The 72,089-nt window shown below is 42.4% G+C and overlaps 1 protein-coding gene across 3 annotated transcripts; it reads right to left on the bottom strand.

Annotated features, from left to right (window-relative positions):
• Window positions 1-15,269: 15,269 nt before the first annotated feature.
• On the bottom strand, window positions 15,270-58,471 carry DUSP22 (dual specificity phosphatase 22). 3 transcript variants are annotated; one of them, XM_058800345.1, is made up of 7 exons: window positions 58,242-58,471; window positions 52,365-52,398; window positions 44,651-44,733; window positions 28,983-29,032; window positions 23,634-23,708; window positions 21,942-22,113; window positions 15,270-19,101 (listed from the first exon to the last, which is right to left on the bottom strand). In XM_058800345.1, exons 1-7 carry the CDS (start codon window positions 58,260-58,262, stop codon window positions 18,916-18,918), a joined length of 621 nt encoding a protein of 206 aa, XP_058656328.1. In that variant the 5' UTR covers window positions 58,263-58,471; the 3' UTR covers window positions 15,270-18,915. The 3 variants fall into 3 exon arrangements, with proteins under 3 accessions (XP_058656328.1, XP_058656320.1, XP_058656311.1); XM_058800337.1 differs by lacking the exon at window positions 58,242-58,471 and adding an exon at window positions 55,418-55,609; XM_058800328.1 differs by lacking the exons at window positions 52,365-52,398; window positions 58,242-58,471 and adding an exon at window positions 48,555-48,644.
• Between the last annotated feature and the right edge of the window lie 13,618 nt (window positions 58,472-72,089).

The raw sequence follows: 72,089 nt of genomic DNA, 5'->3' as shown, positions 1-72,089 counted from the left end.
TGTGAAAATGCTCTTGCTGCTGTTTAACCACGGCAGTCGCTGCCGGGCCCCCTGTTTTTCACACTCTTAAGGTCACACTGACTAAAGGCATGCCAGGAAAAGTGACTGTTTCTTCTCAACAGTCTCTAACAAGCCCTCAGTGCACAAAAAGATGGCTTCTGCTTTCACCAAACCCCTCTGAAGTCCCAGCTGACTCACCTGGGACTTGCACACAAGGTACAAAAGCAAAGAGAGACAGATGTCGTGTCAGAGCAGCTCTCTGAAGTGGGTCCCTACAGAAAGGGGCAGTGCAGAGCCATGGAGGACACATATTAAATGCTCTTGCATCCAGCAGTTTACTCCTCCTTTCCTTCAGGAAGGTTTCCCTCCCTCTCTGGGTACAAAGGCTCTCCTGTCTCCCTAAAATACCACTGGGTGCACTCAGTCCCTAAGCCAAACAGGAACCTGTTGTCCCCTGTATGCCAGGGACCATAAGTCTGGCAGGAGAGACCTTTTGTTGGACTGTGGCTTGTTCAGGGGCTCCCTCTGCACCAGACACCGAGAAATCCCCTCCCTCGGGCATCAGCACAGGGGGAGTTCCACGGTGCAGAAGAGGAACCTGCAGAGGGGAGTGAGGGGCGCCCACTCTGTGGCACTGCTCTGCCCTGGGCTTGGAGGGCTTTCCTGGGCTGGGAGGGCTGCCCTGGGGTGTCCTGGGCTGCCCTGGGCTGCTCTGGCTACCCTGGCTGTCCTGGCTGTCCTGGCATTCCATCTGCACCTCGGAGTTTGCTCATGGGGGCAGCTCCTGGTGCCCAGTAAAGGTCTGGCCCTCTGCACTGTGGCTGCAGCCCGGAGCAGACCCACCAGTGAGCAGGATGTCTCCTCTCAAGTGGAGACCCAGACCAGGGCTCTTCAGGAGCCCAGCAAACCTTGGGCTGAAGCCCTTTGACAAATGACATTGGTAAAAGCATTTTCAGAAGTGCATTAAGCTCCTTAAAGTATTTTGGAAAGCCCACAGCTACCTGTGTACACCTTTAGCTGTCCCAAACCTGTTCCCCGAGATGGAGGTTGCTGGTGGCACAGGTTCTACCATGGGGCTTTCATCCCTCAGAAGTCCTTGCCAATCCCTGGTTGCAAGTCCCTGTGGAATGATGCCCTCCATGGCCCAAAGCAGCAGCACAGCTCGGACCCAAACAGGGGCACTGTTAAAGCCTCACAACACCACCCTTCAGTCAGCAGCTCTGAGGCATGGCGTTGAGTTCAGAAGTGATTCATACATCAGAAACATGTCTGTGGATGTAATTGAATGAATTCAGAGACACTGTGGAAATTCGGGGCAGATTTCTGATTACTTTGGTTTATTCGAGCAAAGCACCTGCTCTGCAAGCAGTCTAACATGATTCAAACAAAAATAAAAAACAATTTCACGCATCTTTTATTGTAGCAACTTCAACTCCTGGTGTCATAAGAGCTGCATTCTCGTTTTGGAAGGGTATTTGCAGTTCCTCCATTTAAAATAGTGACTCCTAAACCAGTATTAGTCAGATATATATTTTCCATAATGCTAATTGCAGAGATATTTTAAACTACTAGAAACAAAGCAAACTGACAAGAATTGTTATACCTTTCAAGCAGAAGAGCCTCACAGCCCAGCTGACATTATTTTAGGTGGATTTGGTGGATGTTTTGTTTTCTTTTCCTGTACTTCCCCTCTCCTTCATAGCCAACAATATTTCAAACCAATTCCCATTAGGCTGCTTTCATGCCTCTGTACATCAACCTGTGCATGGGACTGAAAGAGCCCTTCACCACCTGTCCTCACTCCTAAGTCATTACAGAATCATGGATTCAGTTACCTTGGAAAAGCCCTTGAAAATCAGCAAGTGCAACTGTTAACCAAGCACTGGCCAAGTCCACTGCAAGGTGGGAAAATACATTAACTGCAAAATCTATTTTTTAGAAAAACCTGCAAATTAGCATCACATAAAAATGCTATTCTGTGGCTTTCCTTTGGAGAGAAGAAGTTGGCAAGCACACCCAACCAGTGTGGCACACAAGCAGTGTGGTGCCCTTCCCCAGGGCCCAGATGTCAGGCCAAGAGCTTGGAAACCCTGGGCTGACACTTTCACCCCTGAAAACCAACAGCAAAATGTTTATGGACTTCCTGCTCCTCAAGGAAGGAGGCTCCTTGCCTCCTGATTGAACAGCCCACCCACCTCCCCAGAGTATTTCAACCTTTGGTATTCCAGCTACTTTCATCAGCAAGCAGCAGTCATGAATCTAAAGAAGAAAAAAAAAAAAAAAAAAAAAGAAGAAAACTATAGAAAAAGAAAAAAGAAAAATTAAGTAGTTTTCGAATTAAAAAAAAAAAAAAGGAAAGCACCTGATGCAGGCCAGGAGCTGTTGAGAGCAACCTCTCCCTTAACTCAGATAATCTGAGCCTTCCATCTCTGCAGGGCAGCTAGCAAGGACTGCCAGGGACTGCTGTCATGGAGGGAATCATGGTCCTCTGCCAGAGATGTGAGGCCGTGTCCCCTATGCCCTGGAGCAACAGGTCCAGCTCACCTGAGAACCTGTGCTACCCTTCATCCAGTGGAAGAGGAAAATCCAAATTAGAGCATTTATCTTTTTTTTCATGTACATCCTTCTTTATTTGCAGTAAAAAGATGGAGTGACAGGTAAGAACTTCAGGCCAACAGCCCACCTGACCAAATTTCATCAGCTATGTTGTGTCATCAGAGTATTTCCCATAAAAGCAGTTTACAGACTGCTCTCAAAGACATCCCAAATATGATGAGCACCGACAAAAAAACACTTACTGCAATTTGATCACAGAAGTAAGGCCAAACTAGGGATGGACTCTCACTGTAGTGGAGAAGTGGGACTGCTCCAGAGGTGGTACCTGATCTAAATGTGATTTATTACAGCAAATAACAAGGTAAAGACTGAATTCCTGCCTTGGACACATTCCATGTCTGGAGCCTGTTTCCAAGCTGTGGGGCACACAAGGAGAGGGCCAAGCTGACTACTGTGGGACAAATAGAGAGCTGGTGACAGGAGTGCTGTCACCTGTGCGTCTTGCTTGGGATACCCCCGGGATCACTGTCTTAAATACAGTCCTCCAGCAAGGAAGGAGTTTCCAGGGAATTGGGGAGCACTGAGCACTGTGGGCTGACACATTGTTTGATTCCTGGCACATTCTGAGCTTGTCAAGAGTATGTGGCTGGATGACACTCCAAGTGCTGGACACCCTGGGACGCTGTGAGAGCCCCATGCCCTGGGGAAGGGAGGCTGCATGTACAACCACTTTAAATACTTTAACCAATTGTTGCCAGCTTTCATACCAGGAAATGTAAGAAATGTGCTTGGGTTCCTTTTTGTCTAAATTTAAACTCACATAATTTACTGGGTTCAAAAGATCAGCTTGGTTTTGTAAATCATGGAGTTGAGGTTCCACTTCCAAGGAAGTGAGCTGCAAGAACCTCTGTTAAAAAAGAAAATTACTTGGAGAGGGGAGGGATTAGGGTGGCACAGCAAGAAAACTCACTAAAAACTAAGCACTGAATATTGAAAAAAACAAACCCACAAGATATATACTACATAGGTATCATCCATTCTGCTCCGGCTGCCTACTACAATCGTCCATTAAATTTAAAACTGTCTGGGGTTTCTGTCCTTTTGAACTGGAGCATCTTTCTGAAAAGCAGTGCAAAGCAGGAATTAAAATGATAGAGAAAGGAACTCAGGTGGAAGTGAGCCTTGGGAAGTTCCACAAAAGTCATTGATGTGGGTGCCACTAGGATTTCCCTGCTTTAAAGAAACTGGGAGGATTGCCAGTGGCACACTTGGGGCACATGCAACACTGTGGAGGGGGCTTCACCATTTCAAACATAATTTGGTTTCATCCTGTCTTGATTAGCGAGGGGTAAATCCCCAGCCCTGATTTACTGAACAGATGGTGATGACATGCAGATCGTTGTGAGAAGGAGGTGGTGATGGTCTAGCAGTTTGCTACATTCTTCTTTCTGATAGACAAAAGAGGAACCCAGAGCCCCAAAGGAAAAATACTTAGTGAGCAAGGAGGGCTATAACCTAAAGTATTTAAAGAAAAAGAAAAACCCATTTATCTATTGCTCTTCTTTAGGCAGGAACAAAACATGTCTACATTTTTGTGTTGAGAGACCTGCTTCATCATTCACAGGGGTGCAGTGTGAGTTTGGCTGTGATCTACAGGGAGTGAGCAATCAAGCCCTAAATGAATGTACCGTGGTATTTCACTTTGAAAAGAAGCAGCTCGACCCTATTAGATGTGCAGGAGAATGATTTAAAAGGAAACAGGTTTTTGTAAACAAGGATTTCGGTGGAGAGCAAGAACAGAGGATAGCAAGTCAGAATTTCTCCTGCTATCAGTGATCAGTCTAGCACGAACATAAACTAGTGAAGGCTTTCTAAAAGTTTTCAAAAACATGTAGCAGCAAATCCAACCAAAAACCACTTTACAGCACAACGCCAGATGAACCACTGGATGCTCAGTAGTTTCAGCTCTAGCCCTTGAATCAGCAGGCCCCACAAAGCTCTCCACTGCCAGCTGTCCTGGGCAGGGGCTTTAATGCAAGATCCTTCCTGCAGGAGGAAATTCATCCTTCTGCAGTCCTGTGACAACTGGGACATCTGTGTTGCAGTCCTCCTTGGCAGGTACCTCTGTGAATGAGAGGGAATGAGAGCACGGAGAGCACTTGACAAGCTTGAAGTAACCCGTCTCTCCTGGGTTATCAGCATCTTTCAGCCCAAAGCAGCTTTGGCACCTTTTGCACCTTATCCTCCTGGGTGATGGAGGATAAACCCGCTAAATGTGAGGGGAAATTCATAAGAGCTGAAATGTTGTCCGAAGACAGGAGGAAACTCCACAGCATTGTGACATGGTGGACACTTCAGACAAAGAGACTTGGCTGCTTTTGGAAATATCTCCCAGAAAAATTCATATGTGAAATAAAATGATGATACAGTATTACATCTCCTCCCACCTTTCTCCACCCCAGATCACAGCAGCTTTTGGTATCACTGGAAAAGGAAGGGCCATGGTACGTGCAGTGCTGTATCCACAACTGTCCCATTGGTGGAACAGCACCTGGGACCACCAAGGGCAGACTTACAGAGGTAGAGGGGAAAGTTTTCAATGGCAGAGAGCTGCTGCCTTCCTTCCAGTGGCATGGGAAATACTCTCCTTATGAGACACATTGCCTGCTTGGCTTTATTTCACTCTATCTCAGGAAAACTCTGAAAATTCTCCTAATTTTGCCCGGCAGTTGATGCAGGCCCCCGATGCCTTCTGAGGCCTGAACAGCTGCAGTGACTGTTGACAGCTGATGCTGCCTGGATGGCCTCTTTCATTGACTTTTGTACCAGGCAGCTCTTTTTTAGTGGTGAAAAAGAAGAGATCTTTGCATGCATGGCTACTCATGGCTAGCATGAACAGGAAGGATGCTCTGAAGGGTGACTTACTAGCATGGGGGAATGCTTCCCTTTTGAAGCAAAATATTTTTTTTCACATTGTCAGTGATGAAAGCTCAGCCACACACACTTCTGCTGAAGGTAGCTGCATGCTAGAAAACACCAAGAAATTCCCTCACCCACTCAGCATTACTCATTTTGTTACATAATTCTTTTTTTTTTTCCCTTTTGCTGTGGATTGGGTCAATAAATACACTGGCCCTTAAAAAACCCAGATGTCTGTTATGCTTGTTTATAGCAAATGCAATTTTGGCTGTTACTGAGTGGGAAGGCACCATGGGCTACTGGTCCCAGCAAGATGGTATGAATACCTTGCCACTGGTTTTATTGCAGCACCTCAGGCCCATCGTGGGACAGCTCACCTCTGCATATTCAGACCTTACAAAGGCCTTCAAAGTCCTCTTGCAGAGCTCCCCAGTTCTTGCTGTCCAGAAGGACACAAGTCACTGGCTGCTGTAAGAAGCATATTGTCAAATGTGCTACATTGTTTTGAAGTTTTTTTCTAGCCCTTTTCTTTCATTTAGTCCTTGCAGATGGGAGAATTTATTGGTGATATGAGAAGTGAGATGAAATCTCGTTGCATCTCTATGTAAAGCAAAATCATGTTACACCTTTCTATTGCTACTTGAGTCTTTCTCCCACACTGGTACTGCAGCTGGCTGCCTTGAGAAAGGGGAAAAAATTTTTAAAAGGAAAGAAATGACCATTTGGTGGCCTTAAACTGCTACTCAAAGCACCAAAAGTCAGATCCTGGTGTCCCTGAACTGGGGAGGATCCCCCCTCTTTGCTGGCTGGGAACAAAGTGTGCAGGCCAGGAGCTGCCTGTTGCACAGGGACAGACATTCCCAGTGCTGCCAGTGCCAGGGGCTGCCTGCTGCTACACTGCCCCAGCAGCTGTGAATTATGAGGTTTCCCTCCACAGCTGCAAGGCAGTGACTTTTTAAAAGACTTTTTTAAAAGGACAGACAGCAGCATTTAAGGGGATGCAAGCAAAATTCCCTGCTGACACAGTAAAACTTCTTGAGTAACAGCAAATGCTCCACATAAAATGGCAGATGGATTGGGTTTCTGAGGCATCTCTGGGGCAAGGACTTTACTGCCACAGTAACTTCCAAGTCACCACAGCACTGACAGCACCCTATGACTGACAGCAGTCCCAGGACACAGCTTCAGTGATGTTGTTCCCAATCCATCCAAACTCCAGCCTAGACCAATATCCATTTAGTGTGCAATGTATGACAGAGACCAGTACCTAGGTAGTCCATGTCTGGGATGGGTGTGTGCTTCCACATCAGGCAGTCAGATAAATTCCTGTCATGTAGATTCTGGGAAAGCTCCAAGACTGGTGTTTATTTATCGTAAGGCAAATGAGGAACATATCATAGAGTACTGGAGAAGCAGCAGGACAGGCTGTCCTCATTAGGGAAAAAAAAGTGTTTGACAGAGAACTCAAGAACATCGTTATTGCTGCCCAAGGCTCATTTGGAAATTCATATTAAAAGGGCTCTGCTTGGGACCAATTCTTTCCTCTTCCCTCAAAGGTCCCCTGGAATCATGTTCTCTTATTTTGACACTCGCCAGAGATCAAATAGGATCCTTTTAGCAACTCTCAGTCTATAAATTTACACTTCAAAATACTAACTCACATTTCCAGAGCACAGAAGCCATTCAAAGAAGGTCACAGATACCTCCAGTGCCTTGGGGTGAGGATAGTTGTTGGTGCCACTAAAGAGCACGAGCAAAGGATCTGATGTTATACCTGCAGAACTGAGAAAAACTGTTCACCTTGGTGCAATTCCATGAAGCTCCTCAGAGCTTAAGGGAGCAGAGGTTGTTGGTTCCTTTCACCTCTCTGCATGGGCAGGAGTTTAAAATATAAAATATCAGTACCAAGTGGTTCTGCTCAGGAGAACATTGGAAGTCAGCATGGGCTCACGTAGCCCAAGTCTGTAAGTCCTAAACCTTACCATGGAATCACAGAGTCCCAGTCTGGAAGGGACCTCAAGTCTCATCTGGTCCAACCTTCCTTGGCAAAAGCATGGTCTAGACAAGATGGCCCAGCACTCTGTCCAGCTGATTCCTGAAAGCATCCAGTGTTGGGGAATCCACCACTTGCCCGAGGAGATTATTCCAATGCTTGATGCTTCTCATTGGGAAACATTTCCCTCTTGTGACCAATAGTAATCTCCCCAAGAGTAACCTATACCCATTACCCCTCATGTTTTCCATATGACTCCTCTTACAAGGGGGTCTCCATCTTCTTTGTAGCCAACCGATAAATACTGGGACACAGTGATAAAGTCCTCTCTGAGCCTTCTTTTCTCAAGCTGTTTGTCCACCAGGACCAACCCCGGCTCTGGGTAGATTCCAATCTGTGATACAGTCCTGGATTATGTTTTCTAAGAAACAAGGTATTACACTTGTCCTTCATAAGGTTCTTGTTCACTTGTTCTTTCAATCTATCCAGTAGGGTGGCTCTCCCTTCCAAAGTGTCCACTTCCTCTCTCAGTTTGGTGTCATCACCAAGTTTCATCAGGGTATCCTTGATCTCATCATTCAGATCACTTATGAGGATATTGAACAGCATCGGGCCCAATTTTCTCTACCAATGCATCCATGCTCCTTCCTCATATTCCTGCTCCACAATTTCGGAAAGTTGCTCTAACCATTGGCCTGTCAAGTGCAGCTCACTGGCAGCTGGTTTGTGTATTCACTTTGGACCAGAACCATCAGTTTCGTCATGTTTTCATTATTGGGTTCTGGGGACCTTTTTGGTGCACTGAGATACAATAGTCAATGTAATTCTCCAAGTAAGCGTCCTTTTCCTTTCACCTTTCTGATTGCACACAATATTAGCCATCTTTTCTGCCCTCTCATTAATTCCAGAACAAAGCCTTTACTCTACCTCACTGTGTCTTTCTTGGGAAACTTACACAATTCCTGAAAGTTCCTCCATTTTTTCCTTCCACCTCCCACAAGTGCCACTATTTGCTTGTAGAGTTTTTCCCTTGTGACAAAGCAGCAGGAAACCAGCAGAACAAAATCAAAGCCTGACTTGGCTTTCCTCTAAAAATGTGATTACATTTTCCTCCTTACCTTAACTAGGCTAGAGCACTATAAACCCCCTTAAGATCAGCCTATCTGTTATGACTGTTCACCTCCAGGGGCTTAACAAGTGTGCACCAACACACCAACAAGTGACAGAAACCGAGAGTCACTGATGCAAAGTTCTAGAGGACTGTAGGAAAAAGAGAAATTTGATGACAGCTAAAGTCCTACGAGCAAATGACTATGAGCTTTTCTACTAAATGTTATATGTTATGTTTAAAGATGATCCAGCAGATACCTGCATAACTCAAACCACTTTCTTGTTCCTTGTTCTTGCTATCAGATGTCAGGATACACCACCTTCCTGGAAGATCTTTTGAAACCTTAACTTTGGACTATACTCCATCAGTAGTCTTGTCTAAATAAATAAATTATGCTTCTCTAGAGGGGATCTTCATAATCTCTTCCCACATCTAGTTATTACTGACAGGTGGAAGGGAAGATATATCATAGCAGAGGTCTTCCTTTTTGTGACTGCTCTGACTCCACTCCAGGAATGACTGTGTACCTGCAGGGCCTGGCTAAAGTCATCCCTGAAATGTGAAGCTGCTGTTCCATGAAGCTGCAACATGTGACAGACCACGAATACTGATCACCCTGCTTTGAAGGATGGCCAAAAAGCAAAACTGCCAAAAGCATCGTTGACTTGTGAAAATGTGCATTAAAGGCTTATCTTAGGGTTGCACTCAAATGTTTAAAGCTTCCCCTGCAGGTGGTCAGGATAATCCTCTCCCAAACTGAACCAGTGCACAACCAGCTCCCAGCTCCCTGGGGTCAGGCTCATGCACTTTGCCAGTAAACCCCGTGGGTCTGCCCCAGCTCATCAGCCCTCTGGGAAGCCAGGGCATGCCGTGGCACAGCTGGGATGCACAGCTGGCAGCCTTCCTCACTGTGCAGGTTTCACTCAAGGTGATGCAGACACAACCCTATTTATTACCATCTCCCAGGAGAGTGCAGCCATTTTACACAATTCCATGGTCAAGTATTTCCTTCAGGCATCATCTTGGCATCTGCTATTGAAATGGGGTTGCTAATGTGTCATTCCATCCCTTCTCATAAAAGCACCCAGCTGCAGCCTATCACTACTTACAGAAGGCTCCTTCTTGCTTTAATTGCAGCCTCTTGTTTAAAATATCCACTGTCTATCTGCCCTCCCTCCCCCAGCAAGCACAGAGGTGGAAATTCTCTTGCTCAGAGGCTCATGGTACTTCATGAAATATTAAATTAGAATATGGCTGGTTTAAAACAGCTACTAATGCTTTTCTTCTCCAGCCCACAAAGCATTCTTGTAACCAAAGCCACAAAAAAGGAGGTATTTTTAAATGAGCTGTGGGATTGATTCACCGATTACTGTCTCTTCCTCTGCTTTATTATTTCCCATCAGAGCTGGCAAATCACTCTCAGAGCATTCACCAAACCATGCTCTCCCTACTTCTATTTCTGCTATTTCCACAGCCTGGTCCCCACACGAGTTATTTTCAGCTAGGTAAATAATCTATTGGTTTCTATCACCCTAATATACGAGCTCCTAATTAAAAATGGATTAAACTGTTTGGCTTTCTTGAACAAGTGATCAGCACAGAATCCAGCAACCACCTCCATTCAGTCTTGAAGGGAGGAAGGAAAGCCTGGAGGGACTAATAGGATCCCAATTACCCAGCTTAGTGCTCAAGGAAACCCTGGAGAGGACAAGGAGACTTTGGCCATCAGTAGAGAGACAGGGCCTTCTCCAATACGCAGCTTGCATCTACTCTGGCTGGCAATTTAAAGTTTTCTTTTTTAACTGAGGTGCCCACAGCAAGCACTGCAAGTTCCCCAGCCCTGCATGAAGTTCAATGTGTTTCAGGCCACTGAGGCTCCCTGATCACTCACTGAGTCTCCACACACTGACATTCCCTCAGAAATTACCTGAGAGGTGGCACTGACAGCATTTCACAGAGTGCAATGCATTCAGAGAAAATCAGCTAAATCAAGGGGGAGTCCCTTCCTCTGCTGCCTGGAGTTTCCAAGCTGTCTTTGGAAATGAATCAAATTCATGTCTTCCATGAAGCAGTCCAAAAGTAGCAGCAGCAGCTTGGCCAGGGAGACACTGATTTTGTTCTACCTCCAGTTCTCATCTGCCAGAACAGCCTTTATTAGATGTATGCACTTTCTTTCCAGAACAAGAAAATCAGAAAAATCAGGTGATTTTTCTATCACCATAGCCATATATCCAAAGTATTGTGGAGAATCCCTTTTATTTTTTTTAGCTTGGAGACATTTTCCTGGAGTACATGGAAGGTATCAGGACATGGCTCAGGAGCTCTAACCACATTATCCCTAGCTATTCCAATGTTTTAATTTTTTTGCCATGTGCTATTCCTGCTTTGCCTGCTGCCCGCTGCTCCCCCCATCACTTTTGAAATCACAAGCACATTACATATCCCAACCATTTAATTTTTACCTGTGATTGTATGCTCAACCGATGCACCAGAGGGATTAATTTCACCTAGGACAGTCACAGCCAGAATTGCTCTGGGCCTCTTTCTCTTCACTCCATTTTTTTCTCATTTAGAAAGTAAGACAGCTGCACTTTATGGTTCATGTTGAACACAGGGTATGGTTCCCGGGAGAGTAAGATCTCTAGATGGAATTTTCTCCCATCTACATCCAACCACCATGCTGAGCACCTTCATATGCAGGTGGGATGAAGGTGTTGAGACCCCCACAGCTTCTTGCCCTGCCTCAGGATCTGTTACCAATTTTAACACCTCTGAGATGGAGGGCAGGTGCCTCAATTGACAATACACAACCAACATTGATGCTTTTCACTGGGGGCATCTCAAAGCTTTACCAGGGAAAGTTGTGGCTGCTTCCCCATTTTACTGGGAAAATGAAGCAAACCAGACTGAAACAACTTGCATAATCATACAGCAAATGGCAGGAGATTTGGCAACAGAATCCTAAATGTTGCTCAGTCCAGCATTTTATGGATTGAACAAAGGTGAGGGACTCAGTATGCCTTCTTGGCAAGTCAAAACCACAAGTCCTTTGTTTCAAAAAGGATTATGGAAACACGTAGCCTGTCCTACTGCAACACTGGTGCTCTTGGCACCCTTTCTATACCATTAATGCAATTTGTGCATTATCAGGGAAGTATAATTCTAAGGGAAAGAAGCCCAGCTAGAAATATGTGAGATCTCCCAAGGGAAACATGTGATGCGTGTATGGTGATCAACCCAGGGGAATGAAGGTCAACTCTAAAAGAAAAGAAAATATTGTAAAGTATCTAAGACTATTTCAGTGACAGCAGAGCACAGAGTGCATTTCCAATGAATTACTATATTACATTAATACCCACTGGAGGTTATAGCTTTTCCTATTCATCCTCCAGACTTATTACTAATGATTAATTTCATAAAGCCTTACCTAACAGAGAGATGACAGAGGCACACTTGCACAGCCTCCAAAAAATATGTGTAAAAATACGAATTTTTTGTTTGTTTTTTCTCTTTTCTTTCCTTCTTTTGAGACATTGAGGGATCTTATAAGTTGTTTTGCTAGGAAAGTCATATGCTGCAGACTTAACTTGCAAAGACTTCCAAAATGCAATCCTTGGAAAAATACAGAGTGAGCATGCATATACACAGCTGTAATTCTGAAATCTTCAACATACACTTTCTCTAAACACAGGAGAGAGTTTTCCCTACTTAGAAACTTTCAACTAAGTCCCATCTTACCTTAAAATGTAAGAGAGAGGATCAAGTAAAATGTTTGCAATTACTAGTAACCTGCACAGGATGCAGGTCCACCAATGAACATTGCTTTATGGCATACAAATCAGAAATAAAACATCCCTTTTGAATGTTTTCAATGACAGGCTCAACACTGCATAGATCAGTGTTACTTATTCAAAGCATCCAGTGTTGTACAAGAGCCAGAAGGCCACAGAAGATGACAACATCCAACAAAAGGCACATCAAGTTTCGGAGAAAAGCCCCAGTCATAACAGGACAGATAGACAGACAGCCAAAGTGTACTTGTTAATACAATTAAGTAAATGAGCAACCTTATAACAAAAGCATTTGTTAACATAAATACATACTTACAGGAAACAAACTGAAAACACAAAAACCCAAACAAACCCACACACAGAAAAAAAAGGTAAAAGGATGTAAGGAGGGGAAGAAATGCAATAAATTAACAAAAATCCCATTCGCTGTATTATCTGCTGACAAATTAAATAAAAACTCAGTTGCTTCCAGGCAAAGAAAGGGAAAAGGAGAATCAGAACTCAGACGTTCAAAAGGTCCATTTGTAAATGTCTTCTCCCAGGTCTAACACTGTGTTGTCAATGCCTGTATGAATAATGACCAATCAAACAACTTAAGAACACTTCACATTTCAAGTAGCTTCAGTGTACTGGTTTTGATCTCTCTACTCATAGTTCAATAAATCATGGAGGATACAAACCTGCACATTCATAACTGTCTCATATGAAATGGAAACTGGGCTCAGGTCTGGCTGAAAATCCCACTTTTTGAGGCTGCTTGCAAGTGAGTTTTAGTCCTGGTTCACTGCAGATGTGTTTGGCTCACGTGGGCAGAACCAAGTCTCCTACAACAGCTCAGTCTCAGGAGTGAGCTATGCAGCTGCTCAATGGCAAAATGACACCTCTTGCTCACACTTCACTAATGCCCATTCCTAATATTTACACTAGAAACTACATGGAAAACTACAGGAAGTCACATGTAGTGACTACAGGAAGTCACCTGTAGCTACTCACAAGCCTCTCAGATTTGGTAAAATGCAGCTGGCATAATTCACTAGAACAAAGCACACATTCAAATATATAGAGAATTTTTCCTTGGCTGAGAGCAGAATAATAATATTGGACAGAACAGCTAAATGTAGCAATGAAATAGTTAAGTACAGGGGCTGGGCCACATGGAAAACAAGACCCACATTTAAACCTCTGCTGGGAACAAAGTATGAAATTAGCTGTTTCTGTCACGTGCATGGTGTCTCCAGGGGTATCTACAAAAATACTGCACAGTGCAACATCATCTCCCTCATGCTAATATTTTCTACAGACCATCATCATTTTCCTCCTGCCAATGCAATCTTCTTGCGGAGGTGGAAGGACTCTCATAATTTGCTGGCAAAGCCAAAACCCCTTATCAGGTTATAAGCACATCTAAGGACATGCAGGTTTGCCCTCTACTTCCCTCGCTGACTGCATGGGAGGACAGGACTCCAGGAATCAGATCAAAACTGCCACTTTCCAGAACTCACAACAGTTCCACAAAACCCTGGAGGGAATGAGATACACAGTCAGGAACAGCAATATAGAGCCATGGTCCCAGCACAATTTTTGCATGTGATTTGGTTAAAAATTACCCTTGAAAAGTACTAAGTGGTCAAAAGGAAGATTAAGCAGTAAAGCATTTTTCATTTGGAAATTGCTGTTTTCCTTTAGGCAGAGGAAAACTCTTCTCTAAAGCTTATGAGGTTTCCCTAGATCAGAAGGCATTATACTTTAAGCATGTTTTCTGTCTCATCAGTGTTGTAGTGTTGTAGCACATATGTTTATGACACTTCTATGGATAACAGATGGCAGAAAGAAGGTAATCACACTACTAATTCAAGTGTCACATAGCAGGCTGTATTGAATTTAAAGACATGAAGAGGACTGAAACACACATTAATAAAATCCGAGCCATCCCATTTATGCTGAAGATGAATTATGAATTATGTATTATGAAATGTATTTGAACAAGAGGCATCTATGACTTCAGAGCTATCTGCAGACACACCTACTTTATTCTAGTGGAAGATATTACTGATTAGTTGAATGCCCAAGATTCCTTAGGAATCACCATCCACACATTCCCAATAGTATATAAAATAACAAATGCTGGGAGAGGAAGGAGAGGGAAAAAAGACAAGACTCAGAACTCACTGTGCCTGAGCATCTAATTCTGCCTTCATGATAAGCGAGTCCCACTGCAAAAACAGTTCAGCCTTCAGCAATGTTCAAAATGGACATGAGATCTGGCTATGATCTGACTGATAATAATCTCAGGTGGGCTTTTTGGCTTAGGTTTAGATTTCTTTTTTCCAATTGCCTCTCTAAGCAGAGGTAGCATCAAACCAGAAATTCAGTGAGTTATCTGTGTGAATTTGAATGGGGCATTTCCTCCCTTACACTCTAAGTTTTTTAATGTTTTCCCCTGAGAATCATCTGCCACTTACATCAAACTTCCTCTGACAGACAGCTACTGAGAGCCTTGAACACTGAAAACTAGCCTGAAAACTAGGTAAGTTTTACAGCTGGTTAAGCCCTAAATCAGTGTGCTATGGAAAAGAAAGTATTTTGAAATAATAAAAAAGATAGGATTCACCACATACCCTGTTCAATGATGGGCCAGCAACAATCAGTAAGACATGCAAGACCCTCCTGGGAGACTATCAAGAGGTGCCTGTGCCGAAGATTCTTAAACTCACCTGGAAGTAGTTGGTGAAAAGAGGGGTAGTTTCAAGAAGTCTGTGTGCAGGAGAAAAAAGTAATTGAAACAGAAAAATGAGTTCGTCTTGTACTCTTAATGTACCTGCAGGGATACAGGTAAGTAGAAACAGTAAGTAGAAACCTTCTGGACACTACCATTGATTTCAAGAAATACAAAAGCAGATCAGGTGTTAACATTTAATTTTATTTATAAAAAAACTGTAGAATGTATTAAATACAAACATTTGGAAAAAGCAATCAAGGCTTCGCTAAGATGCCCAGGAAGAGGAAGACAGAGAATCAAGAAGCTTACCAGATTCAGAATTTTTAAACTAGTGGAATAATTGCTATAATTTTTCACTGACATCTTTATAGGTGGTGGCCATTATAGCAACCAAAGTCATTATCCCTTTTAAAAAACAGATATGATTTGCCATATCTTCCCACTCAACCACAAAATGTAAGGAAGCAACTTTTTCCAGGTTAAAAAACTTAGTAATAAATACTATTAATGCATTTACCCATTACCTACATTCTAAAACACTAGACATTTGCTTATAATCACACATGGATATCAAGTTTAGCCCAAAAAAAATCGATTATACATTTCAAATCTGAATATCCAATAAGGTGTTATAAACTTTATACATTTTCCAGTGAACATCAAAATGAGGACAGTGTTTTGAAGTACAGAAACAAAATAACTGAATGCATCATCTACACTACAAAGGCCAACTACTAAGAGGTGAATTGGGTCTAGTCATGTTCCAGATAGCTGGAAAGTCCCACAAATTGCCACTGAAAGGCTGGTTGGAAGACAAATCATGTCACATTCTCAGCCTGCATTAGCTCCTCTCCCTCTCCAAAAGGCTAAAGGTGAGAACTGTAGCTCTCTCTTCTGCACTTGTGGTAATTAGAGAGCAAACCATCATTCTGCTCTCTATGTGGACAAACCAGATTCAAGTTTCCTTAGACTGTTGTTGCTCTTATACTGCTCTTACCTGCAGTATGCAGTACACAAAGATCACTGCACAAGATGTTGAAGGTGGAGACAGCAGAAAATACCCCTTTGCCTTTTAAAAAGAGAAGCACTTCCACTCACTGACAATATGGCATTCCCTCCGTCTTCCCAGCTTACCCTGTATCTGCTTTGGAGCTGCAGCATAACACACACTGATGTTGGCTATGTGGCCTTAAAGCCAAACTCAGTTCCAAAAAAAATCCTGTTCAAGGGACTGACTCTTTGGAGATAACCAAGCTATTAAAAAAAACCAGTGCAGATAATCTAGGACACATGAAAATTAACAGATATCTCCCATTCTGCCTTCTACGTGTCAGAACAATAAAAGAACTGCCAACTTACCAACACCCACAGTGTTACTGCTGAAAGGACAAGAGTGCCAGGAGTGTTATAGGATACACAACGTTGGCAGCCAGCTACAGGAAGGACTGGCTGGATACCTGCAAGACCATAGGCAGAACATTTCTGACAAAGCTGCCCTTTGGGGATGGGCTGACGCTGCCCTCTGTATCCTACCATGAGTAGAGGGTTGAACAAATGGACCCGCATCCTGAACGTGTGTCAGACCCTGTTACCGAGGAAAACATTTTCCAATTTTTATATCTAACCTCAGAGCACACAATGTGGACACTGCTGGGCTGGAACTGTTAACCAGACTATTATTTGCAGATCAACATATTCAGAACAGCTAAATACCCCTCTTACCAGGCAATCACAGAGCAACTGCTGGATATACCAAACAGGCAGTGGTTCATTTAGCTGCAAGCTTGAAAACAAGGTAAGTTCCAGCACTTTTCCCAAATCCAGCAACATCCCTTACTGCAACAAAGATACGATTATCCTGCTCTCATTGTGCTCAGTACACTTCAAGCACTTAGTGCAATGAGAACCCTGATGCAGGCTTGGCCTCAGATGAAATGGACAGGTCAGTTCCACTCCATTCCCTTTTTTCCTTTTAGGCAATTACTGATATGAAAGCCCGTATTTTACAAGCCATAACATATTTTTTTCATGATACTTAACAAAAGATATTTAACAGCCAGAGTTTACTTGACCCAAAAGCCTTGCTTCCATCCAAAGAATTCACTGCCACCTGCAAGCAGGAAATCACATGTAGAGGAATCTTGTGAAGGAATGGGAGGCCAGAGTACCAAAGAAATTGAAAGAGACATAATTTGGATACTATTTAGTATGCTGATTGCTTCTCACTCAATGCTCAGCTTTTAGCATGATACACACCACACTTGAACAAATGAAGGGTTTGATTTTAGCTTTTTATCTTGGCTGTTTGGGTGGTACTTTTTATTTTCTAGAATCTAGAAAGAAGAATCTAGAATCTAGAAGAAAAGCAGGCCTTCCATCCTCCAAGTCAAAGACAAGAAATCCTGATCTTGGCATCAGGGCCACCCTGAATTACACCATCAGAAATCAATACATTGCCCAGCATCCCTAGTGACATGTTTGAAATGACACTCTTACAAGCTGCTTCAGTCAGGCAATGGCTCCATTCCAGAAAAACACAGCGTTACCAAGAGCGGAGTATGGCTGCTAGTTTCAACCTAGTTTAAAATATATTGTGCAAAAGCATTCCCATAAATCTGATCACAGCAAAATATATAGTGGTGCTTAAATGGCAGGAAAGTTGAATTCCAAGAACTCAATCTTTAAACCAGTGAGAAATATGGGCAATTTTAAAAGAAAACAATAAACTTCTCAAATACAGACATTTTGAAATATTCGTGCACACGCACTCTCGCACACACACGCACCCACTTACTTCACTCAGTGTTAGATTAAGATTACACAAGGCAATTTTCAAGGTTGCATTTACAACCACAATGACAAGAACAGCATTTTTGAGGTAGCTGAAGTCAAAGAGCAAACCACAGCACAAGCAAAGAAACAGGTGCTGGCACTCACACCGAGCCCACTCTTTGGAGACGCGCTATCGCGTGCGCAGGGGCGTGTGCTGAGGAGGCACGTGTTCCGTGGGGAATGAAGGTCAGTGGCTCTGGAGACATGAGAAACTGTTCTCCAGAAAAGCTTATGTTGGGAGACCAGATGCACAGTCAAGGGAGCACGGCTTAAATCACTGCACATCAGCTGAGCTGTGGTAACAGCCTGGGTGCTCTTGGTCTGTGGCAGCTCTGCCGACAGCTCAGTCTCACGGGCACTGAAGCAAAGACAACTGTGGCGGTTGAAGGTGTTATTACTCAGAGCTGTCTGTCCCACTTCTCTCCTAGATGCCACTGCTGGGGGAAAGCTACTTGGGCCCCCGTCTCATCTGCTCCAGCTTTCAGCCTGCATTCAAGTTCACACCCACCTCCACACTATTACTTGCCAATGGACTGTGAGCAGGAGCAGCAGAGACCCAGACTCGAGTTCCCTTCTTCAGGTGCAGTAACACCTTGGCCACACTAAGAGTGCAGAGATGCCAAACTGCCACAGCTTGAATCACCAGACTTCATCTCTCCAAGCCCTTTGCTAGCCTACAACAAGAGGAGTTGAGCTAACCTCACAGCAAATGCCAGGCAATGTGAGCAGAAGGGGACATAGGTGTGGCTGGCAGACAGACTGCCTCAGCCACAGTCACTGGATCCTGTCTCTGGGCACAAACAGAGCTTGATCCTGCCTGAATTACCAAACTGTGTGAAACACACTCATACACACACACACATAATGTCATCAAGAAGCTTTCTATAAATCAACAGTTTGCATGGCTTACTGCTGAAAGTCTTGAAGGTGGGATGGAAAACATGGCAAGATGTTTTGCAAAAGTAGAAAGAAAAAAAAAATTGGCCTCTTGCAACTAGGTCTCTGTTGTGTAGTTGCTGTATGAGAGTGATGGCACAGATGAGAAGTTGTTATTCCACTGCCTTCCTCCAGTAGTCTGATGTAACTCTGCCTGCTCTTTGTATTTGCTCAGAAGATTTTTGGCTTCTTGCAGATCCTGAGAAGAGTTTTCCCCATATTCTTCTTTCAGCCACTGCCTGAACTGGAGAAATTGAAAAGACATATACAAAATTATGAAACAGTAACATGAAATGGATGGAGAAGTAATTCTTTTTCCTGTCCTACAGAATTTAAGTAACCTTTAGGATCATATATAGTTTAAAGAAAAGCACTGCAAATATTGCATGACCTTCAACAGCAGCATGGAATGCACAGCACAGAAACACATATTTGAAATCACTGAGACCCCTTACATGTCCTGAAATGACACATCTGTGGAACAACTTGGCTGACTGGACTAATACAGAGTAAGGAACACCTGCTGGGAAAGGACATCCTGGACTTGAAATCTCCCAGTTCCTGCTGCATACACAAACAATAAGAGGAATTAGCATGGAAACCAATATGATCAGCCAACTTGCCCAAGTCACAACGGGCTGCAAGAAGGTTGAAGATCAAAAAGTGAACCACTCTTACAGGTTTTTTATTATGAGCCCACAAACACCAGTAGTAAAAAGTGTAGTGTGTATATCCTGATAGGTGTCTTCTAGAAAGAAATAGTTTATGAGTTTTACAAGCTATGGAATAGGACCCCATATGCTACTGATATGAATGACTGAATTTGGTACATGGTAACATATGTACCAGGCCCAGCTGCTGGTCAGTCCATCTGTATCCTGCTTTGAGAGTAACCAGATATAACTGATGAGGAAAGAATCAAGCAACGGCAGGGCAATAATGCTGGGACCTTTTCCCTGGCCATTTCCTCAGCTTCCAGCAATTTTCAGCTCAGGTGCTCTCAGAGGTTGAGGCAGTATCTTTGTGTCTGATAACACAAATTCATTCTTTTGTCATGATATCTCATTTTAAACCCCCACTTTTTTTACCACAAGATACCTGTATTCCAACAAGCTCCATAAGTGCATATTGTATAAATCCCCCACTCTTTTTTCTTGATTTGGACCTGCCAACAGATAACTCTGTCTCATAGGAAAGAGTGGAAATTTCACATGTTCGCTTTTCCTATCCATTCAGCTCTGACGCTTCTTTGCCTGCTGGAGAATTTGAGTCCAGCTGAGGAACTGTCCAATTCCTGACAATTTTGTTGAGCTCACCTGCAGAAGCAGCTAGTAAACACAGACTCCAACTGTTGTGTCCCAGTGAGGATAATAATATTTTCCAAACCTTAACCTTCATAGCTTTGTTGTGTTTGGGGCTCATGAAATAGCTTGATCCATAAAGGTAATTTACTAGGACACTGGGAGACAAGACCTCAACACAGATACTTCCTCCCATTCCTTAAAGAGGTTCTCAGGCAAATCTGAAGCCTCCGGCTACCATGTGGAAGTTTGGAACCGGTGCAAACTATGTCATGACCTTAGTGACTAAACCTCATCCCTTAGGACCTTTAAGATCTAGAGGACAACATTCCAGAGAGGCCACAGGATACCACCACCCTTTAGTGGAACAGCAAAACACCAAATGCTGCTGAAATCTGAAAAAAGTTCACGCCCTTGGCAGATGGCATCATTCCACCGAAATCAGGTGTGTAAACAGACACCTGCTGAGGATGTGGTTGCTCTTAAGAGACTAAGAAACTACAGTCCAGCCAGTGAATACAGGTGGATACTTCTTTTTGCAACCTACTGCCTCCCCCTCAGTGAATAAAGACAGAATGCACAGTCCATGGTGGATGAAAAAAGAGAGACGTTACTGTCTTTATCAGGCTATTTGCATACAGCCTTAATTGTCAGTGCTGTTAGACCAAACCAATTAGAGTAGAAATGACTGTAAGGGAGGAAGGAGACAAGTCTGGAAAGTCCCTCTCTGACTTTTGTCTCTTAAAAATCAGTTATTCTACCATTTACACCAGTTCCAAATGATCCAGGAAACATTCAGTTACATATTAAAAAAACACAAATATTTACAGTTGCTAGCTGCATCACGCAAAACAAATGGTAATTTCTAAACTCTGAGCTTTCTGCAGCAGAATGGCAGGGATGGAATAAAAAAACCAACATCCTTTGTCTTGTGTATTTTTCTTTCTGACTTTGGTTCACCTCTGTTGTTATTTTCAATAAGCACAACAGGCACAAAAGCCCACACAACAACAACAACATGCTGAGCAATGGAAAATGGAAGGGACGGCCACAGCAGGTTGGTAACGTAAGTGGAAGTCACCAATCACCCACAGGGAGCAGGTCTTTTGCGTAGGATGGGGTTTTTTGGGAGAAAGAAACTAATTTTTATTTTATGAAACCCCTTTAGCTATCCTACCCTTTCATTGATTCTCCTAGTCCTACAAAACCTTCAAAAGGCTCGTAAGAAAAAAAAGGCTCAGATCTGAGGCTGCCCTAAACATCAGAAAATTTATCAAGTCTTAGCCACAGAAGGTGGGAGGGGGGTAAAAACACACAAATGATAATGAGGACTTAGTTAAACTCCTGGACATGAAAGATTTGTGATGATGATTTCTTTCCTGCTATTCCAAATGAATGTCTTGGGAGGAAACTCACTACTTTTATACAACTGGTAGTTATAGGTTGGCCTTTTACCTATGTTCTGAGAACTCACCCTTTACCTTTTACCCCTCTAAAGGTGTTAATCTTCAACTGCGTCTTAGCTCACATGAAACAACCACCAGACAGCACAGTTGGGCAGGAGGTGTTTAGATGCTATGCTTGATCCCTTCTCCCACCCAGCATTCCCTGATACCTTCAGATCTATCTGTATCTCCTTAGTAGAACTGGCTAGGCTAATAAGCCATTCCCTCAAAGTAAAAACAGGGAGTCAGATAAACCACACAGACCACAAAATAGTGAGAAGTAGCTCATGATCTGACTTGGAGTTGTGTTTCCCAGTTCTTTGTTGTAGTTCATTTACCTGATCAACATCATGCTTTTCGAATTCCTGCAGCTGTCTCTGGAAGCCCATGTTTGGATTGGCACAGGACCTCGCTGCGCGGACAACTGACAGCGCATCTTCCCAGCCAAAGTCTGTGATGGTCATGATGTAGGCAACCACCAGTGTGACACTCCTGGAGACACCTGCAAGGCTGCATGGAAAAGAGGTGCAATACACTGAAGCAGTGCTGTACTTCACTGTCACAGCTAAAAGCATCACTTCTCAACATCACAGACTGCTGTGTTGCTTGCCATGAGGAAGAAATACTATCATATTTGAGTTAAATGATCTTGGTGCTACTTTTATAAATGCAGTAGAAAAAAATCTACATGATAAAGAAAGTGGGTTTTGAGTGGTAATTCCTATGAGGCTGAAAAGGAAAAAATAAGCATGAAGTAGTCACAAAAGCAGGGGACAGTGCACACATTCTAAGTTAAATTCGGGTTTTAAAAAGGCAGAAGTAAGTCACCCACTTTCTTCTGTTTATAAAGATGAGAGCAGTAAAATAAGACTGTTTCCTCTCCATCATGAATAAAGGCTGCAATTTCATGGGGCCAAAATTAACTTTAACTGAACCAGTAAGAGATACATATGTCTGGTTGCTTGAGTTCCTCTTTCTGCTATTGACTGCATGGTGCAGCTTAAACTCTCAGGACTCCAGTTTCCCTAGATGAAAAGCTGGGATAGAGTAAGAATCATTCATTATGCCTAGTTGGACAACACTGGACAAACTCAGAATCATTTCTATTGACAGTATAAAGAATGTGTTAAGAGTTATATTTACCACAGTAAAAATATAGAGTTACCAGACTCTTTCACCATTTTATGTTTCTGCATACTTCACAAATTTAAATATGTTTTTTAAAATCTATTAGTATTCAGACCACTTATTCCTGTTTTCCATACATCAAGATTGACCAAATGGCTCATGCATAGCCCTGTCATGAGTCAACAGGAAAGTGAGGATTTATACTCAGGGTCTGTGTACAAGTCCAGTGTTCAAATCATGAGATGACTCTGATTCCAGATATAGACTCAGATATGTCCTTTGGACATACAGCACAAACACCACAACCAATAGCAGAGAGCAAGAAAAAACCCAGGGTGGGATTTCCTTTTCTATTCTTTACAGTCCCAGGAGCATATCCCAATCAGGGTCTTGCTATTAACAAATGCAACATTTGAATGCCTCAGCAGTTTAAAGAAAAGAAAGAAGGAAAAAAATCAATTTCTGTTCAGACAGGTTTTTTAAACAATTCTGAAGTCACCAAAACAGCTGTTAGAGAAACTAATCAAATTCTTAGGACTATGGAAATCACATTTAGAAATACAGTGACTAAAATGATGGGAAATAAATAGTATGTCTTCAGACAACACATTCCTAGTCAAATAAATCCTAATAATATTATTATAAAATAAGAGAAGGTCAAGAAGATTTCTTGGGCTCCTTTCCTCTCCAAGCAGCTGCCCACCCCAGAGACTCCAAAGTCCTAGCATAAGGCTTTAATAGCATTTGCAAATCTTCTGGGGCTTTTTGAATAAAGGGGTCAATTCAGTCCAAGAGGATGTTGCTGCAGAGGGGAGATGACCACTAATTTATTAAAATTATGAACATCCAAATCAAGGTAGAGAAACCCTTAAAAAGTTTTTTTTAGTGAGCAGTATACATACCAGTGAACTAAGCAGCCTTCACCTGTGAGCCGGCACTCATGGATAAATTTGATGCTCTCTCTAAAATGCCTTGCTCTGAAAACAAAAGCAGAAGGAGGATAAAGAAAGTGCTGCCTTTAGTAAAATCACTACTTAGAAAGAAAGAAATATATCCGAAAGCTCACCTCACACCGTTTCTAGAATTTAGAACTGAATATAGGTCTTACAAAGTAAAAGTTATTGTCTGCCAATGAAACATAGAACTCACTGGCATAAGTTATTTGCCACTCTATCCAAGTAAGAAACTGGTATTTTAGGCACTACAGTGTGATAAACTCTATTCTGATGATTGTCAAGTCTGTATTTCGGTTTGTGTTTGATTCTTCTTAAAAGCAGTGACTTGACCTCTCATGTCCTTGTGTGCTCAGATGTCAGGTGGAACTCAGCACAACTGCATGAGCAGCTCTCCAGACATAACGTCTCTCACAAAGAGACACTACCTGCTACCCAAACTCATGCTTAATTTTAACTCTACCTGCTCCTTCAAGCCATGTGCTAGGGTATGTCTAAGCATTAACACTTTCTGCTTGGCTATGTGAAATCACTCCCTTTAGTCTCTGCTATGAAAAAATTCTCAATTCAAGCCCTGTTTTCTTAAGCTCCTTCCAGTCTTCTCCTTTCAGACAGCAGCATCCCTTCTGCCCATATTCAAGGTGTCAGCCTACAGCTCGCCGGTTTTAAAGCAGTTGAGGAGAAAACCTAGAGAAGATTCCATCTGCAAACTTTAGAGTTTATAATCTCACTATCCTTTACACAAGCCCCTTTCATTTTAAATGGGGCACAGTGAAGGACAGCAAGCAGGCAGCTGTCATCATCTGGGTGAAGATGCAGCACTGCCTCTTTGCATCCCAGTTCCAAGTTGCTTGCTCTGCCTTTCCACCTGCAAAGCCTTTGGCGCTGCCTGCAGTTTACCCCAGGTGCAAGCAGCACCTCTTAGCTCAGCAGAGCTGGATTTCACAGTGGCCTTTGAGTGCTCTTGCAATTCAAGCTCACAAGCAGTAGCAGTGGAGGCAACACAGGCAGAGGAAGGAGGCTCTTAGGGGGCAGTCATTGCCAGGCCTGCTGGCAAGGTCAAACCTGAAAGCACACTGCGCTCAACACCCATGAAACACAACGTCCTGTATTCAAGATGTTTCCCCTTTCTGGGTGAATATTACACCACAAGGGTAAAAGAAAAAAACCCTCAGCCCAGCACCAGCAGCCACACAAAAATCAGGAATACCCACATAAAAGGAAGCTTCCCTTCCTGCCTAACAGTGCAGCTGCTGATACTGTAAACACTCCTGTCCTGAAGGACAACACTGATGCAACAGTGTCCCTGCCTGCAGAACTTGCAAAGGCAAGGATATCTAACTGGAATAAACAAAAAGAAGATCCCAAGCATGGGACTCCCTCTCCAATGCAGTTCCTGCATCACTGGATACAACATGGAAACCATAGCTAGAGAAGACCTGAGCAGCTTATTTGGAAAATCTCAAAGCACAATGCACTCCCAAGCCTTAGGACAGCAGATCAACTCAGGCTTTTATGCTTCTCATGGAACTGATGAAGCATGTGGGTAAATGAAGACAAAGCCTTACAAATGCATGTGTGCTTGGACTGCCACGCCAAACCACTGTTGCTGGCTGAGTTCTAACAAATAATGGCGCTCAGGTCTGCCAGGGGAGCACAGGAGGTTTCACATAAACAAACTTAGAGGACAAATGAGATCTCTGGCTATGTGTGCAAGAGGCTTTGTTATTGCACCATGAAGAGCTCAGCTGAGATTGAAAGCACTCACTCAGATGCAGCTTGGTTAGGTCTGTATTATCTGACCTGATCTTCTCATCTTTTCTTTTTCTCTCTAGAAAATCTGGCCAGGAGGGCAGCTTCATGCACCAGTGAATTTGTTTCAATGGTCTCACACAAGTTTTGGTAAGACACTTTCAAGACTCTGGTTTGAAAAATATCTGTGACTGAGCATGTAACACGTTTGCAAGGTGCTAAACATTGTGAACTCCATTCACCTAGTTTTCTTCACCCTTCCTCACTGCTGATGCTCAGTCTGATGATGTGCTTTCAAGTGTGTTTACAAGCACTCGTGAAAATGAGAAGAGAAATACTCAAATCTAGAATTAGTGCTGCTCTATAGCACGCTGGCCCCTCCTCACCTTGAGCCAGACAAAGGGAGATTATGTACTCCTCCACAGCCCTATGGCATCAGGGTCTCTTCTGGAGCAGCAGACACAGTTGCCTAAACTAATTTTCAAGGTTATGGTAACACCATATTGAGATGAAAACTAACATTGAGGACCAGTTAGCTGTGTGACAGACACAAAGAACAATGGTAAGTCTTACACTAACCACAGAGCAGTTGACTATCATCTCTAACAGGAAAGCACTTGACAAATGTGTTGATTTGCAGCCCATTTGTTGGACTTCAGGACAATTTATTACATGATATCTGGCTCTTGCATCTCCCAGCTGAAAGCTGGGTCCTGAACTGCATCATCTTTACAGTGGGAAAACACCAGAGGAAGAAGCAGCAGTACAACACCCCTACCAGGATGCTGTAGAAGTTATCTGCACTTACGGATTAGCACGCAGCATAATTCAAAACTAGACCAAGAGCAGAGTTATGATACCAGAGTTATATTTTTATTTGTTGCTAGTTAGACTTCTGCAAAGATTTACAAAGGTTAAGAAGACATCCAAATCAGATAGGATGAAGCATCTTGATTTTTCTTTCCTTTGATGATGTAAAAGAAAAAAAAATCTACCAAAATTTTCTCCTCTTAATAGGTCATCTGGCTTCTGCATTATCACCACTAACCACCTGACTGTTGGAGGTTTATTCCTTAGAAACAGGCAGCCAAAGACAATTAACTGGAACAAGGCAGGAAGGGAAGATTTTATTTCTATAGAAATAACTTTTTAGTGATGACTTCTATAGAGGATGACATTTCTGGAGCAGTTACTGGCCCAAGGTAAAATTCTCACAGACCAGGGAAAACTTTGATTTAACATCTACGAAGTACCTTGAGTCTGAAAAGCAATTGCTTTCTCCCTATGCTTGCTAGGGGCAGAAGAGGGGAGTAAAATAAAGCTTTTGAGACACTTTAGTGAACACCCACATGCTAACAGGGGAATCCCTGCTGTATTTCCCTGGCAAGTCATCCCTCTGAGGAAAAGAACTCCACTAAACAAGTTTTCTAGGACTAAATGTGTATTATAAACACAAGAAACCAGAGGTTTCCTTCAGAAAAACTGAGCTGAAGTGCACTAAGAGCTCACAGTCCCAAAATTCAGTGGGTAAAAGGCTTCCAGTTGGTCCTTGCTGTTGGGAAACAGACAAGAGAGCAGAGTGCACCCCATGAGTTGTGCCTGACAGGGCTCATTGCTAAGAGAACACAAGGACCTGCAATACAGGATGCTGCTTGGTTGGTTGTTTTTTTCTCCCTAGAAAGAAACCACCAAAACCCCTTTTTAAGAAGAGGGTTGACATGCAAAGATGTTAGAGGGAGCAATTCCCTTCCTGTTCCCTAGCTATCCCTCCCTCCACAGTGGGCACAGGCAGTATGGTTAACCACTCCTAGATAAAACTGCATCCAGTCCTCACAGGCTGAACAAAAACAACTTCCTCTTTCTTTCAGAAGACTGCATGTGCAAAGCAAGCGATGGGGCTATTTCTGAGCATCATTATTTGATTTTACTTGAAGGCCTGGACTGTATAAAAGAAGAAAAATCAGTTACTCATCAAGTTTTATTTTAAGTGATTGAATGTATCAGTATTAGAAGTAATGACGTTTGCTTGCAACCACCTGATACCAAAGCAAGTATTTTAGATGCCTGCAGTGTAACAGAAACAATACTCATGCAAATATTCTATCTTCTTACTGAAGCCTTAAGAGCCTTGGTACTGTGCCAGACAGCTCGAGCACAGGAGCTGGTTTTACAGTGTAACTCCTTGATATTTAACAGTGAGGGAACTGTACATTGATTAATGTTCATCATAAATGCCACCATTTCTCTTTCCATTCCCAATTGATCTCTATTAACAAAGGAAGTAGATTTAGAAAATGTTGTCAAAAATGCTACACATTTCAAAATGCCAATGAGCAATTAATGACATGTGAATATTTTCCTCTAACCTCATATTAGCTTTCCTTCCCAAAATGATACTTCTTTAAATGTATTTTTTTTTAATTCTAAATATTAAGGCCATGGAAGTTGTCCATGACAAAAGCATTAGCTCTCTGCCTTCTCATTACAGACCTGAAATTTAGGGGATTAGGTTGTTTTTTATTGCGGGTGGGGTGTGGTGCTTTTTTTTTTTTTCCCTTCCCCTAAAATCATGACAGAAATGCAGAATGAAAAGGCAAATCATCACACATCAAGTGCCACACTGGAATCTTTCTAGAGTATGAGAAACACATGTTCTAAAAATATCCCCCAAAAGCATGAGCCAGAAAATTGCTGTGATACAAGAGAAAAGTAGTGCTGCACTTCCTTCCGTACCTAGCAGGCCTCTTTCTACTACTTGTTTCTCTACCAAAAATTGGTAGCAGGATGTGGCTGAAACCCCCCTCACCTCTCCCCAACATAAACAGTGAGCTCTAGAAGAGCTGGTCACCATCCAAGTTCTTTTGTTTTGATTTCTCTTTGGACTCAAGACTTGCCATGCTCAATTAAAACCAGGGGTAAATCAATTAGCATTACATGAACTTTAGCAGAGATGAGAATGAGCAATGATACCCTAGCTGCAGTATCTATGTCCTCAAGGTGAGAGTCACTGCAGGGCAGAAAACTCCCTGCCACGCCAGCTTATACTAAGAGCAGCAGGGACTTCTCAGGCAGGTTCAAGAAGTCCCCAGCAGATTATCACAGGGGTAGTTTGCATACAGGGATTTTGTTCTGAAGGCCCACTGTGAGGAATTCATTTCAACCCTTGAGGCACCAGGCTTCAAATCTCTTTCAAATATTTTGTTTTGTTAATGGCTGCAGTTGGCACTAAAAAAAAAAAAAAAGTGGAGCCAAACACAAAGATTTACAAAAACAGTGGCTAGAATAAACTGCGACTGAATTAGGCCCAGACTCACTAAGGAATTCCTGAAGTTTAAGGCCACAAATCAAGAGTGTTTACATACTGAGACTCCTACAAACACACACAAAAAGCAGGGTGAAATGAAGTGCTATTGTGTTTTCTTAACGGATTAGACCCCACATTTGTGTAATACTCATCAGAGATCAGAATCAGAGTTTTCAGCAAATTTTAAAGTAGGCATCATGGGATTTCTGAGGTTTTGTGATTTACTTTTAAAAAATACTTACAAATTCTGTGAGGGTGAGTCGGCAGCAGGAATACACAGATACTTCATTCCCTGTGTAAAGAAGCAAAAAGGTATAAGAAGAAAAGATTCAAGTTAAACACAGTCATCCATCACAGCACAAGTCCTGCTCTAGACTGGTGGAATATTCATGATTTTGAGGAAGCAACACCATCATTTAGACAGAGATCATCTCTATACAGTCAGATTTAAAAAGACTTGCTTTCACATTGCTATGGCACCAGCATATAGCTTAGTCATGCTTCTCCCAAGGCTCAATAGTGAGCTTCTAAAAAAAAGAGCATCTTTACTAAAAAGATCTAAACTTCTTTCTAAAAACACAATTGTTCTTACATTTCTAGGAAAATGAAGCTGCATCTTCTCCTGCCCTTCCCTTTCTCTGAACAGACGTTACAGCCTCTAATTGTGATATGCAGTTTCTTTTAAACTCACACAATCATTTTTCTTTACCCAGCTGATAAACCAAACAAAATTTATTTCAAAAAAGAAACATGTTTGTTGTATAGATGTTGTTTTTTCATTTTTGGACACCTTCAAGAAGGACAACCATAAAACTTGTACTTTTCATCCACAAAATTAGCCTCTCTTTCTTAGTCAGCTATCATAATAAATTAGCAGATCAAGTAGGGAAGTTAGATAACCATTTCTGAGGCATTAAAAATGTTCCTGGATATATTTAAAACAACACATCTACAATCCTACACTACTGCTTTGCATTGTCAACGTTCATTTCAACTGTCATTTTATTTGCAGAAATTTTTCTGCTCCTATGACTGTTATGAAATGGAATAATTCTCAAAGCACATTTAGGTGACTTCTCAAATAGGACTTCCAGAATATAATCGGCAGCTCAGACACACAAAAACTACATTATTCATGGGAACTCTATTGAATTATCTCAGATGCTGAGTTATGAATTCTTCACATGCACTTGTAAAAACAACAACTCAAGGAAAAGGGCCATTACAAAATACACCTAAATCTATCCTTTTTAAATGATGCACACTCCTGTATTACTCCAGTAATAATCCCACATGTTCAACACCACACATAGAAAGTCAGATATTTATGTACAAGAGATCCTTTGCCAACAAGGTGGAACACAATCTGCACCTACCAGGCATTTTATTTGCCAGCTGGGGAAAGAAGAGGAATTTTCATTGCTTAAGTGTGTGGCTACCTGAGGCAGCATCATCTACACCCTCTTTGTTTCGCTGGCTCAGAAAGCCCTCCATATTTCCCCTATATACACTTTGTTCCTTCACTTGCCATTGCACAAAGAGCCTTTTTAAAAGAGATCCAGACCCCAGCACCATGACACACCTCTGCAAGGTGCACAGACTTCACCAGTATGTCAGAGAGATTGTGGGAAACAATCAGAAACAGTCAGAAACATTGTGGGAAACCTGGAGGGCTCCACAGCCAAAAGTTGATCCAAAACAACTTGTATAGACACATTCATTTAGAAAGAAAGCGTAGCAGCAATACTTATATTGATAGGCTGCTGAGCCAAGGATAATTAATTATATTGACAGATTAATTACGATAATAAGCATTTGTATGACACATCTGAGAGCTTTATGTTGGACACTAGTATCATTTCAATTGAGTCACTCCAGTAGAATGAGGGCTTGAGACCCGAAAGTAAATTTACACGCTATTCTTTCCCCATCACCTCTAGCAACTCCATACCATTGAAAATTTGAAAATTGAGGGCAGGAGATGGGTTAGCTCTGGAGTGCAGTACATGCCAGAAGGTTCTCTCCTCCAGCACACACTGACGCAAGTTGTTCCGCAGATTTCAGAGGCCATGGTACATGCTGAGTGCTTTTCACAGGCTGAGTGCAGAGGGGCTTTCAGATTGTGCTCACTCTAAAAGCAGAAGTAGCACCCAACACAAATTTAAGACCCGCAGTGTTCCTTTTTTTGTCATGGCTGGTTAGTTCCAACTACTGCAAGCAAGCATGAAACCAGCCTATGAGAAACTACACATGGTCCCAATGGCTCATCCAAAGCCTGATCCTGGACATCTTCTGCACTTACAACTTCCAGTGAAGCCCACAGCACACTTTTCATTACTGGGCTTGCAAATGCTCAGCATCAGCCTGTTAGCTTTATTAATACATCTTCTCAGAAAGGAGATGGTTTAAGTTACTGGAATTTGGTATTTTGACTGATGTATATCACCTGTGTTTTTGGAAGGCTGTGGTGATGGACTCCTCCCTGTGAGGAAATAATCACACACTCAACTCAAAAATAGTTAGAGGTGGGATTTCAAAAGTACTGTGCAGTGACCTAACCCATCTCCCACAAAAATCAACATTGAAACTCTCAGCAACTTCGAGCCAAACACTGTTTGGCCAGAGTTGGTAACTCCTGAGGATCCCACCCTACCATCTAGTTTTGCTTCTCTTGGTTGAAATAATAATTATAATAATAGGATCAAATACCATTCATCATAATTGGATACTTGAAATACAACATCACCACAAGATTGTATGAGGCAGGTATTCATACATGAGACTCGGGATTTTTTGTGTAGATATTCTTACGTTGATTGCTGGAATTAAGATTTTCCTCACACATACTGTACAGACTTTCTTTTTTTTAAACATATCAGCAATAGGAAGACACAATTGCTGAACCCTGCTGTTTGTGACTCTTTTTGGAAAAAAACTACCCAGGGTCATAATATTTGTGTATCTGTGCCCCAAGACACTAGCGTCTTACCTGTGCACATAGCCTGCAGGTACTGTCAAAGAAGGTCCCCAAAGGGACCTTTCAAGCAGAACAGTTTATGCCAAGCAAACAAACAGCTAACTACAACATTTAATATAGGGTACTAGCATGCAAGAAAGACAGAAACACCACTATTTTCTTACTTAGCAGTTTGTTTGCCATTCTCAAACTGCAAAGCATAAAATGTTAGGTGGCAACAATCATTGGAACAGTGACTACAACAGAGTAGCTAAATCAAAGACTGTTAAAACCAGCTTCTTGTGAAAATTTCAACAGGCTCCAAATTAGTCTCTAGTCAGCAGTTTCATTAAATAAACCTCAATCCAGTTGCAGATGCAATATCCTAGTTGAACCAAAATCACATACTAATAAAGATGGAAAGACAAATACAAATTTTACACCAACCATATGGAAGTCTTTATTTACCTCTTTTTAAATTAAGAACACTTTGTTCCCTAAGAATTAAAATTCTGTAAAATTATTCAGTGAAGGAAGGACAGAACAACTCAAAACAGGCATTGTGCCAACTTCACCTACATACACTAAATTAGGAGCTACAGAGCAGCTCATTTCAAAACATGGTTTTTATTCGAAACAAAGGAAAAAGCTTGCAAAGCCTAAAAACTGATGAAAAGAGAAACATCATTTAAAATCCTATACAAAGTAATACATCCCCTTTATTTATTGCATATTCTTGCATATATATTCTTATTCAAAAATTTCTTCAGCTGACAACTATGTCAGTCATGTTTTATCTCTCCAAACACGCTTTTCCTCAGAGTACCCAATTAAAATCTATTGCTCCAGCCTTTTTAATTACACAGAATCTATGTATATTATTAGGTAATATAACATCCCAAACATATGGAATGGGTACAGACCCAAGCTCCTAGGGCAATGAGATGCTGAACACAGCATTTTTCTGCTCATCTCAATTCACTACTGCTTTCCACTTCTTACTTTGAAATCACTACACACTTTCCTTTCTTCATCAATCACCTTTACCACCAAACACCGCTACCTTCCAACACACACATACGCGCACACACACCAGACTTTTTGCTTATCACTTACATGGCGATCCTAACTGATGCCCCCATCAAATAAAAGCAGTGCTTCCATTTCTTTTGGTTATTTAATCAGTTATCATTGTCCCAAAAAACACCAGTAAAATAAAATATAATTTACTTTTCTGTTTTCTGTTTCAGCAGAGTAACCACCAAAACTAGATTTCTCTCGCAGGCCCTGAAACTGAGTGCTGCAGTTAAACCGATACAGTGAGAGCTAACAAAACTATGGCAAGTATTCAGATTTCAAGATTGTCAAAGTTGAAACAAGGGAGAGTAAAGTAAAATTTCTAAAATTCACTGTTGTTTGAGAAACAACAACACTTTCATCACTGATTCTGGAATTAATAAGCCAGTTCTGCTGCAGTGAAGATCAAGGGATTAAACCAGATTTCAGGTGCATACATATATATGCCGAAGCTTTACACTACAGTCAATAACATATTAATGGAATTCTGTCAATATTCAAACTTCTAATTATTTTAGAGGTTGATTTACTAAGGTTGGAAACTGAACAGTTTTGTCACATTTGGAAAAGTCAGTAAGACTAAAGAACAAGACTCTCCCAACATCTTTAGTTTTTCAAAGGATAATTACATCTTTGCTATTAAAACCAGTATTTCATTCAGTGCTCAGGAACACAACAGTCTAGTATAGGGAAAACTCTCTTTCTATTCTACTTAAACAGAATCTCATTTTTAAAACTCCAACTTCATTTTAACAAAACTTGTAAAAACTGGCATTTGGGGTTTTCTGGAAGAACTTGTAGAATTTTGCAGTAGCAGAATGACACTCTAAGTGCCAAGTGTCAGCTAATGGATCAATGACTGAAAACAGGACCTTTGCAGAGCACACACAAATTCAATTATACAATATCAAGAATTGTACAATATCAAGAATGATTTCGGCTCTGAACAGGATAAAGTGCAAAAAGTACTGCAACACAAATGCAGCACCTATGGAGAAGGCTGCTACTTTGCAAAGATCGAAGATATTCTGAAGTCATTGAGAATAAAAATCAGTTTGATTACATCTTAACTATACTAATATAAGCTTTATATGTGAAAGGAAACTGTCCAGTGATTCTTATATAAAATGAACACTCACAAAACAGCTTGCACAAGAATAAGAAGGACAAAAAAATGCTACTCATTATTTCATGTTCAGTGGGTTTTCCAGTAATGTTTTTACAGATGTTTTTCAGAATATCATCTTTGCCACGGCTGTACATACATTTCTGAGCTTCTAGTTAGCATTGGAAGCCTGAGTCTAGACTGTCAGATTTTAAAAGTTGAGGAGTTTTTTTTGAGGGAAAGAACCTCAAATTACAAAATTTCTGCTCCCCAAGGGCAAAGAGTAGGGGGAAGGGTCCGTAAAAAAAAAGTTTAAAAAGAGCAGAATTGTATTTTTGGCATTAAACTCCTCTATTTAAATTTATGTAAAGATATCATCAACGATTTCCAAGAATTTTTTTTTTAAACATAAAACCCTAAACTTATATTTGTGAACCAAGATGCAAATAGAAAACCTCCAGCACCTGGCAAGTTCTTTCAGGTTAGTCAAAAACCATGTGTTAATTTGAGTCGTCACATCAACAGATGAGGACAGGAGGACTTATTTTTGTTTAGGGGCATTTCAGCAAAAAAGCTAAAGTGGGAAACAGCCAGCACAAAGCTTCCTCAAGCCAAACCAATGAGAGTTTATAAAGGGTTTAGTCCAGTAATGTACCAAACTGAACCTGCTAAACTGAAAACCGTTCAACCGTTTGTTTGTCCTTTCAGTTACTTTCTGTAGCAATCACCATTAGTGCTGATTTTATTAATGACTCATAGAAAATACATTTGTGTTTCAGCCTAGGATAACCACTAATTGACTTGAGCAAATAACACACTCAGGTATGGCTTTGAAAAATATTATAAACAAAATTGCGATTACATGAACAATGTGAACAGCAGCAAATGGGATGCCTCTGCAATAGAATTCATACGTTTCATTCTTGCTATCAGGAATAAAACAATGTCAGAGTTTTTTACAATGCTGGTTCATAGTTTTCTAAGGAAGTAGGCTCAGTGACACTTCTGAAAAGCTACCTAAGGCTGGAATGTGCCAATCACAAATAGAAAGTGTCCTGTTAAAACCCTCCTTCCCCATCTCTCTTCTCTAAAATTAAAAGAGGCAAATTTTGAAAATTTAAGGATTTTTTTTTAATTGCACAGAGCTGTGGTTATTGTTTCTAATTCTAATCCCGAATTCTCGTTCTAACCTGTCTCATGAAAGAATGCAGAGTGGGAGAAAACACTAATGACTTTGTATTAAATTGTGGCTTATCTCCTTCAGGACACACCAAGAGTATTTACAGGTCTTCAGCTGAGAGGAAGGACTTTTATTAGTCTGCCTAGACTATAAAATTTATTCAAGCTCCCAGGCATGTCAGGGCATATCTGAGCACTAGCAATCACACTTATCCCTGAACCCTCAAGGGGGTCCCTGAGTGCTGAAATAAAAGAATATACCAACTGCCTCTTTCTTTAAGGGAATGCTGGAACATGATCACTACACCTCTGGAATAAGCTCACTTGACTTTTTACAAGGCATACAGTGACAGAACAAAGGGCAATGGGCTCAATCTGAGAGACAGGAGGTTTAGATTAGATACTAGAAATAAATTCTTTACTCTGATGGTGATGAGACACTAGAGCAGGTTACCTAGAGAAGCTGTGGATTCACCATCCCTAGAAACGTTTAAGGCCAGATTGGATGGTTTAGTGGAAAGTGTTCCTGCCCATCCGTGGCAGGGGGGTTGGAACTAGATGATCTTTAAAGTCCCTTTCAACCCAAACCATTCTATGATTCTGTGATTAGAAGCGTGGGTTAACACATTCCACATTGTGTCCTCTGCAGAGGCAGGTCAGAGCACTTGTCCTGTTCTGGATAACACTATAACCAAGCAGTCAGAAACACCAGACATCTACAGGTCTCAACATCCCTCATGCAAAGAGCTCACCACTGAAAGCTCCAAGCAGTCTTCATCCTCTCCTCCCTGCCACCTGCCATGGCAGGAATGTGCCTCCCTTGACACATCATGTGTGATGAGCAAGTCAAACTGTGAACTAATTTAGCACATCACCAGAGCAGCCTCTGCCAGGGGGACCCCATCATGAAGGCCTGGTCTGACACACTTTAAAAGCTGCTTTGTGCAAGTCTGCTGGTGGCTTCTTAGTGGGCTACTGGGGTAATATTTGAAAAATTAGTCAGAGCTGCCAACTTCACAAGCAGAATCAATGCCCCAGACAGGGCATTACTTCAAACTAGAATCCCCTGGTGCTGCTACACCTGAAAGAAAAACGGTAGCTGTTTTGCTCAGCATGGTCTGAAACATCTCATGAGGGGAAACCTTTACCATGAAAAGACAGTGAAACATCACAGAGGAAAGCTAAGGGGTTTTGCTAGAAGAAGTGCTTGTACACTTTCTCTTGAAGTTAACACAATGGCTGAAAACCAACAGCTTCTAACACTGGTGATATATGAGTGCTACAGATGGAAATGCAACAGTCCAACTTGACAAAATTATTAATTTGTAGAGCTGGTCTTTATACAACAGCCATGACCTTGCTATATGATATTAGCACCTCTGATTTTGAAGGCTGTCTTGCCATCTCCCTCTTTAACAGTTCCTGTAAATGTTTGGGTTGGATCTCAATGACAACAGAGCCTATACATGTTGCCCAGTGATACCCAGCAGGGCCTTCAATTGTCATGTCATCAAGACGCAATTTTCATAAATGAAAGGCCTTTTACAGTTCAAGACTTCTGCATGCTATCCAATATTGCAATACAGTTTTAACAGATTGGCTGTTTTCACTTCCTGAGCAGTATCTCTCCAGAATAAACATATGTTGATGTTTTGTGTTTTGTTTAAAAAAAATAAAATTACAGCTGATTGGTTTCCCAGTATTTCCCTTTTTAGTTACTTCATGTTAAGCAGTGATATGTCTTTGAGTCCAGACAAATGCTTTCTGGACTAGAATCTGTGTGAGGACAGGCCTCAGAGAGTGAAGGATGAACAGATTAAGGGCAGCCCTGCCAAGAAGGACTTGGGGGTGCTGGTGGATGAAAAGCTCAACACAGCCCAGCACATGGACCTGCTGGACAGAGTCCACAGGAGGGCTACTGAGATGTTTAAAGGGATGGAGCACCCCTCCTAGAAGAAAAGGCTGAGAGAATTGAGATTGTTCAGCCTGGTAAAGATAAAGCTTTGGGGTATCCTAATTATGGCCTTCTAGTCCACGAAGGGAGCCTATAAGAAAAATGGAGAGGGACTTTTTACAAGAGCATGTAGTCATAGGACAAGGGAAAATTACTTAAAACTGAAAGACAATAGGTTTAGATTAGATTATAGGAAGAAATTCTTTACTGTGAGGGTGAGACACTGGAACAGGCTTTTCAGGGAAGCTGTGGGTGCCCCATCCCTGTAAGTGTTCACGGCCAGGCTGGATGGGGCTCTGAGCAATCTGGTGTAGTGGAAGGTGTCCCTGTCCAAAGCAGGCGGTTGGAATGAGATGGTCTCTAAATTCCCTTCTAATCCAAGCCATTCTCTGAATCTATGACTACAAAACAAATCACTAAAGCAGCTTTCAGCACTTCCAAAGTTATCAGCTGGGGAAACTAGGGGCATAACACAGGATTCTTTTTCCTTTTTTTCAAGAGTAATTCCTTTTATACGTACACATAAAAATATTAACTCAATCTAGAAAGTGCAGCCATGAGAGAAAGAAGTTTCCCCAAACTTTTAATAGAATGAGAGAATCAGAAAACTTAAGGGAGATAAGGCCAAATTTATCATATTAAGTGCTTACTGCAGATATTATAGGTTTCTACAGTCAGAACCTAAATAGCTGCAAAAATGCAATCCACAAACTGTGCTTAACAGATTACCTGCACTGTACCAGAGCTGCCAGTTCAGTTCTTCTAAAACAGCTGACTTTGCTTTCTTAAAAAAACACACGTATAGTCTAAAGATCATGGGTAAACATGCAAGATTATCAAGCTCAGCTAAAACTGCATTAAGACTTACAACATTCAGCCAGGCTTGAAAAATATGAAGCAAGATTCCATATCTTAATGCAAACTGGTATGAATCCATTATCTATACCAGGTCTTCAGGCTATGACCATTGATCTTATAAACATTTCTCAGTTTTTCATAGGTGTTCATTTAGCTCCTCACTATCTTCCAAAGGTCTGAATTTAGCAGCCAGTTGTACACTTTATTTTTAATTCATAATCTTGATTCAGCACTTCCTCTTGTGATTTCCCCAGTTGCAAGCTTCTCATCCTTAATACCTTATGAAACAGGTATACCACAGCATTCAGCAGTGATTAATCTGGTGCAGAGAAGTTATACATCTTCTCCACATCATCCTCATTTTTCCACAACTTCTATTCCTCACACTTACTGGTTCTGTTCCAGTTACAGCATCTTTTCGTTGTCTGTATTCTATTAATGCATTTAACTGTTTACTCAGGGAGTATGAAAGATTTTTCTAAAAGATCATCACAGAGCTTTTTAACTGTTGTGCCCTTTCAGTTCCCTTTCAGACTAAGTTTTTGAAACCCTATTTCTATTAGAATAAAAATTTTACAATTTGAAAGGAAAAAAGTATTTAAAATTCTTTATAAGACAACCTGTCTGAGAAGTTCTTTATTTCCAAAGACACATTTCATTTAAGTTGTGCAGGCTGCATAAACTGATAGACTGGACAAAAGAGATTTAAAAATCATAGATTGTGCCAAGTTGGAAGAGACCAATCAGGATCATTCAGTTCACCTCCCTGCACAAGACACCCCAAGAATTACACCATATTCCCTGAGAGTGTTGTCCAAACAATTCTTGAACTCTGACAGGTTTGTTACTGTGCCCACTTCCCTGGGGATCCTGTTCCAGTGCCCAACTACCCTCTGGGTGAAAAACTTTTTTCCTGAAAACCAACCTAAACCTACCCTGACCCAGCTTCATGCTGTTTCCTTAAGTCCTGGTCATGAGAGTGAAGAGATCAGTACTTATCCCTCCACTTCCCCTCCTGAGGATGCTGAAGACCACAATGAGGTCACCCCTGAGTCTCCTCTTCTCCAGGCTGAACAGAACAAGTGACCTCAGCTGTTCCTGATAAGGCTTTCCCTCAAGGCCCTTCACCATCCTCATGGCCCTTCTTTAGACACTCTCCAATAGCTCAATGTCTTTTCTATATTGTGCTGCTCAAAACCCCACATAGTAGTTCAGCCAGCAACCAGCTTTTCTCTGCCTTCCCCATCCCTCCACCCACCCACCCACCCACCCTATCAACACTTATTTAGGTAATCAAATTCAGGAAAAAAGAGGGGAAAACCACTGCTCTGGAGACAGCATGTAGCAGATTAAGACAATATTGTTAATGGCATCAGAATACAAAGGAAAAACAGATAACTGTCCTCTTAGGGTGCTCTGGATAACTGCAGAATGAGGGGGAAAAGATCAACTACTGAAAATAAAAACCAAACAAATATTCTGAAGCCACAGAAAACAAAGAAAGAAAACTGACGTGCATACAGAGGCAGCACACATGCAAAAAGCTAATCTTAATGCAGTTCCTCATTAACTGAGGGAACAACTGAGAGCTTCTGTGGCAGGGGACAGTACAGGCATGCCCACATGAACTCTTGTTGATTTAAAACCTACATTACTGTGATCATTATGATGTCTACCAGATGAGTGCAGCATTAAAGCTTCCTGTGACATAGCAGGAGTCAATCTGACAATGATAATGCTATAAATAAATTAATGCCAAAGGACTCCACAATCACAGGCGACTGGTAATGGGATTCATACATTTACTAGATCAAACCCCTGGTGCAGGTCAAGAGCAGCAGCAAGATTACTGGCAACTGACAAATGTGTGGTGGACTGTGAGAAAGAAGCTGCTGGTTTCAGTCCATTTCCTGACTGATGGACAGGTGTCTGCAATGCTCACAACAGTCACCACAACTGGCACCTCAAAATGTCTCAGACAGACCGAGCACTGTGAAATGCTCCGGCTCTAAAATGCAAAGCGTAAAGACTGCTACAACCCAGCCTCACCTGAATCCACTTCCACACAAAAAAGGAGCATATGAGAAAACCCACCTTTACCTCTGAAAATATATTCCAGCAATAACCCACACACTCAAAGCCTTGCTTCCTTCCAGTCTGAATCTGAGACACGTTATTTGCCAGCCACAATGACATACAATCCTGATATGGACTTTCCACACAGAAATGGGACCCACAGAATGCCTATCCATCCCTGCCTCTCTTTGGGGATGACATCTCCCTGGGACAGGGTCTGAGCCCCTGTTTGACAGGAACAACTCAGCACTCCTCCCTCTCCCAGGCCTCACACTGTCCTCCTTCCTGCTTTGCAAACAGCAGCCACTGCCCAGTGCAGCATAGGAAGCATTCTTCCTTCTACCAGCATTTAAACTCATGGTTGTGGGGAGGAATGATAAGAGAATGAGTAAGAATGCTTGTAAATTCAGCTTCTTGGACATGACTGTCCACCACAGCCTACATTTTCCAGAATGAGATACAGCTGTTTTCAAGCTGCTGTACAATCCACATGAACAGTCTATTTAGTTTGGGCCCATATTCATCTCCATATAAACCCCAGAAGACAGTTAAACACCTGGAAAATCCAGAGACAAACACCTCAGTGGACTGCAACCATATTCTCCTGTTAAGATTAACAAGATTTACCTTTACATACCTTAATTTGAGCAACTGGAACAAAAATTTTTGTCATTTGCAAATGTGCTGAGGGTGTACTCGATCCCTCTATGTCATTGATGAAGATATTAAACAGCAGTGGTTCCAGTACAGACCCCTGAGGGCCACCACTCATGACTGGTTTCCATCTGGACATTGAGCTATTGACCCTCTGGATGCGACCATAAAAGCAATTCCTCATCCACCAGACAGTCCAGCCATCACATTCACCTCTCCAATTTAGAGAAGGATGTTGCAGGGTACTATATCAAAGGCCTTACAGAAGTCTAGACACAAGACAACTTGTTGGATGGATCCTACAGGCCACTGCCAGACATGCTATTATCTAAAGCAGACTTGGAGACATATTTCCCCATCTACCTTTCAGCGTCTCATATTCTGAATAGAAATTTTAAAACCTAAACTAATGGATAAATAGAATAGAAAAAGCAGGTGGCAAGAAAACTAATTATTCTCCTCTGTTCACGGCTCTTATGTGGATTTATAAAACATCTGTGAGTGTCCCATGGGCAGTCATCCAAAGGGCTCTGAAAGAAACAACTTGATTCACCAAGGCTGCTGCCCCTGTGCATCTGAGGGAGCACACGTGGTGCTGCTGGACACTGCTCTCACTCATTACATCTGAAATAACAAACCTGGTTCTATATGGCATGCACACCTTTCTCTTGGACATGCTACCTTCTACCCATAGGGTTTTCCATAAGATAGATATTTGTATCACAGGAGATATAAACATGCATCTTTAAACTACAAAATTCTCACCAAACTGCCTAATATCCTGTGTAATAATGGTACACTTTGTTGGAAAAATAGCCTTAGAATGCTCTCTGAATATATTTCAAAGTCAGTTTTATTAGAGGAAAAACTTATTTGAAACATTTTATGCAAAAGAACTAAAGAATATGGAATATAGCAAGATAGTTCAGGCCAGATTTTGGCAATTTTTTTCCATTGTAAATCACTTGAAGTCTTACAAACAATTCTGTATCTTCACTTAATGCAAGCTAGCCACGTCTAAAGGTGTAAGAAATCTTAGAATTCAACCACTTTTATACCTACTTTTTCCTGTTATTCCAGTTTGAAAGTACTCATGACTTCCTAAACTTTGATTATGAGCCACCATGAATCAGACATCCATAAGGGTTTGTAAACGGTGATTGAGATAATGTCCAAAAGCAAATTTCTATAAGAAAACTTTTTTTAAAGTATATCTCAGTAGGCACATGTAACCTAACTAATATAATACGTTATTGTGAAACTCTTCAATCATTTTCTAATAGCTTACTAACTTAGAAGGAACTGAAGCAACCTATACCCAAAACCTAAGTCACACAGGAAAGCATACTTTTTAAAAGGTACTGTGAGCATTTCAAACAACCAGGTAAAAACAGTCTGTAACATCACAGAGAGGGACAATGCCTCGAGTTACTGCAGTAGAAAACAGTTTTACAATCCATAGCACGTTGGTGTTCATCGCATAGACTGATGCTTGTTTCCATTTCTTGAGTATTGCATTTTTGACTATGAATGACAAAGAGAGATTAGGCATTCGCATTCTCTATCCACAAGACCCACTGTGTATAGAATCAGTACTTCTGATAAACCACTTTAAGTGCTCCACTCAGATGTATTATTGCATCAAAACAGGGATGAAACTTCAAAATCTGACAAGCAAGATGTGGTTAATTTGTGACTTCTGAGAGCTAAAGCATGCATCCATATTCTTTGTTCCATACAGGGTCAGACAAGACCAAATACTCTTTGATAACATGCTACAAATACAGTACTGGCTTTTCAATGTCTAAAAACACTTACCTTCCTTAGCATGCACAGAAAGCTTGGTCTAATGAATTATTTGTAGAATTTCCTACAGGTTCCTACATCTCCTACAGGACTAGGGAATTCTGGAGATAAAATATTCTTAGCTAAAGACAAAGGCAACTACTGCAGAAGCAAAGGCAGCTTTTGACAGGTGATCAGCATTCACATAAATGCATACACATGAAACACGGAATCTCAAGGAAAAGATATTTCCTCATCACTGCAATTGCATGTTTAGAAGTCTGAATAACATCAGATGATTTCTGAACAAAAAGTAACCACTTTCCACAAGTGAAATTTGGGGAGAAAGCTGGTGAGGGATACAATTAGGGAAAACATTTCTATCTGATTTCAGTGGACATGAGAACAATCCCCAAGCACAATGTGGACACACAAGCTGTAAACAAACCCACCTAAAACCTGGCACAGATGTAAATAACAAAGGAAGTAACCAAACCTAGCAAAAGTTTTCTAGGCTCTTGTTCCTAAACAGAAGCATTCAGTCACAATTACGGCAGTAAGACCATGACTGATGGTGTAGTCAAAATTAGCTCAGCTCCCAAAGAAATGGAATTTGAAATCCTTACACTACTTTAGGAACTGGGGAGGAGTTTTAAAAGAACTATACTGTATGCAGAGAAAATCGAAGGCACAGTTGGAAGCAGGGGTAATTAAAGCAAGTCCATCCTCAAGCAGTTATATTGTTCATGTGTTTGTTCATGTGCCACTGTTACTTTTGAGACACTGCTGTGAACCAGATTGGGAACAGAGCTGGGTAAACATAATCCTTCATGACTTTGTGGTGGTAACTAGAGGAAGAAATGGTGCCCTGGTTACATTTAAACCACAAAAGCTCCCAGTTCTATTTACCATGCAGTCTCACAAACAGATGCATCACCACAAGCAAGGAGGTGGTGTGTGGGCTGCCAAAACTACCACCACCACCACCACCAGAAGCACTGGCCTGAGGCTGCAGCTGATCCGTACCATGGAGTTGATCTGTCTTCCTAGTTTTCTAATCATGATAAAACAAAACAAAATTCCATTCATTTTAAAGACCAGCACCCTAGAGGCAACATGGCATCTCCTTTACTCAGCACAAAAGTTTATCTCTTCAACTAAAAGCACTCTTGAAATTCAGTCTGTTTCAGACTTAACAAGCATCAGGCACAACACAAGTCAAATGGACAGTGTAACAAAGCTAACAGCTAAAGCACATTTATAAATCTGCTTCAGCACATTTATAAATTCAAGGTCAACCCAGAGTTCACCATTACCTTGATACTGGTGTTGACTGTGACTGCTGGGGACACCTCTCATTTGGCTTACCTATTGAATTGCCTGGGAGAAGTGGAAATTCTGTAGTTTAAGAACTGAAATCGCTGGAGATATTTTGCATGAAGAAAAAGAAAAGCGGAGATTCCCAGCAGCATATGAGGGCTAACACCAACTACTGCCTTACCCATGATTTTGCCACATTTCATGAGAAGTGGAATGCAGGGAAGGAATGAACAAATTTTAGAGGATAATAGTTCCTGACATAAATCAAATAGCCAGATTTTAAGATGTAGCAAAGCCCAGGCAGACTCTCCTCCAAGGTAAGCTGATGTAAAGAAGAAATCATAGCATTCCAACAAGAGAGACCTGTATCCTGCTCCCAGCTCCTTCTCTGCTCAAGATAACACAGTAAATATGGGTCTTCAGATGAGTTTCCCTTCAGTAAAATGGGAATAATACTTTATGTAAAGTTTTGGAGACTACAGATGCCCTGCTATTTTAGATCTATTATGTGAGGATCACTGGTTCCTCCTACACTCCAAGCCTAAATAAGGCAATTTGACATAGAAAAGGACTGCAAACCCATCTGCCAAAAAGACTTAAGGAAAGGGCCCAAGTACACAGAAGGGTTAGTACTGGGGAAGGAATGTTGTTTATGTGATGCTTAAACTCCACACAGAAGGAAACTTACCTGTACTATTAAATTAATAACATAATCCCATTATTGTGTTATACAGATTGACAGTGTAGTTCTCTTCCCTTGTCAGTTACATTTCTTGTTGTTATAACAGCAGCAACAACAAAACCTGTGGCTGGATCTCAAAACTACAGCTTTCAAGAAAATCAGTCTCAAAACATCAATTGCACAGAAAAAAAAATTAATCCAAAGATGACTATGACAGTCAACTGCAAAGGAATGATTTACTGTGGAGTCCCCCACAACTCTTACCTCAAGCATAGGGCGGGCACTGTCATGGATTGAAAGAATGTGCGTAATGTTATTCTTACTCAATTGCTCTACATCTCGGGCATCTGTGACAGAGGGAAAAAAGGAAGATAATTTTTTTAATCTCTTGAAATAGCATTCCCATTGTGCATGTTGAAAAGTTACTTATTGTTGATACATTTCCTTTTGAAGCAGCATAAAGTCAGGCAAAACCTCAAATGCAGCTGTTCTAGAACATAATCATCAGAGTGGGTAACGGGAAGACACCCTTCTAACTCCAAAACAAATTATATACTATATAAAGACCAAGCTTAAGTGACTCAGGAATGTGTTCTCAAGTCAGAAGTTTCATGTATTTTGCATCTGAAATGTAAGTCTGTGCATGCCTGTGTGCAGGTGATGGCCATCTGAACGTGCACTCGGAGCTGTACAAGAAATATCTGACCTCCTCTCTACCCACAAATCCCCCTTCAGGGAATACATTTTCACTTGGGAAACAGACCCTGTGATATCCAGGTCTGAGAAGGGAAGCCAACCATACCACTTGAATTGAGGTCTCTGCAGACAAGCCATGACAATAACAAGATTCTTACTTTCTGTGAACCAGCAGAGAAAAATGTGCATTCAGCCAATACAAATGATAATTTTAAGTCTAAAGAGAGACAGGTGATAAATACAACAAATGTATAAAAAAGCAAAATGCTACAGCAAGGAAATGCAGTTGTGAAAAGGTGGTTCCTAGACCTGTAACCAAGGGGTTTCAGACATTCAAAACTGGAAAGAAAACTGAGGTGACTGAAAATTTGATGCTAGATACGGCAACACCATGGGCTTGATTCTATGAGAAAAAAGGGTAAAATAGACTATCTGTCATCAGTGAGCAACTTTCCCCATATCAAACTATCAGCAAGTCAAAAAACAACCTGAAAGAACCACCAATACAGGTCAAAGTTAGCTTGTGCCCATCTACTTTTGACCTTTTTGCTAGAGAATGGCACAGCACACCATGGTAAGTACAGCAGTGGTTTTGTGATGGGAACACCTGCCTTCGAAACCTGCCCATACAATCTTTTCACATTAGCCTGGTTGCACACAAAAAGAGAGCACTGACCACAAAGGTTTCTAAGCGGCTCTCTCTAGGTACAAAAATAATAGCATCACCTGTACGTTCTTTATGTACAGGCAAGAGTTCAATTAGCATCTCTTGGGTCGTCTTATCCACCTACTATAAAGTTTCAATTCTCTACATCACAAAGAAGAGCTGGACATTTAATTATACTGCCCCATAGACAAGATTCAAGAGAGCACAGTAACAAGCAATGAAATTTAAACCTAATCCAATTATGCAAGCTTCTCTACAGCTAATAAAATGAAGAAAATAGTTAAAACTGCAAGGATTTTATTCACTACTGCTCAAGCCTGCATGACCAACACAGATGCCTAATCCTTCAGGAGAGAATTAACACAAATTCTATCTGAAACAGAATTAAAGCCTAGCTTCACAGAACAAATAAAATTTCCTAAAAATCTCAGAGAAAACATTTCAAAGAAGAAATGCTAATGCTCGCCAGGCAACATCCTCCAATCCACCTGACCTTCAGATTTTTTAACAGTTTGTAGGACAGTCTCAATTCCTTAGGGAATGCCTAAGCAGTCAAGGATTTGGAAACCCAGAAACCAGCCTAAGTGCCCCTAAAAATCAGTTTTCTGTCTTACAAAGACTAAGGGCAGACTTCAGAGCCTGCTGGCTGGAATTCATGGTGTTAAGGTACACCTAGCACAATGAGACCCCAATCTCTAATTATCAGTATGATCTATGTGGTAAGAAATGTCTTGCCACACAAGGCAAACTGCTTTAAAAGAAGATATGATCCAAATTAAATGCTGACCGCTTTGAATTAGTTTGAAAGGCCTAATGGACATAGTACAACTCAAAAAGACTGAAATACCTTAGTTCTTCAGTTAACAGAGACTTGGGCTAAAGGAATCTCAGCAAATCAAAACTACACACTGAGATTTCAGATATTCCTAGAAACAAGCTGGAAATAGCCATCCCAGACATACATCACCAGGTAGCCAACAAGTCCTTAATATATTTGGGAAATAAGCATTCAATTCACTAAAGTAGAGGAGAAAAAGCTTCCCAGCTACTTCTGGATCTAAACTTCAAACAGTTTACAAAGGGGAAATTCCCCTGGTTCCCCAGCACCTGCCTTAAGTCTCTACAGATACTACAGATAAGGCTATTTAAACAGCAGTACAAATAAGATATCCTGTCACTCACAGTCTTATACCATAAATAACAAAAAAAAAAAAATTTACAAGTTATGTAAAGAACCACCAAAAACCAAAAGAACCACCACCACCACAGCAATTCTAACTTCTTTGCTGTAGCACAATGCTGTACAAGCACATGCAAGCTCACATTTTGAAATCACAGTGTGAAACACCCCATTTTCAAATGTTATGATTAATCCTACCTACCAGAGCCCCCTCCTGTGCATACTCTAAAGGGTGCCTCAAATGCAGTAACACAACAGCTTACCTAACATTCTGTGTCATACAGCAAAATGCTTCTCAGCTAATGCAGATGTGGACTTTTGAGCTAAGCCTTTGGGAAATTCTCTCTCTTTACACAAAATGACACAATTCACACTGGGGAAGTCTTCCTCTCTCCCTCCCACATTTAGCCTTTTTCCCTCAGTTTCATACTGTGACTCCAAGCTTGACCTCTACTCACGCAGAGAGCTACAAACACTTATATACAAAACCAATGCCAAAGTCATCAAAATGGGACTGGGGCCTCAGAATTTGTCTCCCTCCAGTTCTGGGAAGCCTTACTGTGTGCTGGGGAGAAAATCACCTAGTGCAGTGTGCTTCCATCCCAGTCAGCAAAAGAGACACAGCTCCAACCACTGCAGTTAAGGCACATCAATGACTGAAAAACTCCAGTACTACAGTGGTGAAGTCTCAAATGTACCTACAACCATCCTCTCTTTCTTCAGTATTTTAGTGCCTCCACAGAAATGCAAGGTGAGGGATAAGGACTGCCTCTTAGACAAAGCAAGTCAGCCCAGCATGTACAGCAGTATTAAGTCTCAATCTGCAGATGTGTAGAGACAATTTCATCAACATCACATCTTTTTGTTTTTATTATATAAAGCAAAATTTTGTCTGCACTTTCTCTTCTGCTTTGGAGAGAGCTAGATAGAGAGACAGCCACCTAAAGAAGAACATCCTCTGTAGTGGTTCAGAGCACTAAGAGCTATTACTGGGAATAGTTTCCCATCAGGAGAGCTTTGTTCCTGAATCCAATTATGTGCAGTTACAGACACACACACAAACTGTGTACATGAACAAAACCTCAACCTCTCCTGTCTCCACTTCACACTTTGTTCTAAAATATATTTTGTCCCATCCTCTTAGAAGGGCCTTTTTGGGGAACAAGAAAGGTGGGGAAATAGGTGAGTACTCTGTTTCAGGGAATACCAATAGTCTTTCTTCAAAAGGTGAAGCTGAAAAAGTAAATGGTACCTCCATCCTCTCCTGTTTTCAGTATCTAATATAAAGCCTTAGGAAACGTAACTTAAAAAAAATTAGTAAGCAGATGAGAACAGGAATTAACTGACTTTAGAAACACAGCAGAACTACTTGGTGGGCATTGTCTTTTTATACACTTAGTAATGGGAAGGGCAGAAACTTCCCCAAGACTCTCCAGACCATCTACAGCAACACTGGACTCTTTGGGGAAATTAAACCTCATATTGTGGCTTTCCCCTTCAAATTAAAAAGCCCCCAAATATTCCATGGAAAAAACCTTGAATGATTACAAACAAGGAAGGACACAAGCTCTTTAATATTCAAGGTAGAAACACTCTTGATTCTCTGGTTTCTGCTACTGCCACACCTCTTGGCTTGGAAGCAAGCTGAACATCCACGAAGAATCTCTCATCAGAAGAAACAGATTTTGTTTTCCATTTGTGCAGAGAACCAGGCTGTCCTGTCAATCCCTTAAGGAACAAAGCAACCATTTTTGTTGTGAGCACAGGTGACTTTCAAGGGCCATCGGGTCTCCAGTGCAGAAGACAAGTGGACATGCAGTCTCACAATAAATTCTTTGTCTTTTGAGAGGACCGCATTTCATCTGTAAGGTACAAATGAAACAAAACAAATCTTCTCCAAAACCAGAGGCAGAAAGAGGAGTTAATTTCCTCTTTCTTTTCCCTCATTTTTCTCTCTTAGCCTGCTACTCTGCCATTTGCAAAGAAATAACTACTCCTTCACTTTCAAAGAAAAATCTCAAGTGCCGTTTCCTTCTGGGCTTTCAGACCAGACTCAGTCTTGTATTTTATATGGACATCTATGGTTCTTCTTGAATTTTCCTGCCCTCTAGCTGTGAAATCTCAAATATAAGCTCTCAAGAGCATACCACACTTTTCATGTGCTACTGATGAGCTGAGTCATGCTTATAGAGCCTGTGAGATAAAAAGCACTTGAACACATGCCAAAATCTGTGCTTATTCAGGAAAGGTTTTCAGAGACATACTCAAGCTCTGTCAGCTTAGGGGGATTTCAGGAGACACTTCAGTGCTTTTCATAATCAGCACTACACGTAACTTTCTACCCTAAAGATCCTTAAGGTGATTATTAAAGCCCCTCTCAAGTGTATGTGCTTAGAGGTTTATGAAGCACCAAACAAAGCAGAAGCAGCAAGCTCAGCTCCTGAAGTGAGCCACAGGTTCATATCACAAGCTGTTTCTGGGCCTCAGTTTATCTCCCAGTCAAATGCAGAATTTGCACTGCTCTGTCATAGGCTGTATTTAAATTTACTAGGCCTAAAAGCAGAAATATAGCTGAATGGTGAATAATAATTTCCCAATCAGAGCAATTCCTGAATGCCTTCTTCAGACAACAGCCCTCCAGAATTAGTGTTTAACATCTCAAACATCCTACTTTCACTCAGCAGAGAGGCACCCATCTAGAAGAACTGTGCCTTTTCCCAGCCTGCCAGGGTTCCCAGAGGTCTCCCATGCAGCAGCAAGACAGGAGTGTGAGTAGGATGGTACTTGGATTGAGCTCTGGAAACCGTGCACGCCCAGGCTCCCTGAGGAGCCACTATCCTCTGGAGACTATCCTCCAGAGGGCAGATCAGAGCGATTTACAGACATTCCCCTGACTCAACTTCAGGAGAGGCTGCCTCCTCTCCACCCCAGCTCAGGGACTCAGACAGTGCTTCGAATTCTCAGCCCTGTTTCTGGGCGAGATGCACAACACCAGGGATTCAGTGTTTCCTCCTCTTACTGACAAGATGCAACTTTGTTCAATTTCAAGCTATCAATCTTAGGCTCAAAAACCGGAGACTGATCAAAAATGCATTACAGGAAATAATTTTGTAAATCTCTGCCTTTATGAGTAGCTAGTAATTTCCTAGTAATTAGTAATTTCCTAATTACTAGTAGCTAGTAATGAGTAGCTATCCTGCCCAAATCAGGATACTCTGACCAGTCCCAACTGCACATGCTGCTGAGTATTTCTCAGTCAGTGATCCCCTTCGTGGCAGCCTCAATGCTCACTAGTCACTTTTTAAAAAAGTCTCACAAATCAGAACATGCCCCAAGAACATCAGGATCAAACACCTCCAGAAAAACACTGGTAATTAACCAACAACCTGTTCCTAAATGGGATGACTTCACTGCACAGAGAGCTTGCTGCAATTACTCCTATGCAGTGAGGCAAGGGGAAGTTGAGGGACAAGGAATGCAGAAAACAGTAAGAATTGTAAAAGGACGCTCTCCTATTAGTGAAGTACTGCAAGACCTAGCTTTCCCTCTCCAAGTATGGTAGCCTATCTGAGATTATAACAGGTACTTGTGAGGGGAGAATGTAATGATTACATGCAATCTGAGCAAAGGTCATAGCAGTAAATAAACTGACATTTTTGTTTGTGTTTTTAATTAATTTTAAAAACAGGCTCCATAAAACAAGCACTAGGGTTAAAGTCAACTCATCTTTCCTCTCTTTTCTGAAGGTAAGCAGAGGCATTACACCTTCTGCTTCTTTTTCAGCGAGGTTCCCAGAGACACTTCCCAGCCACAGCACCTCCACCTGCACACCTCTGCTCTCCACGTGGGTATGACCTGCCCTACAATGCCAGGGCCACTCCCAAGGTACACGGGGAGGGACAGGGCCACAAGCCTGGCGTGGGCAGAGATGCTGACTCACTCTGCAACCCTGGCCAAGTCCCCTGCTCTGAAAACAGAGCTGCACCAGCAAACAGATGCTCCTGCTGAGTTTCACTCCCCTGCGCAAGGGCTTAGCAGTGGGATGGCCATGGTGAGCGGGACTGATTGGGAGCCACGTTACCAGGGCCTGCCCACCCTGCCTGAAACCTGAAGGACTCCACAGTCCAACATCTTGCCAATTCCACCCCTTGCCTGAATTACTTCAGGAAGAGAAAAAGAGAACAAAAAGAGGAAGTAACATGGCTGCGACCAAGTTAGTTAATTTTGTCATCAGACCATGCAGTGGTCCATCCAAAGGGCTTTCAAAACTATCCTCTTGGCCTTATTTTATTTTTTTTTCCTATATTTTTCTTTTTTCTCCTTTCATTATCAGCATGAAATCACCTCTATCTTCTTATTTTCCTTACCATGGCATGATTAACTCCCTCACACAGTAGCCATTGTACTTGTGTTTATGGTGAGGCAAAAGGCAGCTTTTAACCTCACATGTACCTCCAGGCTGCCTTCTAAACTTATCAGCTCCATGTCCCAAGGGGCAGCAAGCACTGGATCCACAGTATGGGTCAGCAGATCCAGAAGTAGGTAAATCAGGCAAAAACCACTGAACTCACAGGTTTTCAGATGGGGAGGCATGGAAGGAAGAGTGGGCACGAGGCAGAGAGAAGGTGGAGCACCATCTAAATCCAGTGTAGATGTTGCCAGCCTTAACAGTCTGGGTGTGGTATCACACAGCCCAGGAAGGACAGGAGACCTATTGCAGGAGCCCCTGTGAGCCCTGCTTTGCTGGTTTACCCAGGCATAAGAAATATGGGGTCTACATCTACCAAAAACACTGAACATGCACAACTGGTTTACTTCTGAGTAGGGAGTGTCAGCCAGAACTGCTGCTAAGAGAGTGTTTTGAGAACAGGTCATTTATTTGGATGTCTGCATAAAGTTTCCTGTGATTTCTAAATGTGTCTGGTTTTCTGCACACAAAAAATAAACCTCATGCATGAAAGAAAAAAAAATCCATAGAAACTTACATCTGCAACAGAGACAGTGTGAGTATCAGTGGTCAGGCTGCAAGCAGCAGACATATCAGTCTCACAAGCGGTGACAACAGCACTCTTTAGCAGTTGTTATAAATAACCAAAATAATGAAAGCAATGAGCAGGTATAGTAAGCCTTTACTTATAAGGAGGACCTGCAATAAGTCTTACAAAGAATCTGCCTGGCTCACAGGCTTGCTTGCCAAACACAGAAATCGTTGCTCCAAGGAGATGGTAATCATTTTACTTTTCTCAAAGTACTTGCAGCACAGCACACAGAGGAGAGAGCAAACGAGTTCTTCTTTAAGTGCCACCAGGTGAATCCAGACATGAAGCAAGATGGGGTTAAAAAGCTACAGAGATGCCAGAGAATTCTGAGTGCCTGCAAAACACTTTAGGACCCCTGCTAAGTAATCCTAGAGATAATAATAAAACTAATCTTACCTTTAAAGTTGCCAATGAACAAGCCAGGCAGAATCTGTGAGAAAGAAATATAGTATCAAATATAGATATCTTGTGGTAAGACAATTTGACAAAGTTCAATTTGCATACAGGATGGAACATACTACTTTAGCAGACTATTGTGAAATGCAATCTAAAACATGCTGACAACTTTTGCAACCTTCTCAGACCAGATAGCTCTAGGCATCCTGTGCTTTGACAGCATTCCTTGGCAGAAGGGGGTAGTTAATCGTGGGTATTCTTTCACTTAAGGAGGCTCTCCAAGGACAGCAAATGTAGTTTACAAATTACGAAGCAGCCTCACAACACAGCTCTCCCCTGCCCCCCGCAGCAGGGTAACAGCTACCCTCATGGAACTAATGATGAAACTTCACACAGCAAAGGTGATTTGCCTAAAGTTGCTAAGGAAGCTGGACAAAGCCCTGCAAAATGACATCCTTCGAGGCTTTTGAAGTGCAAAGCCATGCAAGTCAGGGCTGCAGCACTGTGGAGCTCTTAGAGGAAATCACTGCAAACAGTGACTTGTGTGCTCACATAGCAAGGGAACTGCCAAAAGTCTGTGAAATGCATGTTTCTCCCACAGATCTACCCCTTCAGCCCACACCCTCAGATGCCTGCACAGGTGTCAGTTACAGGACATTCTTTAACTGCACTTCAGTCTCCTTCCCTAACATGTACCAGGTACTTGGGGAGTATCAAGGTCTGCCCAAGGACCAGCAGGTGCTTGAGGGCACGTGCACGCACAGACACAGAGGCAGGTGACACTGTAGTGCTACCCCTGCTACCCTCTCATAACCCTCCCAGACTTGGGAACAGCAGTACAGGCATCAAAAACCACCAGGCACACCGAACTGCTGGCCAAGATTTTTGTTCTCTGCCACCTGAAGTCTCTGACCCACACCCACATCCTTTGAGGAGATCAGAACTGTGGTGGTGAAACCATACAATCCATTTTTCTTCAGCCCACGTACAGCATACCACCAATACAGATACATCAGCACTGACTTCCTATAGCCTTAGCAACACCCCAGTGTCACCACAACAGCAGCAACAACCTCTCAGGCACAGCCACTTAAAAGGAAAACTCCACCCATTTAGGAAAGTCATGAAGGACTTTTCATCAGGGATCATTGCCACAGACTTGGTTTCACTGCAACCCTCCTGCGGAAAGGTGAGCCAGGTCACCATGCACAGGTTAGCAGGGCCAGCAGAAGAGGCTGTAAAACAGCTTCTGACCTGCCCTAACTTCACAGCTTTCATCTGGTCAAAGCATCACGTCTGCTGTTTTTTATCGAGCCTTGCGGGAAACAGAAAGCTGCAGCATCTCTTGCAATCCTTGCAGCTTTGGTTTGCGCAAACATTCCTCCCTTTAGGCTTTGCTGGGTGATCACTCTGCCTGCTCTGTCTCTGTGTCACACCAGCTCTAAACACAGGGCTCAATTCCCCACCCCAATACAAAAAGACAGCTTCTCCAGGACCCTTGCTGTACCTGATTGCTTGTAGAACCTTGCTTGAAAATTAAGGGCTGATTGACAGCACTGGTTCATCAAGAAAACGGTTCTTTAGTAGGGGCACCTGTACATCTGTACATTTTGCAAAAAGAAGCTGAGATAGCTTTCTCCCTTTTCCTTCCCTCTTCATTTGTACAAATTCAACATTCTTACAAAGAGAGCAAAAATGCCCAGGCCAGTTTCCAATGCCAGCCTATGGTGTAGGGTAAAGAAGCTTTCCAACATCCTGCTGTCCCCTTCCATGTGTGCAAGATTCATGGTTTCAAGGGACAATTCAGTATTTCAAGCACTCTTGATGACATTTGCTAGAAGAAGCCTGTACCTGTTCCAGATAGGGCAGTACTCAAGAGTCACTGCCAAGGAGACTAAATTCTGCAAACAAAATCATGTTCCAAAGCAAAAGGGACTCAAGTTATGAATGAATTTCACTAACAAGATCACCCCAGTGAGCTCCCTCAATTTCAGTATAAAAAAAAAAATAAATTAAATTCGAGGCTTTCTGCTATTTTAAAATAGCTGTCTGGTATTTCCTATCTGCAGCACAGATCTTCCATCACACCATTACTGCTGTAGACTATAGCATTTTAGACTCCAGGACATTATTTCTGCATCAAATGTGCATTCTCAAGAGAGAATAAAAGCCTAATTTCAATTCACAGTCCTTAAGCTTTGACATTAGAAATTAAAGATAGTGAGAAACACTGGGAGGTTGCAGAAATGAGGTTTCTCGTTGGCAAAGGAGGAAAAATCGAGAAGTCTGCATTTGTACATCAGGAAGCAATGCTGTATGATAGGCAGGTAATTAGGACACCGTGCAACCAAGGACAGATGTTATCCCTCTTGTACTAGTCATTCTAGAAGCAAGAAACATTACTATGGGTGAAAGCTACCTGAAAAGAAGTGAATCTTTATGTCATGCTGACTAATACTTCAGCACTCAGCTATGGCTGGGAACTTTCAGCTGTGTCATCTCACACTGCCTTCAGTAACTGCAACTCCGGGCTGTGCAAAATGAAGGCTGATGGCAGCTAGGGGCGTGTGAGAGAGAAGGGGTGGGAGTCAGAAGAGCAGAAAAATAAGGTGGTTGTTTTTGTGAACCTCTCAACCACTGCTATATGAATAAAAACAGTAGCATCTTTATATGATCCGAAACATTGAGAAAATGACCACAGAGCAAGTAACTGATGTAAAGGATGCACCAAGGGACAGGGACACCAACGTCTGTCCTAGTTAGTACCTCGCATGAGAGCAGCTCATGTTCTCCACCTTGCACAAAGACTGAGCCCTGGAACAGACAGCAGTTGCTAATGCTTCTGTCAGTCCTCTCTGACAACACACCTCTCTGGAAAATGCTTAAAGGGCTACTTTGCTGCTGTTTCCTCTATCAACAAATGCCTATAATAAAGCACCTAATTCTTGCCTAACACTGCTTCTGGTTGTGTTAGTACTGATGGGCACTCTGGAGAAGTGCACGGGGCTTTCTCAGAGGTGTTGGGGCGCTGCAAAAGGAGAAGACAAACCTACCTTTCTCCAGTGGTACACGAGAGTGGCACACATCAGTGAGGGGGATTTGCTGCTGACATGAACTGGCACAGCTTCTCTGACTTCCATAAAATTAGCTACCTCAGCTGTAACTAGCCACACTGGTTTAAATTTCTTATTAATCCACTCCTACAACAAGCAGGGCTTATCTGCCCTTTTTCATAGAGATAATACTCGAATCTTCTGAGGAGTTTACATGAATAACTGTCAGTTAACTTTAACAGCTCTAAACAACAACTAAACCCCAGGAAGAGCTCTTCACCAAGATCCTGTACACAGATAGTCAAATCTAGTCACCATCTCAGCCACTAGACTTCAGCTCCTGGAAAACATTTCTACATTTCAACCACAGACTTCAACTTGAACTTTGAATACAAGTCAAAGTTAGACATTAACCATGAACACAAATCAGACTACTGAGATAATTTCCTAAGTCAGACCCCATTACTCATTCGGTAAAATATACATCTTAAAAATACAAGGAAAAAAGGTGAAGTACTGAAAATTAAACTAGGTGGGTCAATGCACATTCACAAGCTGATTGTCCTTCTCTGAACAGAATAAAAAAGGTGTTTATGAACAAATGATTTCAGTTTAATTCAGGAAATGTCAGAAGTCTAGGATGGGCTTTAGAAAAAAAAAAAAAACTAGGCCAGGCTAAAAAGAATGCCAGGCCTCCAGCCCTTATCACTCTAATGGCCACATGAAGTCACGTGCAATTGCTATTTGCTATGAAATACATCAATATAACGGGACAGAAAAATAAAGAAGGGACCATGCCACTGAGAACGAATCGGTATTGACAGGCTCTAGCAATCCCTGGAGCTCTTTCTTACCACACCCATTCCAGGCCATCATTAATCCTCTTCCCTTGGCATCTGTACAAAGGGACTCCTTAAATGAAATAATCCATCATCAAATAAGCTGATTATTTTTCCTACCATCCATACACAGATCTGCCACAAGAAACACACTTCAGCTGGAAACTAAGGCAATTTGTATTGACTGACTACACTGAGTCAAGCAAATACCACCTACATCTGCACTGATGGCTCCATGCTTCCCCTTGCCCCTCCAGCTTCGCCGACTCACGAGATCAGGAGGAAGAGATGATCCAGAGGCACATTCGGAAGGTGGCAAGTTCCACACCAAGATGTGGGACCCCTACAAATATAAACCCTGATGGCCAGTACTCTGCATGACTGTAGCCTCCTTAAAGGAGCCAGCCCTTCCCAAACTGCTCAACAGCTCAACCTCTTGGATACAGCTATAAGAAAGGGGAGAAAAATCCAAGTGGTATTATGCTTGTCCTGAAAGCACCAGGTGGTACATGTCAGGGCAACATCTAACAGAATTAAAATGACCAAACTGGCCAGTCACAGATTGCCAATTCCTACCACACAGTACCACAGTAAAATGCAATGCAGCTTCAAAGGGCTGAGAGTTGTCCTTTAGGTTTTATTTTTTTTTCTCCCCAGACTGCAACTTAAGTATCCCATATTGTGTCCCTCTACATGTTCTGATAATTTCAAGCATTCCAAGAAAATTACTACAAATATACCAGAGGCCTAAAAGGAGTTTCTCTAGCTGTATATCTTCCTAACTGGCCATTTCTAGAAGGCTAATATCAATGAGTGGCTAATACTACAGCATTATTCCCAGACTTTGAAAGCAAAAACTGAAAAAAGGACTAACTCGATTCCTCAGCAGCCAGATCTTTTCCCTGCCAAAGGTTTCTATTTCAATGTCTCTACCCATAGGATGGAAAGGCTTCCCCTTCCAGGGAGCACACTAAGCACTCTGGATGTTCATCAATCTGATGATCCTTCCAGGGGCAAGGATGTCAGTCTGGGACAAAATGTGAGGAGCTATTTCTAGCTGTTCTCCTCTGCTTTGTCAGAGGCCACACAGCAAAGCTACTCCCAAAGCACTCAAAGCAGGATGTAAGACAGAGGAGATGACTCAACTTCTGTTCCTCATAGTAAGCTATATATAAAAGGCTAGTTACCACCACACTTTCAAACCTGGGTTTTAAACAGAGGTGGAGATACTGAGAAAAATCACAGTGGTCCGTAGGTAACCACCATGACATGCCAGGGGAATCGGTGCGTACAATAAGCCCCCTACTGCCAAAAGGCCAACACCCTCTGCAAAACAGATCCATCTTCCTTCCTCTCCCTCACTGCGATCTCCACTGGGGCCGAGCGCTTTCCTGTCCCACGGGCACCGGGCGGGCCCAGCCCATGTCCAGCGGCTGCTCCTCGGCGCGGGAGCGGAGCGGGCTGTGCCCAGGTGCCCCGGCTCGGCTCAGCGCGGCGCCCGCTGACGGCCCCTGCCGCGCCTCAGGGGCTGCCGGCTCTGCCCCACGGCACCCCCGGGCTGGGGGACACAGAGAGGGCACTGAAGCCCGGCACCGGGGGCAGACCGGCCCTCGCCGACCGCGGGGAACTCGCTTCGCCCGGGAAGGGGAAGCCCGGGCACATCACCGAAACCAGGGCCCCCCTCCCGCCCGCCCGCGCTGCGGCTGGGGAGGAGAGGGCGGCGCGCCCCGAGGGATCGGCGCGGCCGCGGTCTCCGTCCCTCCGCCCTCGCCCCGAGGCGGGGGACCCCCAAAACCCAAGGGAAAAGCCCTCCTGCCCTGGCCTTTGTTCCGGGAGCGGGTGCCCGCGGCGCCGGGGCGAGACAAAGGCGGGGGCGCCGCGGCACCCCGCCCGCCCCGAGGCGGGGAGGGACAGCCGCCCCTGGCCCCGCCGCGCTGGCCCGCACACATGCACTCGCGCACGGCGACAACGACGAGCGGGGTTACCTTGTTCATCCCATTCCCCATGGCTTAAGCGACCCACACGCCAGCACCGCGGGAGAAGCCGTCGGCCGCTGCTGCCAGCGGCGGGTCGGCGTTCATGGGACAGTGCTTGCCGAGGGGGGACTGGGGACGGGCTAATTGCTAATCAAGGGCGGCCGCTGCTCGCCGCTGTCGGACAGAGCGAGGCGCATCCCTCTCGCCCTGGCCGCAGCCGTCGCCCTCCTGGATGCCGGGCGGCTGGGGGCGGGTTTCCGCTCGGCCGCCCCCGGGAGCGGCGAGAGCCGCGGGGCCGCGCCGCCAGGATCCACCTCCCGCCGCCGCCGCCACCGCCCCACGCGCGGTGCGGGCCCCGCGGGCCGCCCTGGGGCTTGTAGTCCGCGCCACCGCGCCGCGCCGCCGCCGCCTGCCCCAAGGAACTACACGTCCCAGCGACCCCCGCGCCGCAGACCTGCCCCACCTGCCGCGGCCGGCGGCGCCCGGCCGGCGTTCCGGGGAGGATGAATAAGCGCCGGCCGCGGTGTCTGAGGGGTGGCGGCGACAGTTCTGGCTCCTGCGGGTCGCTCCTCGGCACGGACCGCTCAGCGCCAGTGCGCCCAGGCAGGGCAGGGCTGCGGCATGCGGTGCGGGAGCGGGCAGGTGCTGCCCGCCCGCCTCTGCCATCCCGAAACCCGTTTGGTTTCGGCTATGGAAGGGCTCTGGCAGGAGGCACCAGGCCTTGGGCACCGGGGGCAGCTGCCGCAGCTGCCCGCTGCCAGCCCGTGCCGCTCCGGTGTGCCGCTGCCCAGCCGTGCCGCTGAGCTGAGCCTCCCCGGTCTGTGCCCCGTCAGGGCACCTCGGTGGCTGCGGCTCTGTCATCCCAGCCACGCTGCGGGCAAGCTGGCATCGCAGCTAGACAAAGGACATTCGTGCCCTTAACTCAAACAGACGGACACACAGGGGAGAGCAAATAGTTTGACGCAAACATCGCCAGACCACAGTGACTGAGGTGGGAAGACACTTCTGGAGGCTGCCTGGTCCAACCATCTTCCTCAAGCAGAGAAAGATGCTTTTTGCTGAGCCGTGGCAGGCGTGGCTTCAAAGCCATGCTCACTACTTCCACCCTAGTGCACAGTTCAGCGTGACATGATAGAATCATATCCCTCTACCCATGGGGATGTGTTTTTTCGAGGTGTGGTCATGGGGATCTCGTGGTTAGTGAGGGAAATTTTATCCCAAGAGTTAATTTGATAGGGGACACAAAGGGTTTAAATATGCAGGGACAGGATACTGCTGCATAAGGTCTCTCCCAATAAACAGTGCAGTAACACTACCTAAAAAATCTGAAATCTTTAGTGGCTCAAATGTAAGACAAAGGAGGATGCTGATGTGTGGCCATCATCAGATTCCCTGTGCATTTATACCTGTGTCAGTGGTAGATGTGTGTAAAAAATGAAGATGTCATTTTTTGGGCTCACCTTGGTAGGAATGGGCAGGTCAGGGGATCTGCAGTCCAGCACAGTCCAGTGAAAGGTGGAGAACATGGTAAACCCAATGGGCAGCAAGGCCAGGTATGAAATAATGGATTGATGAACTCTGTAATGGATAGACTAGTGACAGGGGACTCTTACCTAGTGTCAGTGGTTGCCAGTACAAGCAAACTCCAAGGGAACAATTTCACAACCTCCAGTTACGATCAAACATTGGCATCCTCGTGCTACTCTTGACAGCACCTCTGTTCCCCTTTCCCTTGGCACCAAGACCAAACTAATCAGAGAATGAGCCCTGTAGAAAGCTGAAGAATCACAAACCCACTCCCTGTGGGGTCAGACCAGTGCACACAGAGACAGGGATCAGGACCAGCCCGATCAAGAGCTGATGCTGTTCTCATAGAAACCAATGGCACGCCTGAAAGCCAACAGAAGTTAAGTTTGGGTACATAAAAAGGTGGAAAACCATTCCTGAACTTCTCCCTCCCTGAGGCTCAACAGAGTTTGGAGGCTGTATCATGTCATCATCAGCCTCAAAAACATCAGAGCAGTGTCTCTGTAAAACCAGGAAGAATAGCCATCAGATTTAATGTGCTACCCCTTCTCACTTCTCCCTTGCTACTGCTGAAAAGCATAGCAGTGAGGAGCTTTATCTCAGATATCAGCTTTAATATTTCATTGGCAAAGCTCTCCAGGATGTAATTGAGTTTATTCTTATGCCACACAAAATATGAATGGGGTCCAAACAGTATGAATCACAGCTTACCATAAAAACTGCGGTACACATTGTATCCCTAAACTGAAAGTTGTCAGAGGCTCTGGCAAGAAGGATAAAAAGTAAAAATATCCATAATAACTACAGGGATCTGTGTTGTGCTAAGAGGTCCAGGATAACTGGGAGGCATTGTGGTCAATTTGCTGGGTTTGTCAATTTACTTCTCTGTAACTCAGTTCCTTTATCTGCAAAACAGGAATAACATTATTTCTGACCTTTTTGCAAAGAGCCCTGGAAAAGTACTGTGCATGGGGAGTTAATATGAAATTATTACATTAGACAATACAGATGCAAGTAATGCAAGTATATCTAACTTAGTATCTGACATTTTTCTGAATAGAAAGTGTTAAACATCCTCATTCTTCTGAATGGGAAGGGTGATTCTCTGTTTTAATTTCAAGTTTTGTGACTCTCTTCAGGATGCCTACTTCAACCTGTACTGTTTTCCCATATTAAACTTTTATTGCATGCATGCAATGTTTTACAGGGAAAGAACAAAAATTAGGGTGGAAGAATATAACATACTAAAATTAAAAAGCAGTGAGAGGAAATCCACTTCTCTCTTAAACATTTACCCTTGTGTATAGTATATCCTTTGCCTCTCCACAGATCTACAGGGGCAATCCTGATACTGTTGCCAGACCTGCCTCTCTTACCCAGTTATTCCAAAAAGTGATTGTTTTAGTTCTTCAGCCAATTGTTTAATAAAATACTGCAGAATGCATTTATGGGGACAGCTCTTCAGTAAGCCTAAATCCTCAAAAGGTCTTTATTCATTGTCATTTCTCAAGATTCATTGTTACTTCTCTTATTCCTTGTGCTTTGTATCTGCATGGCTTTTAATATTTTGAAAGTTCATTTTAAAAAGCAAGCTATCCTGAGATGACTGGACTGAATAAATGAACTCAGAAAAAAGCAAAAAGCTCTGGCTGAATCTCATAGTCTTCAGTCAGTATCCCTGAAAAGAAATCACTTTAGCATTGCCTGTAATCCCACAAATCCAGGGATTTTCCTACTTCTTTGTGATATGAGGATCATAAATAGATTAATCCCCACTTCTTGACTTGACACACAAATGTATCTGGCAATGTCAAGTCTTCAACAGCAGTGACCATCTTCTAGGCAATTGCCTGAAAACTAACAACCAACCAAACTGATAATGAAACTGAATCTTCTTAAAATTCAACAAAACTTCTGCTTTGACAGCATGTTGAGTTTACTATGTTAAAAATAAGTAAGTAAATACTCTGCAGTTCTTATCTTCTGATCTCACTTTCTCTAAACCCTAAGGTCACATGCAGCCATAGGCAGAAGGCATGTCAGCTATCCGTGATCTGTCAGGAACTGATAAGACCTGGGCTGGGTTCCTGGGAAGCAGCGTCACAATTTAGTTCTCAGAGGTGGCAAGAAGGGAGATAAAAAGGATGGTTGGTCAGAAATAGCCAGTGAGATGGTTTTCCTCTGAAACAGAGCCATTTTACAGAAAGGAACTGTTTAATTAGAGATAAATAACAAAACTTTAACATTCATAAATAGCACTGGCTTTATTTTCTAACTGTGCTGAGAGGGAGATCAATGGTAGGGAAAGACCTTGGAGGACTCATGCCCTTTCTTTTAATATTTCTGCTTGGTAATAAACATTGCCAAAGCAATTCAAAACCTTTTTTCTCTGGATAGAAGAGATAACACCTTGATTTGCTCCCATGTAGCCTCAGACCAAAGTTCATTATTCGTTTGATAAATTCACTGTTTTAAGGCAAAATTTGGCTTTTACTATATCTCTGTGAATCTGCAGTAGCGTCATCAAAATCAATGATTTTGCAGCAAGCTTTAAGTCCTGAAAATGAGGGGAATTACCACTGTGGTTTACTTCAGTGAAAATCAGCTTTCAGGAAGCTGCTCTCAACAGGCAGAATAGCTGGAACACACTACTTGTACTCCTCTTGCTTCCCCTTTCCATTAATGGGTGATAGCAGCAGCTTGTAGAGTGTGCCAGGATGTGAGGGCTGAGCCAGCAGATGAGGCCAAGGTGGCACAAAGAGAAGGACTTTACACAAGGCAGGGCTTAAAAAAAAAAAAAAAAAAGGGGAACCAGCAATTCAGGAACAATGCCAGAGAATGGCTGCGAGAAGCATGTAGGATAATTTAGATGTAGGTTAGCTGCCATGGCAACCATGTACCAAATTACTCCACTTCTGTGTCTCTAAACCTGCCAGCAGCTAATTTTGTTTGTAGGTACTTCAGGCTTTAAAACAAATTAAACCACCTTAAAACTTATGAGGGATTGCAAATGACATGCAGATACCAGGACTGCTGTGGGATGCTTGGTTTAAACATTTAGAAAATAGAGATAGAAAAAAGAATAGCCCTTGAAAATCCTGATTTCAGTAAGTGACTAAAAAATACATAATTTCTTTAACAGTCATAGCAGGCAGTTTTAACCCTGCATTTGTACTGCTTTGCCTTGACCTGATATTTATCATGTCAACCTGATACTTTTACCTCAGATGTCTTTATAAGGAAGAAAGTGATGTAAGCAGCAGTTCTGTTTATTTTTCACTGCAGGAAACTGCCATGTTATAAAAAGAAAAAGACATTTTCTTTTACTCCAGGATTCTTTGTAAAATCTTACATCCCTAAGGAATAGAAACCAGGCTATCAAAGAGCATGCTGCAAGGCACATGCATATTATTAGTTACTAAGAATAGTCCATTGCTGAGTGTGAGTGAAAATATCCAAATGCATTCCCCTGATAAGTTAAGCATGTATTCCTCTCTCTGGGCACGCGTCAAAGTGTCCTCAAATGGAAAAATAATGTTATAATAGCCTAACCTCTACTTGCAGGCCATGTGCATGTAATCCTAGAGAAACACAACACCTCTATGGAGGAGGCCCACAGACCATTATGGCCATTGGACTCCTCTTGTGGGGTCCATGGAAACCCTTCAGAGTAGAAAGAGGTCAGTTTTTGTCATCTTCCCACTGAAACTTGGTGAACATCATTGAGATGTTCGGCCATTAGTTGAGAGGCATTAGGGCTTGACACCCTAAAATCAGCAGGAATCTTTGAATCAAGTGCAGCAAAAAGCTGTGGTCAATGCCAGGAGATAATTCCCTGTCCCTCCATCATCACATGATACTCACTGTACAGTGTGGTGTTCAGAAATCAGGGCCTGCCTCCAGGCAGAATGCTGGACAGAGACCTTTATTTTGATGGCATTTTCCCAGTAGCTTCTCCTTAATAGGATTTGTCTAAAGATCTGTGTTTGAAAAATTAAAAACAGTCTCAATTCTGTTATGTTTTCCTGGCCAAAATTCTAGATAATAGCCCTTAAACACCACATATGAAAAACTAATACAAACAGTTATGTGACTACATTCTCCAAGAACATTCAGTTACCCTGTGAGGCCCTTGCCCTGTTGCTTCTGTGGCTCGCTCTTGATACAAGAGTGTTGTCATGGAGCATTAAGTATTTGATCTTTCATGCAGAGTCTTCACTTGATTTCATTATTTTAGCCTGTTGCAGTTTTCTGTGTCAGCAGAGTTGCTCCAAAGCTGCTTCCAAGTTCCATGGTTACCTAAAAATTCTGGCTCCAATGCATCTGTGATTCAGCAGGTCCAGGACACTTCCTTGTGCTGTCTGGGAGTGGTCTGTGGCACAGCTGGGAACAAGAGATGAGTGGGAAGCAGAGCACAGAGCATGTTTACAGCCAAGAAACCTGTCTCTTGGAGTGTGCAGGTGTAAACCCTTAAGATGTTCTCAGGTTAAGCAGCAAACTCAGTGCCCCTTTCCTTCCTGCTTTCTGCAAGTTAAAGTTAAAAATGTGTTTTCTCTCTAAGTATATGGCCACCTGAAACACCCTGGATCAGTATGATTCCAACTACCCTCAGCAATGGTTAAACACCTTTGTGGATGTGAATCATGTCAATCTCAGGATGCAGTAACAATGCCAGGACTTCAAATTCTGCTGTTGGAAAATCCCTGTTCTTCTAACATCATCCACTGCTGACAGACTGTCCCACTGGTGTGACCCAGTTAAGTACAGATGGACACCTGATGCTGACATGTAAACCTGTGCTCCACTGCACGTGATACCAATTCAGGGTCATTAAGCAAAAGATAGATATTTTCAGATATTATAACATCCAATGTGCCTTGTCTGGCATTACAGGGACAGTCATCAGTAAAGCTGTGTCACAGAAGCATTACTAGTCTGGGATGGCTGCCGTTTGCTTTCAGGTTGGCAGTTCATTCGTCTTCTTTTCAACCAGTGCCTCCTTCTGAGGGAAAAACTCCTGGAACTGCTGATATTCTCTTCTCTGCTTACACTCTGCTCTCTAAGCCAATATCTGTCTCTTTTTGCATCTACTGAACCCCTTGCAGTTGCAGGAGATATTGGTACATCTGTCTCTGAACTCTTCAGGTGTTACTGTGATGCTTTATTGTGGTATTTTGGACTGTCAGTCAACCCTGGCTAAAGCACCAAAACACTCAGTAATCTTCTAAACTGGCAAGGGTTAATCCAGGGTCTCCTTGTGGTCTCTTCTGAGGTTTTTTGTTTGTTCCGATGCTTTGTTCCTTTGTCTGGAACTTGAGACATTTGTTGTCAGGTTGTGTACCTCTATGGTTTCACTTTCCTTTGTGGCTCCAGGTTAGATCTAGTCTCTTGAACTGCTCCTTTGACATAAGGGTATAAGAGCAGCTGTTCTAGGCCATAGCAAAGATCCATACAGCTCCATCTTCTCTCAGCAGTGGCAAGTAGTGGATACCTATGAGAAACAGGGTGAGTACAGAAGGTTCCTTCCTCTTTTATATCTTCCAGTTTCTGGCAACCAGCAGGTCAAGTTTGTGAGCCAAGGGCACACCCAGTCCCTGGACTGAATGTTAAGCTGGTGGTTTTGTGGTGACATTTACAGTGACTGCAAGAGCTCCTTCTGGAGTGACAACTGCTTATTCAGAAGCAGTTATTAGGGCTGTATTTTTCGCATATGCACTCTTTTGTATTTATCAGCACTGTATTTTTCTGCCATTTTACTACCCAGTCAGTTGATAATGTGAGATTCCTCTGTTACTTCTCAGGCAGATTTTGGTTTTGACTGTTGGAAACAGCTTTCTGTCATTAGCCACTTTGGCTATCCACCATCTTTTTCCAGCCCATTTGTGGATGTGTTGAACAATGCAGGACCTATCCTGATCTCCTGTGCTTGCCTTTTTGAAAATTCCTTTAACTGATGATCAGTAGCTCCCACCTTTGTTTTTCATCCTCTAACCCATTACTAATTCACAAAAGGATCTTCCTTCAAGCAAAGGCTTTTTAATGAGCCCTCTGAGGTCTGGGGAATCCTCTGAAAAAATTTCTGAAAAATGCTAATATACAAATGCTGGGGGAAATTGGAGTTCTGGAAAGCAAGGAGATATATTTGCCTTTGAGACCAGAAAGGTTTTATTCTTCTTATGTTTAAACTTCCCCTTAACCTGAGAAAATGGTGTAGTCTTCCAGAGCACTACTTGTGAAAAGGCAGCATATTTCCACTGAAACCCATCTGGCAATGCTGATAACGTGGGCTGAATGTTCAGTTTATTAGTAGAATTATGTTATTAGTAGAATTATGAAAGATTTGGTTTTTTTTTTCAATTACTAATTTCTTTGAACCCTGTTTTGTAAGCAAAAATACTTTTGTCTCTTCATAATGAACAATTGTACTCTGTTCAGAAGGAGTCAAACCCACTGGGAGGGCATGCAGTATTTAAACTCCAGTCAGACATGGGTGGAGTTAATGCAAGTTTATACTCAAGTCCATGAAGGCACAGTCAGGGTTTGCATTTTTACTGCCTAGCAGGAACAGCTTATGCTGCCAGTGAAGTCAGAGTAGCTTAGTCACTGATTTCAGTAGGAAAAGGAACACCATTTGTCATACAAGATACACTTGACCTATCTTTTTGTAAATAATGAAATAAGATGTTTCAGGAAATTTCACACTGTCTTTTTTCATTTGATTATTATTCCACCTGCTTTGATGGTAACTTTATTTGTCATCTGTCAGAAAATGAAACTCAGTTTATACTCTTAATATCCGAATAGAGCTATAATGCATGTACATGGGCTTGTATTTAGGAGTGGTGCCAACACTGAGTAATTTTAATATATCATATGGTTGATAATATCTGAAAAAATATTCTACAATAAGTCACTATAGAAATGAAGGTAGGTTTCCTGTGTGGCTTACAATATTATACTAAAATACAAAAGAAACCTGACTGGGTTTCAGTTATGAAATAATAGATACTGAACCATTTTCAGGTTTGCTCCATATTGCCAAAGTGTTTAAACAGGTGTGTTTCACAAAGTTTGTGAAACAAAAGCTCACGTCAAAGTAAATCAACATTAGGAAGCAAAACCAATGCTGAGTGATAGTGCTTAAAAACTGAGAAACAAGAGTGGTTTTAAACAGCAACTGAAAAGATGCTTTGATGTTTTTTAAAGCACTTCCCTAGAGTCTAAAATAATTTTAGAGTTTTCTGTGATTATGTACAAGACACTGCATCTTATATCAGGGTAGCTCTGTAGTTTGCATTATGCCCATCAAACATTAACTTTTTTATTGTAATATGAGCATGTCAGCAGTTTTTGAAAATTAAGAAAACATGCTTATGAACCCAACTGCTAAAACCCACTATTTTTTATCTAGAGCATATGTACAAATGGGGAAAAGCACAATAAACCTAAAAGCCTCGTTAACTTCACTTGACCAGCAATTATATTTATGGTTTGTAGAAACAGGCAAACTCCTTTGCAGTGAATGAAAGGGTAGGCCAAATATTGTTGGCTGAATTCAAGTGACATCTGTAATCAACACCTTAACTTGCTGACAGCTGAGAAAGCAGCGTTCCCTTGCACTGTGAGGTGAACACCTCCCCTTGCTGCAGAATGACAGGTGGCCTCCCTCTGGAACACAGGGCTCAGCAGCAGCATGGGCAGGAGGAGTATTTGGGTCAAAGAGTGCTAGCAGAGGCAGAGGTGGATAACGTGACCTGAGGAGAAATTAAGAAAATCTTGAGAATTCTGTCTGATTTTACATAAGTCCCTAAAACCTTCAGTTCATTTGAATTCACTTAAGGCAAATGGCTTCATGCCTTTTTAAGTGTACAGAAACCTTGTGACGGCAGGGCTTGCATCGTGTAGCTCTCTGACATGACTTAGGAAGATAAGACATGAACAATGGGGAGTTATTAACATGAATAATTTTCCATGCAAATTGGAAGCACTGCAGAACAATAGGATGGCTCTGGCTTAACGGCATCAGGTTTTCTGCAGAGTTGAATAGAAAATATCACAGTAGGAAAGAAATAATGGAGTCAAAAGCTGCTAGAATAAAACTGCTTTGAAAAATTAGCACAGGCAGGTGCTAATTGGACCCCAAGATCCCTTTTCCTGGAAGTGTTTCCAGAGATTTGGTGCCCAGAAAATAATGCCTGGAAAGCCAGAGCTAAAGAAAAACCACAGCTTTTCCAAACCTGAAGAAGTTTACAAATACAATGCATGAATCTAAACATCTTCACCAGATTCACCTTCATTCCACACCTTGGGGTCAGCAGGATTATGACAGATGCATTTGCATCTATATTAAAAAAATATGTTGCATCCTTCAATATAGGAAACAGAGAAGCAACATGAGAAAGATGAGCAAGTTAACTTTTCTCCATGTCTCTTGGTGTGTTGTTGTATTCAGGAGAAAGGATGTAGGAAAGAGGAGGGCTAGTGGAAGATGAAAGCTACATGTTCCTTGGGGTAGGTAGTTGCTGGTTCTGATTTTCCCAAGGCAGTACCTCTGTTACATGGGATACAGGTCTCAGCTGAGCAGCAGAGCTGGTGCTAGTCCAGGTGGCAGTATCTTATACTGGTTGAAACATCAATCCCAAGAAGTTCAAGGGGGAAAGTGTTCTCACAAAAGATAACAGCTCCCTGCTGTTCTATTCCCTGCCTGTTCTGTCCCATCCTTGCTGAAGCCTCCTCCACTTACACACACCTGACACCCGTAGGAGTGATCTGACAGAAGTGTTTCCATTTGACATTTTCATGGACAGTCTACGGAGCAGCAAGACGCTCTCTGAAACAAGCAGACCTCTTTTGATTTATTCACTCCAACAGTGAGGATAATTTTAGAGCACAAATGACAGGAAATAATTTTTTGTGCAGTTCATCAGGAAATAGAACAGGGCAAAGCACCAGCTACTAAGGAACAGGAGCTGTGACATGCTGCCCATGCTGCATATTCAGTGCCTCTGCCTGTAAAAGGAATTCAAAATATAACATTCATAAAAAGGGTTGATTTTGCTGAGTCAAATCAAACTACTGTACAACTGTGTGTTCAAAAACTGCCAATGTAGTTTTTGTTCTCTTGGAAACCAAAAGGTGACAATCAGCCAGTTCCAGTCCATCAAGTGCAACACTGAATGAAATCAGCAGGGCTGTATCGCTTGCCCCTAAGTCTGAAAGGTTTCCTCAAATTGCTGATATAGAAGAGATCACTCAACCATTTCTAGTACTAGGGAAGGAGGGAGGGCAAGATGGAAGGAATTAGACCCTTGGAACAAGACTGCCATATGTCTGTGTTTGGGAAGTCTACACTGCTGCTGCCTCTGTGAGCCTTTCTGTGGTTACAGGCAGGATTTCAGTCTCTGTGCACCTTCTGGTGCACTTGGCAGTCTGGCACCTTCAATGCATCCTTGATTATCTACTGAAAGCCTTGATGCTAATTCTTAAAATTAAGAAGATGTTTTCCTCTGCCCATGTGAAATGAGAAAGTGTAAATTTGTTTGCATGTCAATTTCTGTTGCAGTAATGAATCATCACTCAATACAACAGCTTTTGTATTTTGTACACAGGTTTTCTGCCTATGTGGAAGAAAGATTACCCTGTTTCTGTAGTCTGATAGCATAAATCCAGCCAGATCCCTTAAGTTTGTGATGGCTTCTTTCCTTCATGAAACTTTTCTCCACACTATCATATTATGTACCTTAATATATTTTATGCAAATCCACCACTTTCAGAGAGGCCAGAATATAATGTGACACAAAAGGAGTGCTCCTGTACATTGAGTCAAGGCATGAAAGTCCTTGCTTCCAAAGCTTGAACTTTTTCATGCAGAACTGAATCAAATACCATCTCCTTTAGTTGGTTACCTAGCTGCACAGAGGTAAAATCAGGGGAAAACCCCTTCTTCAGCACAAGTGATGATGACAGCTGTTCCTCCAGAAGGTGGAATTCTTCCATAGTGACTTTAGAATAGTGTCAGATTTAAAGTGGCCTTTGGCTCTTCTTGGCTTTAGACACAGATCTCTTTTTAGTGAGCCTTCAGTGACTCTCTTGTGATGTTAGTTTGGTGGCTGACCAGCGAGAAGGTTGCTATTTCAGCAAAAATACAGGAGAAATGGTGACAGCTGCGTGGGCAGCAGCAAAATCAGAAGCACTACACTTCTTGGAAATGAAAGACAGGCTTTGAAGCTACTTCAAGATTAGGAAACAGAAGAAAACTATCCAGTTCCTGAGACCAGGATGCAGCCTTAGCTGCATCCAAACATCAACTTGACTGGAGTCTCACCTCACAACTACACTCACTGGCGCATTGGCAGCAAAGCCTAGATGCACAACCTTGTGAGGAGCTAATCTAAACTTAGACAAGATGCATGTCCCTCCCTAGGACCTGAAATGTTACTCAGCAGTTGAATTAAGATCCAGGATGCTGTTTAGCTGTAGGCCTGATGCATGCTTTGCTTGCTTGTTGTGTGCCTATGACATTCAAGCTATTGTTTCATTATTTTGTGGCCCTCTGAGACACCCTTTTTATAATACAGTAGTTCTGCCTTGCCTTGGGTGTCACAGTGCCTGTGGCATGGAGGTGAGAAAACTGAGCTGATCTAGCACCTATACAAGTACATGGTCTCACTAGTTGTGCAATGTAACTCTCAGTCTCAAATAATATTACTTATGCATTTTTTCCATCACAGTTAATATTCTTAGTAGTTTCAATTGTCATCTATGGGTAGAATTTTCAAAACCGCAGAGTGTCAGCCTAACTCTGCTTTCAACAAAATCGACAGTATCTTTATTGACCTTGAGTTTCGGTGATGGCTGTGCACTATAAAGCATTTAATCTTGTATTGGGCCAAAAAGAACCTCCAAAAGAAGACCTGCTGCTGACAGCATTGGGCTAATTAAATCTTTCTTTTTAATTCTGTCTCTGCTTCCCCAGAATATTTTAAACATTGGGAAAAGTATCTGACCATGAACATATCAGACAAATGTGGACAGGTCAATCATTGAAAGCAATAACATCTGCAAAATCACGTAAGAATTAACTGTCTGTCTACCAATTAAAATAAATTTTGTTTTCTTATTCCCAGTGCTCAGAGGAGCCTTTTAGAAAAGTCTCAACTCTTTCTGTGCCATACTTTAGGGCTTATACAAAATTGCTTTTGACCTGCCATTTCTGAAACCTCATTCATTGACAACTTCTGGCACTTTGTCCTAATGCTGAAATCATCCTTTTAAAATTAATGATTGTACCATTCTCCAACATCCTACACAGTCTTCTAGAGTTTCGTGCCGGTCATAGGGAGGGTGGTTAAGCACTCCAACAGGTGCCCAGAGAGATTGTGTGCAGCCAAAACCCAACTGGGCAAGGCCTGAGCAACCTGATCTGTCTGTGACATGCTCCCTGTTTTGAGCAGGAGCTTGGACTACGTGACCTCCAGAGATCCCTTCCAACTTCAATTAAGTCTTGGACTCAATGATTCTCCTTCTTTTTCCCCGTGTACCACCCACTGCTAGGGGAGATCTCACACAAAAATGCAGCTATTGTAGCTCTCCCCTGCTAGCCTTGGCCTTTCACAATTGTTTTTTCCCTAATAAATACTCTGCTTCAGTATTTTCTCATGGTGTCTAACCATCAGTTTAAAGACAACACAGACAGAACTTCAAGCTTTTCTTCCAAAATCCTCCAGTTCAGTCCCAACGTTAGGTACCATCTTTTTCTTGTCCAGCTTTTTAAGACTACATATTCAAGCTGAATCTAAACATTGCCATTTCTTTGTACATTAAATCTCCTAAACTCATTCCTCCCTGACAGTAATGAGGGACCTAACATAGGGTTCCAGAGATGTGAGCTTTATATTAGTATTACATCTACTTCTGTACATCATTTTGTGGGGGTTATTTGGTTGGGTTTTTTCTGCATTTTGGTGAGTCACTTCAAATATTCTACAGTTTCACAGATTTTTTTTCTGCTTTCCATTTGTTTTTTTCTTTTATTAAAAGGCTTAATCTTTTAATTGTCTTAATCAGACAATTTTTTTAAAAAGGTAATTTCTAAAAACTAAAATTAAGATTAATACCGTGGTCTTAGCTCTCCTTCTAGTTCTCATGTCATATCTTTACTATTGGATGACAGGAAGGGTGGTTGCAAAGATAGTGAATTTAAGATTCATAACACTTGGTGTTGTTTCCTGCATTTCAGTAAGTCCACAGTGCAGAGCTTCATGTGAATTAGGAGTGCTTCAGTTGAAATACATGAAAACTTTGAGACATCTAATTTACATTTTGAAAGCA

Source organism: Ammospiza caudacuta, chromosome 1, assembly GCF_027887145.1.
Source record: "Ammospiza caudacuta isolate bAmmCau1 chromosome 1, bAmmCau1.pri, whole genome shotgun sequence".
In the NCBI taxonomy this organism is placed as follows: Eukaryota; Metazoa; Chordata; class Aves; order Passeriformes; family Passerellidae; genus Ammospiza; species Ammospiza caudacuta.
This window is presented reverse-complemented; position numbering and strand designations above follow the sequence as displayed.

Bases quoted from the DNA above. Each gene is read 5' to 3' on its own strand.
- DUSP22 (XM_058800337.1), bottom strand. From the start codon at position 55,504: ATGGAAGTCAGAGAAGCTGTGCCAGTTCATGTCAGCAGCAAATCCCCC. The intron at 22,114-23,633 runs GTATGTATACTG...TTTTCCATGCAG, and splicing joins GAAGGCTGCTTAGTTCACTG to CCTTGCAGGTGTCTCCAGGA. The intron at 19,102-21,941 runs GTAAATGAACTA...CAATTTCTCCAG, and splicing joins AAAAGCATGATGTTGATCAG to TTCAGGCAGTGGCTGAAAGA.